The following is a 72,089-nucleotide window of genomic DNA, read 5'->3' on the forward strand; positions in this document are numbered from 1 at the left end:
GGACTTCACCGAAGTCGTCTCGAGCATGGATTCATTTTAGGAGTGTTTTTATTTCATGTTTTAGTGTTTAATTTCCATTAAAATAAGTTTTCTGTAAGTTGTGTTCGAACGCGGATGGAGTGAGTTCGAACGCGGTTTTTGAACGAAGTTGTGAACGTGGGTGAACTGTGAATGCCTGCATCACGTTCGCAAATACCGAGAGGTGCATTCGATCGTGTGTTCGAACGCGGTCGAGCGAGTTCAAACGCGGTCGACGAAAATTGTATTTTTAGGGTTAATTTTGAGTTGTTGGTTAGCCTTTAAAAGGATGTGGATGGCAACCAAAGTCAGAATTGATTATTGAATATTGAGAATTGAGTTTTTCCTTGCCTCCTTCATCTTCTCCGTTCCCGTTCTCTCAATCCCCGGCGACGCCGCTTCTAACCTCCCTCGATCGGCCAATCACCCTAGTCCCTTATGGGTGGCCCTCTCCTCTCCCTTCTTCCAATTTATCCAACACTTGCCCTAACCCTTCCATCAACCATAACCCTTCCACCACCACCTTTTCACCGATGCCACCCCATTAACACCAGTCCTCCACCAATCACCATTACCTAGGATCTCATGCCTCCATCCACGGATCCAAAACAGACCATCCTAATATTTGTCCACTAAACGAACGATATCTTGAGATCCCCAACTCCGATTCGCCTGAAACTTGATTTTTTGGAAAGCTCTTTTCCGGGGCTACAACATATCAAAATTTCACATCGATCCGACATCGGAATATTTCGGGATCTTATTTCAAAATTCCGTGCCAGATCTAGTCCAAATCAAGAAATTGGAAGAGATCGAACCTTAGCCTAAGGGGAGATCGTATCAATTTGGTATCATAGCTCCATAGCCCGAGGCGTGATCGTATCACGTAGCCTATCTATGGTACGAGAACCCATCAGATAGATTTGGACAAGTTGACATATTTTGGAGCAGAACATGATACAATTAATAGATTTAAACTCTTTCTATGTTCTAGAACTTGTGTACGTTCTTTCTTGTAGACTAGTGGTATTATCGATGTCGATAGATATAGTGTGATTACCTCACTGACTTAGATCTAGGAATTTATTCTTATATACAAGTTACTTGTAGTTGTATAATATTAGGAGTTAATGACTAAATTAGTAAATAAAATATGAATTATGAATTTGAAATTGAGATTAGATAACTATTGATTTGAATAGAAGGTGGTGGAACTAGGCATGTTGATTTTCTTATTATATCAGTGTGATTTAAATTTCGGGGTCGAAATTTTTATAAGGGGGAAAGGAAAATGTACAACACAACCTTAAAAAGAAATTCATGGCACGACATGGCCGGCCACACTATGGCCAGCCTCATGCCAAGAAGGCTCAAGTGTTGGCGTGCGCTGAGGGCACCATGTGCCCCAGCCACTGGCCCGGCCAACTTGGTTGGGTTAGCTGGCGCAGCAGGCCCCGCCACAGCCGCAGCCACCACTAGCCCCCTCCCCGCATCGCCTCTCTCTCTCTCTCTTTTATTTTTGATACACTTAGTTAGAGTCTTTTCTTATTGCATTAGTTATTTGTTTTCATTAAAATAAATTTCCTGTAGGTCACGTTCGAACGCCTTTGCGAACGCCTGCATCAGGTTTGCAAAAACAGGGAACGCAAAATGCGTATTCGAACGTGGTCGGGTGCATTCAAATGTCGTGTTCGAACGCTTACATCGCATTCGCATCGACAGAGAACGCCTTTTGTGCATTCGAACATGATTAGGCATGTTCGAACGCGATCGGCGGGAGTCCACTAGGATTATGGTTAATAATTATTATTTTGGCTTGTTGTCTAGCCTTTATAAAGGTGTGGATGACAGCCAAAATCAATAAGCTATTGGATTATTGATTTCTTGCCTCCTATCTTCTCTCTATCTTCTCTACCCTAATCTCCCTCCTCCTTCTTTACTAACCTACCACCTCTATCGTTGGCAAGATCTCTCCTAACTTCTAATCTTCCTTGTCTGTCGAGTCCTCCCTCTTCCTTAGGATTTCGACCATTTCTTCCCCTTCATCTTTATCCCTTAAACAACATCAATCATCCATCTTTATCTTCATTATCGTCCATAACCCTAACATCCACTCTATCCGTCACCACCACCATCATTTGCACTATATCGTGTTTTCGTCCCAGATGTGGTTCGAATTTGGAAAGGGCATAAATATGAAAAACGTAGATTAGGAAGTTATAGATCGATTACACTTGGTTTTGTAGTTTTGTGACAATGGAAGAATATGTGGTGAATATTTTCCCTTGGTTCCACGGACATCCTACACTAAATCTAGATCTTGATACCGTAGACCTATCAATTTCTCTCTCATCTCTCTCACTCTCCTCTCTCTCTCAAACTCTCTTTCTCTCTCTCTCACTATTACTATCGTCGAACTACCATTGCAGCCATTGCCACGGTGGCCAAGGTGAGCTTCTTTTCCTCTCTCCTCTCCTCCTTTCTCTTTCTTTGTCTCTCTCTCTTGAGTTCACCAGAACCGAGCTGCCAGTGAGAGACCGGCCACTAGCTGGCTAGCAGCGACCGAGCCCCCTCCCCGCCGGCCCGATCCCCTTCTCTTTTTCTCTTCTTCTTCTTTCTTCTTCCTTCTTCCTTTCTTCTTCTCCTTGCTTAGCTTCTTCTTCTATTTCTGCAATAGTGCTGGGCTCGGCCCAACACTAGTGGCATTGCCTTTATTTTTTATTTTATTTTATGTTTGTTTATTTATTTAGTTAGGTATTTCTTTCTTAATTAATGCAAATAAATTATTTAGATATTAATTATTTTCATAATAATATATATTCTTCAACATGATGATTATTAATTAGGATTAGTATAATTAATGATTAATTAGGTTAAACTATTACACATAAATATAGGTAATACTTATTATTTATTTATATTAGATTTATGTATTAATATTTATAGTATATGCATTTTAAGTAATTTTAACAATTTATTGTATAATATTGTGTGTAGAATAAGATACTAGTCTTATTAATTTATTTATTTATTATTTTGCATAATTAAGTAAATACTATAAAATTTTTTATTAATCAAGATAGAGTAAGAATTATAAAATTTATTAATAAAATAGATCTTGTCTATACTTATATATTATTTATAATTATTTAGCTTTTAATTTATAATTATATATTTAGAATATTTTAAATTAAAAAAAACAAACCTTTCTCCTTATGTTATAACTAGCATTTTATAATAATAGTATGTTATACTATTTGAATCGTACCTATAATATGGATCTCGTTATGTACAAAATAAAAAAAAATGATTCTAAATAGAATAAATTTTTATATTCTATTTGAACTAATTCTAATTGGATAAACGACTAACCAATGTGACTTAAACATTTTCAAACTCTGAACTCCCTTATTTGAGACCCTATAGACTTTGCTAGCGATGAGTTGTCACTCAGTTGATTGATGGATGTGAGGGATACGTGGTTTGCATCTTCTGATCTAAAGTAAGTAGTTTTACCCCCTAGACGCTTTTCTCAATTTATGTAATATTATATATTATGTGCATGCATGTTTTGGCCTCCAGCATGATTATATGAATTTATCTAGAGATGATTACAGTCGAGCATATTTTTATCATACATGTAATTAGGCTAATCTTGGATATGAGTATGATGATAATAAATAGAGATGATTAGAGATGATTATACTATTATAATTTTATGTCCAGTTAATCGGTAGCATAGCTATGCATGTGTTGACTACATGGTTGGAGATTACATTGCATTATTTTTTTCTTGATTCTTGTTCCACCTAAATTCATGTTATGCATTGACTTGTTATCATACTGAATATATGCATATAATCTATCATTTAGATGGAAATCATGAAATGTGATTGATAGGATAGTTGATAGAAAGCGTAATGATACTCGAGTGGGCACGAGGGTTAGGGTATGCTTAGAGATGATTGATCGCTCGACATAGTCGTTCGACATATTCTAAATATAAAATTTATTAATAAAATAGATCTTCTCTATACTTATATATTATTTATAATTATTTAGCTTTTAATTTATAATTATATATTTAGAATATTTTAAATTAAGAAAAAACAAACCTTTCTCCTTATGTTATAACTAGCATTTTATAATAATAGTATGTTATACTATTTGAATCGTACCTATAATGTGGATCTCGTTATGTACAAAATAAAAAAAATGATTCTAAATAGAATAAACTTTTATATTCTATTTGAACTAATTCTAATTGGATAAACGACTAACCAATGTGACTTAAACATTTTCAGACTCTGAACTCACTTATTTGAGACCCTATAGACTTTGCTAGCGATGAGTTGTCACTCGGTTGATTGATGGATGTGAGGGATACGTGGTTTGCATCTTCTGATTTAAAGTAAGTAGTTTTACCCCCTAGACGCTTTTCTCAATTTATGTAATATTATATATTATGTGCATGCATGTTTTGGCCTCCAGCATGATTATATGAATTTATCTAGAAATGATTACAGTCGAGCATATTTTTATCATACATGTAATTAGGCTAATCTTGGATATGAGTATGATGATAATAAATAGAGATGATTATAGATGATTATACTATTATAATTTTATGTCCAGTTAATCGGTAGCATAGCTATGCATGTGTTGACTACATGGTTGGAGATTACATTGTATTATTTTTTCCTTGATTCTTGTTCCACCTAAATTCATGTTATGCATTAACTTGTTATTGTACTGAATATATGCATATAATCTATCATTTAGATGGAAATCATGAAATGTGATTGATAGGATAGTTGATAGAAAGCGTAATGATACTCAAGTGGGCGCGAGGGTTAGGGTATGCTTAGAGATGATTGATCGCTCGACATAGTCGCGATTCTGTTGGCCTTACATCCAAGGTCGTTAGTCTGTGTGCGTAATAGACATTTGGACACATGTCGTTCACTAAGACATATGTGAAGAGTTATCCTCACGAGGTTTCTATCACCTAGAAGGGTGCCAAGTCTGGATGGATGTTGATACCATAGTGGGTGGCAGGGTATGGTGATCGAGTCTACGGTACCAAAAGATAAGCTCTGATACCAATGATAGATCTACGGAACGATTCCTTTAAGATCTGAATTTATTGTAGGAAGTCCGCGCAACTGAGAGAAAATGTTCACGAAATATTCTCCTAGAGTCTAAAAATTATGAAACCAATGGGAATCGATCTGTAACTTCCTGATCTACATTTTTTTTGTATTTATGCCCTTCATAGATTCAAACTACAACTAGGATTAAAGTATGAATTAGTGCGGATGACGATTATGGTGACGGGTAGAGTGGAAGTTAGGGTTATGGATGATAATGGAGATGAGGGTGGTTTGGATGTTGTTAAGGGTAAAGATGAAGGGGAAGAAGTGGTCGAGCTCCCAAAAAAGAGGGAGGACTCAACAGATGAGGGAGATTAGAAGTTAGGAGAGACCTTGCCAATGGTAGAGATGGTAGGTTGGTGAAGAGGGAGGAGGAAGATTAGAGTAGAAAGAAGATAGGAGGCAAGAAATTAATAATCCAATAGCATAATAAATTTGGCTGCCATCAACACCTTTATAGAGGCTAGCCAACAAGCCCTAATAATAATAATTAACCCTAATCCTAGTGGAATCCCGTCGATCGTGTTCAAACGCGCCCAATCGTATTTGAACGCACAAAAGACGTTCTCTGTATGTGTGAACGTGATGCAGGCATTCGAACGCCGCATTCAAACGTGCCCCACTACATTCGAATGCGTGTTTCGTGTTCTCTGTATTTACAAACCTGATGTAGGCGTTTGCAATAGCGTTCAAACACGACCTATAGGAATTTTGTTCTAATAAAAATTAACAACTAATGCAATAAAAAAAGACTCTAACAAGGAGTATCATATGGTTATATTTGAGATACTCCTTATGGGTGGCAGAGTATGCTCTGAGCTTTTCGGCATAATGTTGAGACCAGGTACCAAGTATTGACTATGCATAGTAATCTAGTATGATGATAGCATATAAAGATAACATTGATGACAGAGATGTTGAGAAATACATATGATTTCATTATCATCTAATTACCTGATTATTAGGTGGTTAATATACATTATATATAGTTACATTTGATATCATAGCATGGTCATGGTCGGCATGCATCATGTGTTATATTTGAGAGAGAGTTATGATGATAATATGACATGAAGATTTGTTTATATATTATATACTTTGATTAGTTATGACATGATATCTACTATACATTTATATATTATTGAGGATACATTCATATACTCATTCATGACATGATGTTCCTATGTGATTCTGATACGATCTCCCCTTAGGCTAAGGTTCGATCTCTTCCAATTCTCTGATCTGGACTAGATCTGGCATAGAACTTTGAAATAAGATCCTGAAAGATGCCGTCGTCATATCGACGTGAAATTTTGATATGTTGTAGCTCTAGAAAAGAGCTTTCCAACAAATCTAGTTTCAGATGAATCAAACGTGGGATCTCGAGATATCGTCCAATTAGTGGACGAAGGTTAGGATGGTCTGTTTAGAATCCGTGGATGGAGGCACGGGACTCTAGGTAATGGTGGTTGGTGGAGGACCGATGTTAATGGGGTGGCACCAGTAAAAAAGTGGTGGAGGAAGGGTTATGGTCAATGGAAGGGTTAGGACAAGTGTTGGATAGATTCGAAGAAGGGGGAGGAGAGGACCGCCCCTAAGGGACTAGGCTGATTGGCCGGTCGAGGGAGGTTAGAAGTAGCGTCACCGGGGATTGAGAGAACGGGAGCGAAGAAGACGAAGGAGGTAAGGCAAAACTCAATTCTCAATAATCAATAATTGACCTCTAGTTGCCATCCACATCCTTTTAAAGGCTAACCAACATCTCAAAATTAACCCTAAACAATACAATTTCGCCGACCACATTCGAACGCGCTCGACCGCGTTTGAACACACAGAATTCGCTCTTCTCTGGATTTGTGAACGCGATGTAGGTGTTCGAACGGGGCATTCGAATGCACAATGCACACTCTTCATCCACGTTCACAACCCCGGTCACAACCGTGTTCGAACTCACTTCACCCGCGTTCGAATGGAACTTACAAAAAACTTATTTTCATGGAAATTAAACACTAAAATAAGAAACAAAGACACACCTAAAGTGACTCCATGATTGAGATGACATCGGTGAAGTCTGAATCGTATCAGATTCATATTATCCAGTACATGATTTACTCTTTTTTCAACATCATTGATTCGGGGTAAGATCTACTCACTAAGACTTTTACTCATGACTCTCTTTATTTATTTTCTAACCCTCTCAGATATATGGTACGTGATAGCGACATAAGATATTTTAGAGCAATGATGAGGTGAGCTATAGATGCAAGACGGTATAGATGATGAGTTGTACTAGTATTTTATATTTGTACTCCTTTGTATTAGACGATAATTTGTATAATACAAGTTGAATCATAGTGTACTCTTGTATTAGTTGTTTAAGTTGTATCTTGATGGTTTGTTGTGGCTTGTTTGGGTCCGGCCAGATTATGTAATGGTCTAGTGTATATTATTATGAACTTGAATATTCATATGTTAACAAGTTTATTTGATTAATAGTATGATTTATTTGGTGATGGATTATGTGAGCTTAGATATGTTAGCAAGTTTATTTGATGATGTCATGATTATATGATGAAAAGCTCTAATACTAATTGATAGGCTCTAATACCAATTTGATAGGCTCTGATACTAAATGATAGGCTCTGATACCAAATTGATGAGCTCTGGTACTAAATTGATGAGTTATTGTATCAAAAGATCGACTACGAAATAATTCCTTAAGATCTGAATTTATTATAGCAAGTAGTCTGCCCAACTATGGAAAAATATTTGTCAAATATTCTCTAGTAGTCAGAAAATTACGAAACCAATTGGGTTGGATCTATAACTTCCTGATCTACAACTTTTTATTATGCCCTTCACAGATTTGAACTGTAGTAGGGACGAAAATATGGAAGAACGTGTGTGATGGTCATGGTGACGGGTGGAGTGGATGTTAGGGTTATGGATGGGTATGGAGATGACAGTGGATTGTGGATGTGATTAAGGGAAGTAGACGAAAGAAATTAAGTGGTTAAGATCCCAAAGAAGAGGGTGACTCGACAGACCAGGGAGATTAGAAGTTAGGAGAAACCTTGCCAAAAGTAGATGTGGAAGGATGGTGAAGAGAGAGGAGGGAGAAGTCTAGAGAGAAGATAGGAGGCAAAACAATTAATAATCCAATTCCATAATGAAGTTGGCTGCCATCCACATATTTATAGAGGCTAGCCAACAAGTCCTAAAATAATATGAAATCCTAACAAACCAACTAAACCAGTACTCCTTATCTTCTCCAATTATCTCTCGGAATAAGCTTTCATTTTTTCAGAGATAGATTCCGAATATGGAGAAGTTATGAATATCAAAGTTGTATATTTGAAGGTTGGAACCTTATCCAAAGGTTTGATATTATTTCGATATGTATAGAATATTATACGAATATTTTACCAAAATTGCGCAGAGTTGAATTTAGCTAATTAAATAAAATCCTATCCTACTAAGACTCTAACTAAACCAAATAATCAAATAAGATAATTAGACTCAATCCATTGAGCCTAATCTCCCTTTGATGTGATTCGATCCGATCTGATTCGTATCAATGAGCATAGGAGTGTATCTATGCGTGATGGGCCCTACTCGACCTGTTGCGTGCGTCGTGCGTGCCGTGTGGCCGCGTGGGCGTGCACATACCTATGCCAGGCGGGAGCGTTACAACTTGTCAAGGCCTCATGAATGATATATTTCGGCTTCTACTGCGACGCTATGTCTTGGTATTCTTTGACGATATTTTGGTGTACAGTAAGACTAAAATGGAGCATTGGCGGCATTTAAAGAATGTGCTGAATTTGTTGAAGTAAAACTAGCTGAAGATTAAGAAGTCCAAGTGCCTATGGGGAGTACCACAAGTGGAGTATTTAGGCAATATCATAATAGCGGAAGGAGTAGCGGTGGATCCTTAAAAGGTGGCGTGCATGACAGCTTGGCCGATCCCTACTTCCACCACAAGATTGCGCTGCTTTTTTGGTGCTGACCGGGTATTATCACCGTTTCATCGTTGGGTATGACAAGATCGCTGCTCCTCTCACTTCTTTGCTGAGTAGAGACTCTTTTAGATGAATGGAGGAAATCACTACAGCCTTTTAAAAATTAAAACCAACAATGACAACGGTGCCCGTTCTAACTTTATCGGACTTCACCAAAGAGTTCGTTGTAGAATGCAATGTGTTAGGAGTTGGCATAGGAGCTATACTAATGTAAAAAGGATGTCCCATAGCCTTTATCATCAAGGCTTTATCACAAAAATCCCAGCAATTATCGACCTACGAGAGGGAGATGTTGGCAATCCTGCATGTGGTGACAAAGTGGAGGCCTTATTTGATCGGTAGGCAATTTATTATTCGAACCGATCAAAGGATGATAGGTTCTATAATACCAAATTGATAGGCTCTGATACCAATGATAGGCTACATAACAATTCCTTGAAGATATGGATTTGTGGTAGGAAGTAGTCCATGCAATCAAGGGAAAAAATATTCACCAAATATTCTCTTGTAGTCAGAAAATTACGAAACTAACGAGAATCAATTTGATACACCTTGTTAGAGTCTTTTCTTATTGCATTAGTTGTTTATTTTTATTAAAATAAAATTCTTGTAGGTCGCGCTTGAACGCAGAAGGGGTCGTGTTTGAACGCCCTTGCAAATGCCTGCATTAGGTTCGCAACTAAAGAATGTGAAATGTACGTTCGAACGCAGTGGGGTGCGTTCAAATGCCTGTATCACGTTCGCATATACAGAGAACGCCTTTTGCGCATTCAAACACGATCGGCGATATTACACTAGGATTAGGGTTAGTTATTGTTATTAGGGTTTGTTAGTTAGCCTTTATAATGGTGTGGATGGCAGCCAAATTCATTATGCTATTGGATTATTAATTTCTTTCCTCCTATCTTCTCTCTATTCTCTCTACCCTAATCTCACTCCTCTCTCTTCACCAACCTATCACCTCTACCGTTGGCAAGGTCTCTCCTAACTTTTAATCTCCCTCGTTTGTCGAGTCCTCCCTCTTCTTTCGGATCCTAACCACTTCTTCCCCTTCGACTATATCGCTTAAACTACACCACCCATCCACCCACATCTTCATTATTATCCATAACCCTACTTCCACTCCACTCGTTACCACCACCATCATCTGCAATATATCATATTTTTGTCCCAATTATAGTTCGAATCTATGAAGGGCGTAAATACAAAAAACGTAGATCAAGGAGTTATAGATCGATTCCACTTGATTTCCTAAATTTCTGACTACAAGAGAATATTTGGTGAATATTTTTTCTCAGTTGCATGGACTGCTTCCTACAATAAATTTAGATCTTAAAAGAATTATCCCGTAACTCTATCAGCCGTATCAAAGGCAAGCGAACCTCAGACCTCCATTAATGGTGGAAACAAGAAAGATGACATCAACAAGGAGACCAATGGAGAGCACACCGATAAGAGAAGACTCAACCCACAATAACCCTAATCGTGAGGCTAATTCCTTTGGAAAGACCACGGCAAGACCGAGTAAACCAACGTCCATGGGTGTGAGTATGGGCTTGGCGGATGAATTTAGGGGCATGTTCCAAATATTGCTGCATAGAGATAATGCAATGCATAATAATTATAATGCTTTAAAGAAATATGTTATGGATCGATCAGCTTCGTCACCTCGTCGATGACGATAGGTGCCTCAAGAAGGGCCAGCGGTGGAACCACACTAAACCAATACCCCACAGGTCCAGGTACGACATGTGAGTGTCAATGATCCTCTTTTACCTATGCTTACACATCATCCCCCACCTCCGATACAAAACTCAAGACCGGCGGTAGTGAAACCCGAGAGGTGTGCGGCACTGGTGCACATCGTCGATGAGGAGGATTGGCACTTTGACGATGAAGTTGATTCCTTCAGAGATGGTGATGGACATGCTTGAGGATGTAGAGAAGGTGATCAATATGCACAAAGGTTCAGACCTGAACCAAGAATCTTTCGTGAACCCGATAGTGCTATTCGAGGAGAACTGCACGTTTGGACTTTCCAAAATTCCAAGGTAGTGATCCCACAGATTAGGTGTTTCAAGTTGAACAATACCTTGATTGTCAAGGGACAGTGAAGGACACAAATATCCAGATCGCAAGCTTTCACCTCCAAGGAACAACATTGCATTAGTACCGATCAATTATTCATGGTGGAGGATTTACCGAATGGGCTAAATTTTGTAGGAGGATTATACGTAGATTTGGAACAGCGGCATATGAAGATTTCGCTGCCACATTAAGCAAGATGGTTCAAAGGACGACTGTATTGGAGTACCAAGTAGAATTTGAAAGAATTAGTAGTCGTTGTGAGCCACCTTGGCCCAAACCGATATTGATGAGCACATTTATTTCAGGGCTGCGAGAGAAGATACTAGCGGATGTTCGTGCTCTATGTCCAACCACTCTTGAGGAGGCCTTTGAGAAGACCGTGAGGATGGAGCAAAAGCATAAGGCCCTCAAGAAGGCAATGAAAATAAGTTGGGGTAATCGAGATGGGCGGTTTGCACCTAGAACTCCAGCTAGAAATTTTGCGGGTTGAAAGACAACGGCTGCTAGTAGTAGACCACGACCACATTTGAGATCTTTTCCAATGTTAAAAGAGGCACAAGACCCCTTGTTCGAAGGGTCTTTGCTTTTGATGCGATAAACTTTTCACCCCCGATCATCAATGTTCCAAATTGATCGGGAATGTGATGCTCATTGACGGTCTCAAGGAGGATGATGAGGTTGTTGATGATGGAGAGTGTTTAGAGGAGGTCCATGAGGAGGCCGTTGAGGAGGGCGCGGAGGAAGATATCTAAGCTGAAATATCGATGCATGCATATTCGAGTACTTTCGCATTGAGGACATTACGTGTAAACGGACTCGTTAGAAAGCATTGTGTGCACATCCTCATCGATTCGGACTTGTGTCTTTTATTCTTATTTTAGTGTTTATTCAGCAAAAAAAAAGTTTTCTGTATGTCGCGTTCGAACGCAAGTGGGGTTCGTTCGAACGCGTTTGTGAACGCTTGCATCAGGTTCGCAAATACAGATAATGCAAAATATGTGTTCGAACGCGATTAGCCAAAATCAACTATTTCTAGGGTTAATAATTGCAATTTTTGAATTGTTTGGTTAGCCTCTAAAGGTGTGGATGGCAACCAAAGAGTCATTATTGAATGAATTGAGTTTTGCCCTAAAAGAAAAGAAAAAAAATGTCGCGTTCGCGTTCAAACGTGGGTGGGGTGCATTCGAACACATTTATAAACGCCTGCATCAGGTTAGCAAATACAGAGAATGCAAAATGTGCGTTCGGACGCGATCGGCGAAAATCCACTATTTCTAAGGTTAATAATTGTAATTTTTGAATTGTTTGGTTAGCCTCTAAAGGTGTGGATGGCAACCAATGAGTCATTATTGAATGAATTGTGTTTTGCCCTAAAACAAATGTCATGTTCGAACTTAGATGGGTTGCGTTCGAACACGTTTGTGAATGCCTCCATCAGGTTCACAAATACAGAGAACACAAAATGCGCATTCGAATGCGATCGGTGAAAATCCACTATTTCTAGGGTTAATAATTGTCATTTTTAATTGTTTGGTTAGCCTCTAAAGGTGTGGATGGCAACTAAGGAGTCATTATTGAATGAATTAAGTTTTGCCCTAAAAAACGGAAAAAAAAATTGTCGTGTTCGAACTTGGGTGGGGTGCGTTCGAACATGTTTGTGAATGCCTACATCAGGTTCGCAAATACAGAGAACACCAAATGTTCGTTTAATCGCGTTCGAATGCGATCGGCGAAAATCCACTGTTTCTAGAGTTAATAATTGTCATTTTTAAATTGTTTGGTTAGCCTCTAAAGGTGTGGATGGCAACTAAGGAGTCATTATTGAATGAACTGAGTTTTTCCCTAGTCTTTGAAACGATCTCCCCTTTTGGCCAAGGCTCAATCTATTCTGATTTTCAGATCTAGATAGGATCAAACACGAAACTTTGAAAATAGATCCCGAAAGATTCTACGGTCGGATAGACATGAGATTTTGAAATGTTGTAGTCCTAGAAAATATATTTCTAACAAATCAAGTTTTAGACGAATCGAATGTTCGGATCTAAATATATCATCCGATTAGTAGATGAACATCGGGAAGTCTGTCTTAGGATCCGTGGATGGAGGTACGAGATCCTAGATGATAGTGTTGGTGGTGAACTGGCATTAATGGGGTGGCACTGGTGAATAAGTGGTGGTGGAAGGGTTATGGGTGATGGAAGGGTTAGGGCAATTATTGGATAGATTGGAAGAAAAGGGACGAGTGGGCCGCCCCTAAGGGACTAAAGTGATTGGCCGGTCAAGAAAGGGTAGAGGTGGTGTCGTTGGGGATCGAGAGAATGGGAGAGAAGAAGATGAAGGAGACAAGGCAAAAACTCAATTCATTCATAATAATTCCATGGTTGCCATCCACACCTTTAAAGGCTAACCAAACAATTCAAAAATGACAATTATTAACCCTAAACAGTAGATTTCCGCCGACTGCATTTGATTGCGTTTGAACACACATATTTCGCACTCTCTGGATTTACAAACGTTATGCAGGCATTCGCAGGCATGTTTGAATGCACAATTTGCACTCTCTGGATTTGTGAACCTTATGCAAGCATTCACAAGCACGTTCGAACGCACTCCACCCTCGTTCGAACGCGACATATAGAAAACTTATTTTTTTTAGAATTAAACACTAAAACAAGGGACAAAGACATCCCTAAAGTGTATCCATGCTCGAGACGACATCGGTGACGTCCGAATCATATCAATCCACTACGCTTCAGCTACCTTGTCCTCAAGGTTTGAAATTGGGGAAACGATCTATGATATCTGACTCTAGCTCCCAAGTAGACTCGTCAGTGTGCTTTTCTAGCCACTCGATCAATACTTCGGTCTTCAATCTAGATCCATGGCATCTTCGCCTGCGGCCTAAGACTCGGATCGGTTCACCGGTGCCACCCCATTAACGCCGGTCCACCACTAACCACCATCATCAAGGATCTCGTGCCTCCATCCACGGATCCTAAGACAGCCTTCTCGATATTCGTCTACTAATCGGATGATATCTCGAGATTCCAATATCCGTTTTGCCTGAAAATTAATTTGTTTGAAAGCTCTTTTCCGGGGCTAGAACATATCAAAATCTCAGGTCGATCTGGTGGCTATATCTTTTGGGATCTATTTTTATATTTTTGTGTCAGATTTTGTCCAGATCTGAAAATCGGGAGAGATCGAACCTTAGCCTAAAGGGGAGATCGTATCATATTACCTTCCCCTAACCCCTTCCATCGTCCATAATCCTTCCATCTCTACTTACTCACCGGTGCCACCCCATTATCGTCGGTCCACCACCATCCATCATCATCTAGGATCTCGTGCCTCCATCCACGGATCCATAGATGGAGTCCATGATGTTCGTCTACTTCTCAGACGATATCTCAAGATCCCACCGTCCAATTTTTCTAAAGCTAGATTTGTTAGAAATATCTTTCCCAGGGATACAACATATCAAAATTTCACGTTGATCCATCGATTGTTTCTTTTGGGATTCTTTTCCAAAGTACCATGTCAAATCCTATCCAGAACTAAAAAATGGGATAGATCTAAACTTAGCCCAAGGGGAGATCGTATCAAGAGTGGTATCAGAGCCACCGTTTCTTGGACACGCGCTTCCTTTGAGGATAACCAAAGCCCTGGCTACACGGCGAAATGAGGAAGATGAGATTTCCCCAATAGAGGAGCAGCAAATGGCTACGGGAACTTTCACCCGTGGAACCGCCCGACCAAATCTGAATACGGAAGAGCCTAGCGTCCAAGCCATGATTGGGTCTCTTTTCGAGTAAATCGCCATCAATACTCAGATGATGCGGGAAATACGGGCGTGGCAATTGCAAGGCAGCATGGGGAGCCCTCTGCAGCATACCCAACATCCTCCACGGCCTACCCATTCCCTCACAAAAATAGGGGAGATGATACACTTAGTTAGGATCTTTTTTTATTACATTAGTCATTTATTTTCATTGAAATAAAATTCCTGTAGGTTGCATTGGAACGCAGGAGGAGTCGCGTTTGAACACCTACATTAGGTTCACAAATACAGAGAACGCATATTGTGCGTTTGAACGCGGTCGGGCGAGTTTGAACACCCGCGTTCGCACATACAGATAACGTCTTTAGGTGCGTTTGAATGCGATCGGGTGCATTCAAACGTGATCAACGGGAATCCTCTAGAATAAGGGTTACATATTATTTTAGGACTTGTTGGCTAGCCTCTATAAATATATATGTAACGCCCTCGCCCGGCACGGGCACGTGCACGCACACGCGCCCACACGGCACGTGCGGCGCACGCGACAGGTCGGGCGGGGCTCGTCACGCACGGATACTCTCCTGTGCACATATAATCATGATATCATCAAATAACACCTGCTAACATATCCATGATCACATAATCCATCACCAAATAAATCATACTCTTAACCAAATAAACCTGTTAGTATATGAATATCAAAGTCCACAATAATATACACTAGACCGCCACATAATCTGGCAGGACCCACACAGGCCACAACAAACCATCAAGATACAACTAAAATAACTAATACAAGGTACACTATGATTCGACCTGTATTATACAAATCATTGTCTAATACAAAAGAGTACAAATATCAAATATTGGTACAACTCAATTTCTATATAAACTATCATCTATACCATCTCGCATCTATAGCTCACCTCATCATCGCTCTAAAATATCTTCTCAAGTCGCTATCACGTATCACAAATCTGAGGGTTTAGAAAAGAAATAAAGAGAGTCATGAGCAAAAGGCTCAGTGAATAGATCTTACCCCGAATCAGTGATGCCAAACAGAGAGTAAATCATGTACTGGATAATATGAATCAGAAAGAGTATCATGTCATGAATGAGTATATGAATGTATCCTCAATAATACATAAATGAAAAGAAGATAACATGTCATAACTGATAAGAATACATAATCCTCGACAATGAATAAATAGGTCACCACATCATATAATCATCATAACTTTCTCTCTCAAATATGACACATGATGCATGCCGACCATGACAATACTATGAAATCAAATGCAATCATATATGATTAATATTGACTACTCGATAATCAGGTAACCGAATGATAATGAAATCATATGCATTTCTCAACATCATAATCATCACCGACATCTCGATATAATATCATCATACTAGACCAATGTGCACAGTCAACACCCGGTACCCGGTCTCAACATCATGCCTGAAGGCTCAGAGCATACTCTGCCATCCGCAAGAAGTATCTCAAATATAACCATACCCTGCCATCCGCTAGGGTATCAACATCCATATAGACCGGGCACCCTTCTAGCTGATAGAAATCTCGTGAGGATAACTCGCCACATATGCCCTGGCGAATGGCATGTGTCCGAATGTCTGCTGCGCACACAGACTAACGACCTCGGACATAAGGCCAACAGGATCACGACCATGTCGAGCGATCAATCATCCACCAAGCGCGTCCTAACCCTCGCGCCCACTCGGGTATCCTCACGCTTTCTATCAACTATCCTATCAATCACATTTCATGCTTTCCTTTTTAAATGATAAATCATATGCATATATCCAGTACAATAACAAGTCAATGCATAACAGGAATTTAGGTGAAATAGGAATCAAGAGCAAAATGATGTAATGCAAACTTCAACCATGTATCTAACACATGCATACTCATGCTAATCTACCACATGCATACTCATGATAGAAATCATCCCGACATAAAATCATAACAGTATAATCATCTCCAATCATCTCTATACATCACCAATGTATTCATATCCCAGATCAGCCTAATCAAATGCATGATAAAATATGCTTGACTGAAATCATCTCTATATAAAGTCATATAATCATGCTGGAAGCCAAATTATGTATGTACATAATATGTAATATATCCTAATTTGAGAAAGGGATCTAGGGGATAAGACTACTCACACTGATCAGAAGATACAAACCACGTATCCCTTACATCCACCTATCAACCGTGTGACACTTCTCGCTAGCAAGGACAACGGGGTCTCAAATAAGGGGTTCGGGATCTGAAAATGTTTAAGTAACATAAAGTTAGTTGTTTATCCCATTATAATCCGTTCGAGTAAAATATGATGATTTATTAGATTTTAGAATTTCTACTTATTTTTATGATTGACTAGATTTTAATTATAAATAAAATATAAATATAGATAAAAACCTAATTATAATTAAATTATATCTTGATTAATTAGGGACTATGTAGTCATTATCTTATTTGTTACAAAATAATAATGTATAATAAATTAATAGAATTACTTAAAATGTAGATCATAAGAATATTAGAATATAAATCTAATAATTATAATTTACAAATCTATCTATTAATCTAATAGATATGTAAATAAATAAATAAATAAAAGTATTACATATATTTATACCTAATTAATCATTAATGATAAAAATTATCATTAATAAAATTATATTGAAGGATATATAATATTATTAACATAGTTCATGTCTAAATAATCTATTTGCATTAATTAAGAAGAAAAATACCTAAATAAATAACCTAAATAAACTAATTAATTAATAAATTAATCACATCTGCCATCAGTGTTGGGCTCGGCCCAGCACTGTCTGCTACAGTGCTGGGCCGAGCCCAACACTATGCAGAAAGAAAGAGAAGGAGCTGAGGAAGAAGGAGAAAAAGAAAGAAAGAAAGAAGGAAAGAAAGAAGAAGAAGAAGAAGAGGAAGAAGAAGAAGAAGAGGAGGAAGAAGAAGAAAAACAGAAGAGAAAGAGAAGAAAGAAAGGAGGTGAGGGAGGCAGTTGCGGACCCGGGCCGGCGGGGAGGGCACCGGCCGCTGCTGGCCAGCCAGCGGTCGGCCTCTCACCGGTGGCTCGGCTCCGACGAGCCCACCCTCGGGCAAGAAAGAGAGAGAGAGAGAGAGAGAGGAGCTCACTGGCGCTCGTGGAGGTGGCGACGGCGACGACCGGCCTCGGCGAGAGAGAGAGAGAGAGAGAGAGAGAGAAAGAGAGAGAGATTTAAAGAGAGAGAGGGAAGGCGGTAGAGGAGTAGTAGTGGCGGCGTCGGGGCCCACCGTGGCCAGCTGGCCGCAACCGGTTGGCTGCGGCAGCGGCCGCAGGCGCGTGGCGCCCCACCAAGCTGCATGAGCAGCTGGCATGGGCACGAGGCCGGCCACAGTGTGGCCGGTCGCGTCATGCCCATATATATATATATATATATATATATATTTTGTGGATTGGGTTGTTACAATATAGATGGTAGCCAACTTCATTATGCTATGAGATTATTGATTACTTGCCTCCTATCTTCTCTCTATACTTTCTCCCTCCTCCCTCTTCACCATCCTTCCACCTCTACCGTTGGCAAGGTTTCTCCTAACTTCTAATCTCTCTCGATTGTCAAGCCACCCCTCTTCTTTGGGATCTCGACCACTTTGTTCCCTTCATCTATATCCCTTAATCATATCCACCATCCACCTTCACATCCATACCCATCCATATCCTTAACATCCACTCTACCCGTCACCACCACCATCACTCATCCCAGTTGTAGTTTGAATCTGTGAAGGGTTTAATACTAAAGTTTTAGATCGGGAAGTTACGAATCTAATACACTTGGTTTCATAATTTTTTGACTATTGAGGAATATTTGACGAATATTTTCCTACGATTGTGCGGACTGATTCCTGTAATTCATCTAGATCTTGAAGGAATCGTTGCATAGCCTATCATTGGTACGACCTATCAATTTGGTATCACAGTTGGCGAACCTTAGACATCCATCAATGGTTGAAACAAGGAAGATGATATCAACAAGGAGACCTATGGAGAGCACACCGACAAGGGAAGACTCAATCCATGATGACCATAACCATGAGGCCGATTCTTTTGGAGCGACTACAGTAGGACTAAGTCAACCAACGTCCATGGGTGTGAATTTGGGCTTGGTGGATGAACTTAGGGCCATGTTCCAAATATTGCTGCATAGAGTTGAAACAATTTAAAAGGATCACAATGATTTCAAGGAATATATAATGAACCGATTAGGTTCATCATCTCCACGACGACGATCGAAGCTTCAAGAAGGACCAACGATGGGACCTCATCGAACCGATACCCCACAAGTCCAAGTACATCATGTGAGTGTCAATGATCCCTTTTTACCTATGCCTACACATCATTCCCCACCTCCGTTATAAAACCCAAGACCAACGGTGGTGAAACCCGAGAGGCATGCGGCATCGGTGCACTTCGTCGATAAGAAGGATTGGCACTTTGAGGATGAGGTTGATCCCTTTGGAGATGGTGACGGACGTGCTCGAGGATTTAGAGAAGGTGATCAACAAGCACAGAGGTTTATACCTGAACCAAAGATCTTTCACGAACCAGCGGTGGGACCTCATTGAACCAATACCCCATAAGTCCATGTGCATCATGTGAGTGTTAATGAAAGTTGTAGATCGGGAAGTTATGAATCTAATCCAGTTAGTTTCATAATTTTCTGACCACCGAAGAATATTTAATGAATATTTTATAACGGTTGCACGGACTAATTCCTATAATACATCAAGATCTTAAAGGAATCGTTGCGTAGCTTATCTTTGGTACGAGAACCCATTAATTTGGTATCAGAGCTAGGTTAACCTCAGACCTCCATTAATAGTTGAAACAAGGAAGATGACATCAACAAGGAGACCTATGGAGAGCACACCGATAGGGGAAGACTCAATCCTTGATGACCCTAACCATGAGGCCGATTCTTTTGGAACGACCACGGCAGGACTGACTAAACCAACATCCATGAGTGTGAATATGGGCTTGGCGGATGAACTTAGAGGCATGTTCCAAACATTGCTGTATAGAGTTGACGCAATTGAAAAAGATCACAATGATTTCAAGAAATATGCCATGAACCGATTGGGTTCTTCATCTCCTTGATGAAGATCGGAGCTTCAAGAAGGACCAGCGGTGGGACCTCATCGAACTGATACCCCACAGGTCCAGGTGTGTGATATGATTCGGACTTCACCGATGTCATCTCGAGCATGGATTCACTTTAGGAGTGTCTTTATTTCTTATTTTAGTGTTTAGTTTCTATGAAAACATGTTTTCTGTAAGTCACGTTCGAACATGGCTAGAGTGAGTTCGAACATGGTTGTGAACGGGGTTGTGAACGTAGGTAAAGAGTGTGCATTGTGCATTCGAACGTCCCGTTCGCACGCACTGTGAACGCCTGCATCGTATTCGCAAATCTAGAGCAGTGAAAAACAAGCACGTTCGATCACGCGTTTGAACTCCTGCATCGCATTCGCAATTCTAGAGAAGAGTGAACTCGATGCGTTCGAACGCGGACGAGCGCATTCGAACACGATCGGCGAAATTGTATCGTTTAGAGTTAATTTTGAGTTGTTGGTTAGCCTCTAAAAGGATGTGGATGGCAACCAGAGGTCATTATTGATTATTGAAGAATTGAGTTTTGCCTTCCCTCCTTCGTCTTCTTCGCTCCCATTCTCTTAATCCCCGGCGACGTCGCTTCTAACCTCCCTCGACCGGCCAATCACCCTAGACCATCAGGGGCGGCCCTTTCCTCCCCCTTCTTCTAATCTATCCAACACTTGCCCTAATCCTTCCATCGACCCATAACCTTTCCTCCACCACTTTTCACCGGTGCCACCCTATTAACGCCGGTCCTCCACCAACCACCATCACCTAGGATCACGTGCCTCCATCCACGGATCCTAAAGAGACCACCCTGATCTTTGTCCACTAATAGGATGATATCTCAAGATCCCTACATCCGATTCACCTGAAATTAGATTTTTTGGAAAGCTCTTTTCTAGGCCTACAACATATCCAAATTTCACATCGATCCAATGGCGGCATCTTTCGGGATCTTATTTTAAAGTTTCGTGCCAGATCTAGTCGAAATCAGAGAATTGGAAGAGATTGAACCTTAGCTTAAGGGGAGATTGTATCAAGCTTGGTATCAGAGCCACCGTTCCTCAGACAAGTGCTTCCTGTGATGACCACCAGGGCCATGGCTACATGGCGAGATGATGAAGAAGAGATTCTCCCAATAGAGGAGGGGGAAACGGTTATAGGGACTTCCAACTGCGGAACCACCAAATCAAATTGGAATACGGAAGAACCTCGTGTTCAAGCCTTGTTGGGGTCTCTTTTCGAACAGATGGCCATCAATAATCAAATGATGATGGAGATGATGCAAGAAATACGGGTGTGGCCGAAACCTTCTTCAACAAGCAGGGCAATCATAAGGCAGCATGGGGAACCCTTCGCAGCTTACCCAGCATCCTCCACGGCCTTCCCGTTCCTCACAAAAGTAGGGGAGAGTTTGGCTATCCAACAAGATCGAGCTTCTACACCTCGATCCATGGTAAACCGCAACGAACTATCGTCGGCTACAATGGGATCCTCAACCATTGTAGCAGCCCTTGGAACCTCCAGATCTTTCTATGCACCGGAGACCTCACCGACAAATCGCAAAAGGCTAGCCATTCCTTTCCTGATCCCTACAGAAATGGCGAAGAGTCCTGCTTCAAGGCAGTAGTTTCCTTCGGCGAGCCCGATGGTTGGAAAGATTCTTTCGACGTCAGAACAGAGTTCTTCGATGAGTCGACAATCGTGCGAACCACTGTTGAATGGAGGAAGACTGATACGATCTCCCCTTTTGGGCTAAGGCTTTGATACCAAGATTGATACGATCTCGCCTCTGACTATGGAGCTCTGATACCAAGATTGATATGATCTCCCTTAGGCTAAGGTTTGATCTCTTCCAATTTCTTGACCTAAACTAGATCTGGCATGGAACATTGAAATAAGATCCCGAAATATACTGCCGTCGAAAAGAGCTTTCCAACAAATCTAGTTTCAGGCGAATCGGATGTGGGGATCTCAAGATATCGTCCGATTAATAGACGAAGGTCAGGGTGGTATGTTTTGGATCCATGGATGGAGGCACGTGATCCTAGGCAATGGTGGTTGAAGGTGGACCGACGTTAATGCGGTGGCACCGGTGAAAAGTGGTGGTGGAAAGGTTATGGTTGATGGAATAGTTAGGGTAAGTGTTGGATAGATTGGAAGAAGGGGGAGGAGAGGGCCGCCTCTAAGGGACTAGGGTGATTGGCCGGTTAAGGGAGGTTAGAAGCAGCGTCGCCGGGGATTGAGAGAATGGGAGCGAAGAAGACGAAGGAGGCAAGCCAAACTCAATTCTTAATAATCAATAATAACTTTGGTTGCCCTCCACATCCTTTTAGAGGCTAACCACAACTCAAAATTAACCCTAACAATATAATTTTCGCCGACTACGTTCGAACTCGCCCGACCGTGTTCGAACACACCGAGTTCGCTCCTCTGGATTTGCTAATGCGATGCAAGCGTTCGAACGCACGATCGAACGCGCCTGTCGGTATTTGCGAACGCAATGCAGGCGTTCATAGTGCGTTCGAACGCACCGCATTCGAACACACAATGCACTCTCTTCACCCACGTTCACAACCCTGTTCACAAACCGCGTTCAAACTCACTCCACCTGCGTTCGAACGCGACTTATAGAAAACTTATTTTAATAGAAATTAAACACTAAAACATGAAACAAAAATATTTTTAAAGTGAATCCAAGCTCAAGATGACATCGGTGAAGTCCGAATTGTATCAATCCACCACACTTCCGCAACCTTGTCCTTAAGATTTGAAGTTTGTGAAGCGATCTTTGAACTCTGACTCAAGTTCCTCCATGGTATGATCTTCTGCATTGGTTCCTCACATATCTGAAAATAGATGAAATGTTGGTGTTGAAGAAGAGGTAAGCTCACTTGTGTCCGGTTGGCGCGAAAGAGCATCGGCCTCTCGATTCTCGATCAACAAGTTCCAAGTCAAGCTCGGTTCTATCCGTCGCCGCAAGTCTATCGTAGGCACGCAAGATAGGAGGAGTGCGACCATAACCGCCTCAAAGGGGTTCATCCTCAATCGAGCTTGGATTCTTGTACTCCTACTAGCCCAAGGTGGAATTCGGGTCCATCTACATTGAGTCCACTTGGTCTCGAGTGGTCGAACCACTTGACTCAATGTCAGTTCAGCAATAGAAATCTGGTGCATCTGATTGCGCCCGGGAGGTCGAGTTAGATGTAGTTGGTCAATCCCGATTAGGTCCTCCCAATGACTCGAGTTAGGTTCAGCGACAGCCATTTGCAATAGTAGAGTTCGGTCCCCTACACAAGGAAAGCCCACAAGTGGTTGCAATGTCGGCCCCTGCCACGGTTGATTTCTATCCAGCAGCACCCTTCGTCTATTCCTCCGAAATGTCAGTGTGAGGTTTGAGAAATCAAAGGTTACGAGCCCCAAGCTTTGAAGCCATTGAGTCCCCAAAATAATGTCGGCACCTCGCAAGGCCAAAGGATAAAGGTCCAATGTGAAAGTTTAGCCTTGCACCTTTAATTCCACCCCTCCACAAATAAAATTTGCTCGCAATGCGGTGCCATCTCCAATCGTCACATCAAAGCCTTCTATGGGTTCCGACTCAAGCCCAATCTTCTTAAGGAGCCTCTTATCAATGAAGTTGTGGCTGGACCTGGTGTCGATCAAGATTCTCACTATAGATGTCTTGATTACACCGTTCACCTTCAAAGTCCTTGGTGCGGCTGTCCTGGAATAGGCGTGGAGGGAGATCTCGGCTCTCATGTCCTCCATGGTTTGCTCCTCAGCTTCTTCTCCTTGATGTCCAGCCACACCTTCATTTTCAGCTACAAACTCATCCTCAGCTTCCTTTAATCCATCGATTAGCATCACCGATCCCATCGGTTTAGCGCAACGATGCCCGAGTACAAACTTTTCATCACAACGGAAGCATAGGCCCTTGGCCCTTTGTTCATCCACTTGGGCAGGTGAGAGTGCTCGTCTCGGACCTCTAGGTGTGTACTTCACATCTTGGGATGGCTTCAAGGGTGCTCAAGGAGGAACCACTGCAGTAGCAACTCTTGGTGCTTTGGTGATGTTTCCTGCCATTATGGTTGGTTGAGATTGATTGCGGCTTCCTTGGCTCGTCCAACTCTGTTTCAGGTGTAACTTTATGGCCATATGTTTATCTATCATAAGCACCACATCTTCGAAGGCCTCCTTTAAGGTTCTAGGCCTTAAAGCCCTCACATCGGCTTGTATATCACCACGCAGCATGGAGATGAAGGTGCTGCGAAGTTGCCGATCCGTCCATGGTGGATGACATCGGCTACTAATCCTCTCAAATTCTTCTTGGTATGACCCAACCGTGGTCTTTTGCACCGTCTTTGAGAGGAGAGCATCAAAGTCTTCATACCCCGATGCTCCAAATCACCGTGTGATATCGGCGCAAAATTCAGCCCAAGTTTTGATAGCCTCAATGGTATTGGTTGCTCAAAACCAATGAAGTGCTGCATCCTCAAGGTGGAAGCTCGCAATATCCACCTTATATTCTTCCGCCGTACCTTGGTATGCAAAGAATTGCTCCGCCCTATAAACCAATCGATCGGATCGCCACCTTTGAACTTGGGAAATTCGAGACGCACAACTTGTCCACGGATGTCATTGTCTCATTCCGGATCATGTCCAAGTCCTTGTCTAATAGGGGGAGGATGCACCATGAAGGGTTAATGATCCCTCCTTCAGTTTTGATTAACTCGCCGTGGTCCCGGTTCGTATTGACCCGCCCACGGATCTTGATCTCCAAGGTGGTCTCCAAAGTAGTTCACTCGTCGGATGGGTTCACCTGCAACGGGACCTGGTGTAACCATCCTTGCTTACCTCTGCCCATAGGGTGGTGGTAGCAGCGGCCCTTGTGGTTGCAAAGGCTGAACCGGTGGCAGTGGGTTCAAGGGCGTGGACTTGCGTCGTGGGGTCGATGGTGCGTTCCCGTTCGCCATTGCTTCCCTTGTTGCCCGTAGTTCCCGCATCATCTCCATCATCATTTGATTATTAATGGCCATTTGCTCGGAATGAGACCCCAACACGGCTTGAACGCTAGGTTCTTTCGTATTCCGATTAGATCGGGCGATTCCACGGGTCGAAGTCCCTGCAATTGTTTCCCCCTGCTCTATTACGAGAATCTCTTCTTTATCATCTCGCCGTGCAGCCATGGCTCTGGTGGTCGTCATAGGAATCGCTTGTCCGAGGAACGGTGGCTCTGATACCAGATTGATACGATCTAGAAACGGTGGCTCTGATACCAAGATTGATACGATCTCGCCTCTGGCTATGGAGCTCTAATACCAAGTTTGATACGATCACGCCTCGGGCTATGGAGCTCTGATACCAAGTTGATACGATCTCCCCTTTAGGGCTAAGGTTCGATCTCTTCCGATTTTCTAATCTGTACTAGATCTAGCACGGAACTTTGAAATAAGATCTTAAAATATGCCATCGTCGGATTGACGTGAAATTTTGATATGTTGTAGCCCCAGAAAAGCTCTTTCCAACAAATCTAGTTTCAAGTGAATCGGATATGGGGATCTCAAGATATCTTCCGATTAATGGATGATGGTCAAGGTGGTATGTTTTGGATCCGTGGATGGAGGCACGTGATCCTAGGTAATGGTGGTTGAAGGTGGACCGGCGTTAATGGGGTGGCACCGGTGAAAAGTGGTGGTGGAAGGGTTATGGTTGATGGAAGGATTAGGCAAGTGTTAGATAAATTAGAAAAAGGGGGAGGAGAGGGCCGCCCCTAAGGGACTAGGGTGATTGGCCGGTCGAGGGAGGTTAGAAGCGGTGTCGCCGGGGATTGAGAGAATGGGAGCGAAGAAGACGAAGGAGGCAAGGCAAACTCAATTCTCAATAATCAATAATGACTTTGGTTGCCATCCACATCCTTTTAGAGGCTAACCAACAACTCAAATTAACCCTAACAATACAATTTTTGCCAATCGCGTTCGAACTCGCCCAATCAGTGAAGTCCGTATCGTATCATGTTGATAATGGAGAGTGTCCAGAAGAGGTCCATGAGGAGGCCGTTGAGGAGGGTGCGGAGGAAGATATCCAAGCTGAAATATCGATGCATGCATATTCAGGTACTTTCGTGCTGAGGACATTACGGGTAGACAGACTCGTTTGAAAGCATTATGTGCACATCTTCATTGATTCCGGGAGTACACACAACTTTCTAGATGAGAGGTTAGTGAGGAGATTGGGTTTGGATGCAGAACCGACCAGGGAATTTGACGTTGCTATTGGAGATAGCATGAAGCTTAAGGCAGAGAGCTTGTGTCCCCAGATCGATATACGGGTGCAAGGACATGACATCATTGTGGAATTGTATTCTTTGGTGCTACGAGGAGAGGACATTGTCCTTGGCACTCAGTGGTTATAGAGTTTGGGACCCATCACATCTAATTTCTGGAGCATGTGAATGAAATTTAAACAAGGAAACAAAGATGTGTAGCTTGATGGCGTTCGGTCTTCACCAATTCCTACAATACAGCCTATGGTGGGGCTGCCTTGTACGTTTGATTTGGCCTATTTTTTTCAGTTAGGACCAGTAGGAGATGAGCCTCAAATGAGTTCAAGCACTATCCTTGAATTGTCTAATTTATTAGATAACTTTTTTGGACTGTTTGAGAAACCACAGGAGTTGCCAGTGAGGCGAAAGGCGGACCATCGCATAGAGATTGTACCTGGGGTTACTTCGGCAAATGTGAGGCCATATTGGTATCCACATGTGCAAAAAGAAGTTATTTTCAAGATGGTAACCGAGATGTTGGAGCAAGGCCGCATACAACCAAGTCATAGCTCATACTCATCCCCCGTGCTGTTAGTGCGAAAACTGTCAAGGACCGGTATCCTATTCCTATTATAGAGGAGCTGCTCGACGAGCTTGTAGGGTCGATGATACAATTCGGACTTCACCGACGTCGTCTCGAGCATGGATTCACTTTAGGAGTGTTTTGATTTCATATTTTAGTGTTTAATTTCCATTCAAATAAGTTTTCTGTAAGTGCGTTCGAATGCAATCGGCGAAAATTGTGTTTTAAGGTTAATTGGAGTTGTTGGTTAGCCTATAAAAGGATGTGTAGGGCAACCAAAATTATTATTGATTATTGAGAATTGAGTTTTGCCTTGCCTCCTTCCTCTTCTTCGCTCCCGTTCCCTCAATCCACAGCGACGCCGCTTCTAATCTCCCTCGACCGGCCAATCACCCTAGTCCCTTAGGAGTGGCCCTCTTCTCCCCCTTCTTCCAATCTATCCAACACTTGCCCTAACCTTTCCATCAACCATAACCCTTCCATCACCACTTTTTCACCGGTGCCACCCCATTAACGCCGGTCCACCTTCAACCACTATTACCTAGGATCACGTGCCTCCATCCACGGATCCAAAATAGATCATCCTGACGTTTGTCCACTAAACGGACGATATCTAGAGATCCCCAAATCCGATTCGCCTGAAACTTGATTTGTTGGAAAGCTCTTTTCAAGGGCGATAACATATCAAAATTTCACATCGATCCAACGGCGAAATATTTCAAGATCTTATTTCAAAGTTCCGTACAAGATCAGTCCAGATCTGAGAATCGGAAGAGATCGATCCTTAGCCCAAAAGGTGAGATCGTATCAAGCTGGTATCAGAGCTCCATTGCCAGAGGCGTGATCATATCAAGCTGGTATCAGAGCCACCGTTCCTCGGACAAGCGCTTCCAATGACGACCACCAGATCCATGGCTGCACGGCGAGATGATGATGAAGAGATTCTCCCAATAGAGGAGGGAGAAACGATTGCGGGGACTTCCACCCGCGGAACCGCCCGATCTAATCGAAATACGAAAGAACCTAGCATTCAAGCCGTGTTGGGGTCTCTTTCCGAGCAGATGACCATCAACAACCAGATGATGGTGGAGATGATGCGGGAACTACGGGCGACAAGGGAAGCAATGGTGAACGGGAAAGCACCATCGACCCCACGACGCGAGTCCACCCCCTTGAACCCACCGCCACCGGTTCAGCCTTTGCAACCACAAGAGCTGCTGCTACCACCACCCTATGGGCAGATGCAAGCAAGGATGGTTACACCAAGTCCAGTTGCAGGTGAACCCATCCGACGAGCAAACCACCATGGAGACCACCTTGGAGATCAAGATCCGTGGGCGGGCCAATACAATCCAGAACCACGGCGAGCTAATCAAAACCGAAGGAGGGATCATCAACCCTTCATGGTGCATCCTCCTCTGGTTAGACAAGTACTTGGACATGATCCGAAATGAGACAATGGCATCCGTGGACAAGTCGTGCGTCTCGAATTTCCCAAGTTCAAAGGCGGCGACCCAATCGATTGGTTATATAGGTGATACGATTCGGACTTCACCGACATCGTCTCAAGTTTGGATTTACTTTAGGATAAGATTGAGTTTTAGGATAAGATTGTGTTTTAGGATAAGATTGAGTTTTAGGATAAGATTGTGTTTTAGGATAAGATTGAGTTGTTGGTTAGCCTATAAAAGTATGTGTAGGGCAACCAAAATTATTATTGAATATTGAGAATTGAGTTTGCCTTGCCTCCTTCATCTTCTTCGCTCCCGTTCCCTCAATCTCCCCGGCGACGCCGCTTCTAATCTCCCTCGACAGGCCAATCACCCTAGTCCCTTAGGAGTGGCCCTCTTCTCCCCCTTCTTCCAATTTATCCATCGCTATCCCTAACCTTTCCATCATCCATAACCCTTCCACCATCACTTTTACACCGGTGCCACCCCATCAACACCGGCCCTCCACAATCCACCATTACCCAGGATTTCGTGCCTTCATCCACGGAATCCAAAAACAGAGTATCCTGACGTTCGTCCACTAAACGAACGATATTTCGAGATCCCCATCTCCGATTCGCCTGAAACTAGATCCGTTGGAAAGCTCTTTTCCGGGCCTACAACATATCAAAATTTCACAGCGATCCAACGGCGGGATATTTCGGGATCTGATCTCAAAGTTCCGTGCAAGATCGTATTAATCTTGAATCAGAGCCTATAGCCGAGGAAGGATCGTAACAATTTGGTATCAGAGCCATAGCACCAAAAGAGGGTTCGTAACAAGCTGGTATCAGAGCCACCGTTCCTCGGACAAGCGCTTCCAATGACGATCACTCGATCTAATAGGAATACGGAAGAACCTAGCGTTCTATCCATGTTGGGGTCTATTTCCAAACAGATTGCCATCAACAAGCAAATAATGATGGAGATGATGCAGGAAATACGGGCATGGACGAAACCTTTTTCAACAAGCAAGGCAATCACAAGACAGCATTGGGAACCCTCCACAACATACCCAACATCCTCCACGGCCTCCCCGTTCATCACAAAAATAGGGGAAAGTTCGGCTATCCAGCAAGAGCGAGATTCTACACCTCGACCTATGGTCAGCCGCAACGAACTGCCACCAACTACAATGAGATCTGCAACCATTGTAGCAGCCCTCGGAACCTCCACATCTTCCTATGCACCGGAGACCTTGTCGACAAATCGCGAAGTGCTGGCTACGCCACACCTGGTCGCTGGATATCCCTCATCAGGAATCCTCATCGGTGGTGAAGGAGATGATCCGAAACCGCGAATTTCGACACTTGGGCTGCCTTTCACCAGCTCCCTTTGCAACCACCGTGAGTCGGCAACTAAGAAGAAATCGCATATGGCCTCCAGCGATTTTCTACCATTCTCCTCGGTCAATCGACAGTCGACCACGACAGCTTCGTCACCGGTGATGACGTTGCAGCTCCCTGCCAAGCTACAACTCAAAGGAGAAGGCCACGATCTTCCACCCATGGCAGCTGAAAGTGCAGATGTGGCTGGACATCGAGGAGAAGAAGTTGAGGAGCAACAACACGTGGAGGACACGAAGGCCGAAATCTCCCTCGACGCCTATTCGGGGACAGCCGCGCCAAAGACCTTGCGGGTGAACGGTGTAATCAAGAAAACCACAGTGAGAATCTTGATTGACACCGGGTCCACCCACAACTTCATTGACATGAGGCTCCTTAGGAAGATTGGGCTCGAGTCGGAACCCACGGAAGGGTTCGATGTGACGATTGGAGATGGCACCACCTTGCGAGCAGATTCTATTTGTGGAGGTGCAGAATTGAAGGTGCAAGGCCAAACTTTCACATTGGATCTTTATCCATTGGCCTTGCAAGGTGCCGATATTGTTTTAGGGACCCAATGGCTTCGGAGCTTGGGGCCCGTGACCTTTGATTTTACAAGCCTCACATTGACTTTTTGGAGAGATGATCAGAGAGTGTTGTTGGATGGAAGTAAACCGCTGCTTGAACTTCCAAAAGAAAGGGGGCTCGCTTCTTTCTCGGCACCCACTTTTCCTTTCTTTTCAGATCTACGAAGAGCCAGTGCAGAGGATAGTGATCTGGTCCGACTCATGGAGGAGTTGAGAGCGAACCCCTCAAGCAACCCCGAGCACGAGGAGCGCAATGGGTTAGTACTAGAGCACGGGCGAATCAAGGTACCCCGAAACGAAGAGCTACGGAGGCTATTGATGGCACACTTCCATGATACTCCTATAGCAGGTCATGAAGGGGTATTACGTACTTACAAGCGGCTGGCCCAAAACTGTACTTGGACTGGGATGAAGACGGACGTGAAGAAGTATGTGCGTGAATGTCAAATCTGCCAACGAGCCAAATCGGAGGCACTCAAGCCTAGCGGGCTACTGCAACCACTACCGATACCAGAGCGTATTTGGGAGGATATCTCCATGGACTTCATCGAGGGGCTGCCGGAAGTTCGAGGACAATCGGTGGTGTTTGTTGTGGTGGATAGACTGAGCAAGTACGCACATTTCATAACATTGTCTCACCCGTTTTCAGCAAAAAGGGTTGCTGAAATTTTTGTTCGGGAAGTGGCACGCTTGCATGGGATGCCTAGGACGATCGTGTCAGACCGGGATCGCATCTTCATAAGTGAGTTTTGGTCCGAGTTCTTCAGATTGCAAGGGACTCAAATCAATCTTAGCTCAGCTTATCACCCCGAGACGGATGGCCAAACCGAGGTGGTGAATCGTGGACTAGAGCAATACTTGCGATGCTTTGTGGCGGATCGACCAAAGGATTGGGTCAAATTTCTTCCCTGGGCTGAGTGGTCATACAATACCGCTCATCACTCAAGCATTGGCATGACCCCATTTGAGGCGGTTTATGGGCGCACTCCCCCTGTCTTGCGTGCCTACGATAGACTCGCAGCGACGGATAGGACTGAGCTTGACTTGGAGCTTGCTGATCGAGATGAAACATTGAGACGGCTCAAGACTCACCTAGCCACAGCACAAAACCGCATGAAGCAAACGCATGACAAAGGCAGACGTGAGCGAGAATTTGAGGTGGATCAATTGGTGTTCGTTCGAGCTCAACCGTATCGACAATCCACATTGAGGCCAATTTTGAACCAAAAGTTGGGATACAAGTACTATGGTCCGTACCGAGTGCTACAACGAATCGGTCCAGTAGCTTACCGATTGGACCTACCTGAAGGAACCAGGATACATCCCGTCTTCCATGTCTCGGCATTGAAGGCCCAGATCGGGCCTAACCATGTAGTGGGTTCGACCTTACCCGAACCAATGGAGGAAGATGGCTCCAATGAGCCGGTTCGAGTCCTAAGTCGTAGGAGAAGACGCCAAGGATCCAGATTAGAGACTGAAGTGCTGATTGAGTGGCTGGGCAAACCTACTGACGAGTCTACATGGGAGCTAGAGGCAGACATCATGGATCGCTTCCCAAATTTCAAACCTTGAGGACAAGGTTGCGGAAGCGTGGTGGATTGATACGATTCGGACTTCACCGACATCGTCTCAAGTTTGGATTTACTTTAGGATAAGATTGAGTTTTAGGATAAGATTGTGTTTTAGGATAAGATTGAGTTTTAGGATAAGATTGTGTTTTAGGATAAGATTGAGTTGTTGGTTAGCCTATAAAAGTATGTGTAGGGCAACCAAAATTATTATTGAATATTGAGAATTGAGTTTGCCTTGCCTCCTTCATCTTCTTCGCTCCCGTTCCCTCAATCTCCCCGGCGACGCCGCTTCTAATCTCCCTCGACAGGCCAATCACCCTAGTCCCTTAGGAGTGGCCCTCTTCTCCCCCTTCTTCCAATTTATCCATCGCTATCCCTAACCTTTCCATCATCCATAACCCTTCCACCATCACTTTTACACCGGTGCCACCCCATCAACACCGGCCCTCCACAATCCACCATTACCCAGGATTTCGTGCCTTCATCCACGGAATCCAAAAACAGAGTATCCTGACGTTCGTCCACTAAACGAACGATATTTCGAGATCCCCATCTCCGATTCGCCTGAAACTAGATCCGTTGGAAAGCTCTTTTCCGGGCCTACAACATATCAAAATTTCACAGCGATCCAACGGCGGGATATTTCGGGATCTGATCTCAAAGTTCCGTGCAAGATCGTATTAATCTTGAATCAGAGCCTATAGCCGAGGAAGGATCGTAACAATTTGGTATCAGAGCCATAGCACCAAAAGAGGGTTCGTAACAATAGGGCAGAGAAATTCTTTGCATACCAAGGTACGGCGGAAGAATACAAGGTGACACTTGCGAGCTTCCACCTTGAGGATGCGGCGCTTCATTGGTTTCGAGCAGCCAATGCCATTGAGGCTATCGAAACTTGGGCTGAATTTTGCGCCGATATCACACAACGATTTGGAGCATCGGGATATGAAGACTTTGATGCTCTCCTCTCAAAGACGGTACAAAAGACTACTGTTGGGGCATACCAAGAAGAATTTGAGAGGATTAGTAGCCGATGTCGTCCACCATGGACGGATCAGCAACTTCGCAGCACCTTCATCTCCGGGCTGCGGGGGGACATACAAGCCGATATGAGGGCTTTAAGGCCTAGAACCTTAAAGGAGGCCTTCGAAGATGCGGTGCTTATGGAAGACAAGCATAGGGCCATGAAGATACACTTGAAACAGAGTTGGATGAGCCAAGGAAGCCGTAATCAAGCTCAACAAAACATAGCGACGGAAAATACTATCGGAGCACCAAGAGTTGCTGCTGCAGTGGTACCTCCTCGAGCACCCTTGAAGCTATCCCAAGATGTGAAGTATGCACCTAGAGGTCCGGGATGAGCACTCACACCTACCCAAGTAGAAGAGAGAAGAGCCAAGGGCCTATGCTTCCGTTGTGATGAGAAGTTTGTACCAGGGCATCGTTGCGCTAAACCGATGGGATCAGTGATGCTCATCGATGGATTGGAGGAAGCGGAGGATGAGCTTGCAGCTGAAAGTGCAGATGTGGCTATACATCGAGGAGAAGAAGTTGAGGAGCAACCCGTGGAGGACATGATAGCCGAAATCTCCCTCCACGCCTATTCGGGGACGGCTGCGCCAAAGACCTTGCGGGTGAACGGTGTAATCAAGAAAACCACAGTGAAAATCTCGATTGACACCGGGTCCACCCACAACTTCATTGACAAGAGGCAACTTAGGAAGATTGGGCTCGAGTCGAAACCCACGGAAAGGTTCGATGTGACGGTTGGAGATGGCACCACATTGCGAGCGGATTCTATTTGTGGAGGTGCAGAATTGAAGGTGCAAGGCCAAACTTTCACATTGGATCTTTATCCGTTGGCCTTGCAAGGTGCCGATATTGTTTTGGGGACTCAATGGCTTCGAAGCTTGGCGCCCATGACATTTGATTTTACAAGCCTCACATTGACGTTTTGGAGAAATGACAAGAGAGTGCTGCTAGATGGAAGCCAACCGCTGCTTGAACTTCCAAATGAAGGGGTCGCAAGGGAGCTCGCTTCTTTCTCGGCACCCACCTTTCCTTTCTTCTCAGATCTGTGGAGAGCAAGTGCAGAGGATAGTGAGCTGGTCCAACTCATGGAGGAGTTGAGAGAGAACCCCTCAAGCCACCCCGAGCACGAGGAGCGCGATGGGTTAGTACTAGAGTGCGGGCGAATCAAGGTACCCCCGAACGAAGAGCTACGGAGACTATTGATGGCACACTTCCATGATACTCCTATAGCAGGTCATGAAGGGGTATTACGTACCTACAAGCGGCTGGCGCAAAACTGTACATGAACAGCAATGAAGACGGACGTAAAGAAGTATGTGGGTGAATGTCAAATCTGCCAACGAGTCAAAACTGAGGCACTCAAGCCTAGCGGGCTGCTGCAACCACTACCTATACCAGAGCGTATTTGGGAGGATATCTCCATGGACTTCATCGAGGGGCTGCCGGAGGTTTGAGGACAATCGGTGGTGTTTGTTGTGGTAGATAGACTGAGCAAGTATGCTCATTTCATAGCATTGTCTCACCCGTTTTCAGCGAAAAAGGTTGCTGAAATTTTTGTTCGGGAAGTAGCACGATTGCATGGGATGCCTAGGACGATAGTGTCAAATCAGGATCGCATCTTCATCAGCGAGTTTTGGTCCGAGTTCTTCAGATTGCAAGGGACTCAAATCAATCTTAGTTCAACTTATCACCCCGAGACAGATGGCCAAACCGAGGTGGTGAATCGCGGACTAGAGCAATACTTGCGATGCTTTGTGGCGGATCGACCAAAGGATTGGGTCAAATTCCTTCCATGGGCTGAGTGGTCATACAATACCGCTCATCACTCTAGCATCGACATGACCCCATTTGAGGTGGTTTACGGGCGCACTCCCCTTGTCTTGCGTGCCTACGATAGACTCGTAGCGGCGAATAGGACTGAGCTTGACTTGGAGTTTGCTGATCAAGATGAAACATTGAGACGGCTCAAGACTCACCTAGCCACAGCCCAAAACCGCATGAAGCAAACGCATGACAAAGGCCGACGTGAGCGAGAATATGAGGTGAATCAATGGGTGTTCGTTCGAGCTCAACCGTATCGGCAATCAACATTGAGGCCGATTTTGAATCAAAAGTTGGGATACAAGTACTATGGTCCGTACAGAGTGCTATAACGAATCGGTCCAGTAGCTTACCGATTGGACCTACCTGAAGCAACCAGGATACATCCCATCTTCCATGTCTCGGCATTGAAGGCCCAAATCGGGCCTAACCATGTGGTGGGTTCGGCCTTACCCGAACCAATGGAGGAAGATGGTTCTATTGAACCGGTCCGAATCTTAGGCCAAAGGAGCAGATGCCATGGGCCCAGATTAGAGACTGAAGTGTTGATTGAGTGGCTGGGCAAACCTACTGACGAGTCAACATGGGAGCTAGAGACAGATATCATGGATCACTTCCCAAATTTCAAACCTTGAGGATAAGGTTGCGGAAGCGTGGTGGATTGATACGATTCGGACTTCACCGACGTCGTCTCGAGCATGGATTCACTTTAGGAGTGTTTTGGTTTCATGTTTTAGTGTTTAATTTTCATTAAAATAAGTTTTCTGTAAGTGCGTTCAAATGCGATCGGGCGAGTTCGAACGCGGTCGGCGAAAATTATGTTTTAGGGTTAATTGGAGTTGTTGGTTAGCCTATAAAAGGATGTGTAGGGCAACCAAAATCATTATTGATTATTGAGAATTGAGTTTTGCCTTGCCTCCTTTGTCTTCTTCACTCCCATTCCCTCAATCCACGGCGACGCCGCTTCTAATCTCCCTCGACTGGCCAATCACCCTAGTCCCTTAGGAGTGGCCCTCTTCTCCCCTTTCTTCCAATCTATCCAACACTTGCCCTAACCTTTCCATCAACCATAACCCTTCCATCACCACTTTTTCACCGGTGCCACCCCATTAATGCCGGTCCACCTTCAACCACCATTACCTAGGATCACGTGCCTCCATCCACGGATCCAAAACAGATTATCCTGATGTTTGTCCACTAAACAGACGATATCTCGAGATCCCCAACTCCGATTCACCTGAAACTTGATTTGTTGGAAAGCTCTTTTCAAGGGCGACAACATATAAAAATTTCACATTGATCCAACGGCAGAATATTTTGGGATCTTATTTCAAAGTTCCGTACAAGATCAGTCCAGATCTGAGAATCGGAAGAGATTGATCCTTAGCCCAAAAGGTGAGATCATATCAAGCTGGTATCAGAGCTCCATAGCCCGAGGCATGATCGTATCAGGCGACAATATTTAGTAAGCTTGACTTGAGGGTCGGGTATCATTAAATTAGAATTCACCCAGCGGATATGCACAAAACTGAATTTTGGACTCTAGACGGATATTACGAGTTCTGGGTGATGCCTTTTGGTCTCACCAATGCTCCAGTTACCTTTCAAGGCCTCATGAATGATATATTTTGGCCTTTCTTGCGAAGGTATGTCTTGGTATTGTTTGACGACATTTTGGTGTATAGCGGGACTGAATTGGAGCATTGGCGGCATTTGGAGGATGTGCTGAATTTGATGAAGCAAAACCAATTGAAGATCAAGAAGTCCAAGTGCCTATGGGGAGTATCACAAGTGGATTATTTAGGCCACATCATGTCAATGGAAGTGATTAAAGGAAGTAGATGAAGGGAACGAAGTGGTAGAAATCCCAAAGAAGAGGGGTGACTCGACAGACGAGGAAGATTAGAAGCGAGGAGAAACCTTGCCAACGGTAGAGATGGAAGGATGGTGAAGAGGGAGGAGGGAGAAGTCTAGAGAGAAGATAGGAGGAAAGAAATCAAGAATCCAATAGCATAATGAAGTTGGCAAGGTAGAAGCTCGCAAGTGTCACCTTATATTCTTCTACTGTACCCTAGTACGCGAAGAATTGTTTCGCCCTATACAATAAATCGATCGGGTCACCATCTTTGAACTTGGAAAATTTGAGAAGTAGATGAACATTAGGGAGTCCGTCTATGGATCTGTGGATGGAGGCACAAGATCCTAGGTGTTGATGGATGGTGGTGGACCGACGATAATGGGGTGGCACTGGTGAGTAAATGGAGATGGAAGGATTATAGATAATGGAAGGAAATTGGGGCAAGGTGATAGATAGATTGGAAGAAAGGGAAGAGTGGGCCGCCCCTAAGTGACTAGGGTGAGTAGCCGTTCGAGAGAGGTTAGAAGCAGCAATGTTAGGGAACGAGAGAACGAAAGAGAAGAAGATGAAGGAGACTAGGGCAAAACTCAATTCATTTAATAATGACTCCTTAGTTGCCATCCACACCTTTAAAGGCTAACCAAACAATTCAAAAATGGCAATTATTAACCCTAGAAACAGTGGATTTTCATTGACCGCGTTCGAACGTACATTTTGCGTTCTCTATATTTGTGAACCTAATGCAAGCGTTTGCAAATGCGTTCGAATGCACATTTTGCATTCTCTTTAATTAAAAACCTAATACAGGTGTTCGCAAGCACATTCCAATGCACTCCACCCACATTCGTACGCGATATATAGCAAACTTATTTTTGTATGAAATAATACTAAAACAAAGAATAAAAGATACCCTTAAAGTATATCCATGCTCGAGACGACATCAGTGAAGTCTGAATCATATTAGTTCTATGGATCCATGGATTAAGGCACGAGATCCTAGGTGGATTATGGAGGTGGTAGGCCGACGATAATGGGGTGGCGTCGATGAGTAAGATGCTGTTGAAAGGATTGTAGATGATGAAAAGGGTTAGGGCAAGGTGATGGGTTCTTCTACCAACTAATAGACTCTGATACCAAATTAATGGGTTATGATTATGAAATTGAATATAAGAAGGAAATAAAAAATAAAGCGACGGATGCACTATCGCGCCAACTCGATATCGCCGAGCTTGTAGCTTATTCATCTCCTACCTTTTCCTTCCTTGACGAGCTTAGGTATGAATGTACATCTGACCCAGATATTTTGAGATTGTTGTAGGAGGTGATGGATGATCCAAAGCACCATCCAGAGTTGGAGAATCAAGGTGGTTTGCTTCTAGATCACGGATGCATTCGAGTGCCCTCAAATGATGGATTGCGGCAGAAATTGATGGAGCACTTCCACTAAATTCCAGAGGCTGGTCATGAGGGTGTCTTGAGGACTTATAGGAAGACATCTCAGAGTTGCACGTGGCCAGGATTGAGACGGGATGTGAGGAAATTTGTCCGTGATTGCGAAATTTGTCAAAGGGCTAAAGTAACCACATTGAAATCGGTCAGATTACTACAGCCTTTACCTATACCGGACCGTGTTTGGAAAGACATTTCTATGGACTTCATAGAGGGTCTTCCGCTGGTACGTGGTTATTTTGTTATCTTTGTGGTGGTTGATAAATTGAGCAAGTATGCATACTTTTTGGCATTGTTACTTCCATTTTCGTCCAAGTTGGTGGTTAAAATTTTTGTTAGAAATGTTGCACGGTTACATGGCATGCTGCGCACGATTGTCTCGGATCGTGATCGTGTATTTATGAGCAACTTTTGGATGGAGTTTTTCAGATTGCAGGGGACTCGATTGAACTTCAGTTTGTTTTACCATCCATAGATGGACGACCAAACCGAGGTGGTCAATCAAGGCATTAAGCAGTATTTGATGTTCTTTGTTGGAGAGATGCCGAGACGATGGTTGGAGTTCTAACCATGGGCAGAGTGGTCTTATAATACCGCCTATTATAGCAGCATTAGCATGACTCCATTTGAGGTAATGTATGGACGTACGACTCTAATGTTACGCATTTATGATCTAGTGGCATCTACAAACTGGACGGGGCTGGACTTAGCATTGATGGATAAAGACGCCACATTAAGGAGGTTGTGTGCCCATCTTAAACTTGCTCAAAACTATATGAAGCAAGTTTATGATCGCAGTCACAGGGAGCAGGAGTTCAACATCGGCAGTTGGGTGTTTATGAGGGTACAACTGTATCGACAGGTGACCTTGTGTCCGATGCGTAACCAAAAGTTAGCTCATCGCTACTTTGGTCCGTTTCGGGTGTTGGAGCATATTGGTTCACTTGCATATTGTTTGGAGCTGCCGGAGGGGTTGAGAGTGCATCATGTCTTCTATGTTTCATTGCTGAGGGAGCGGATTGGAGATAATGAGGCTGTTAGACCAGTTCTACCGAAGCCATTGGAGGGGACAAAGATTGTAGAGCCAGTTTGTATATAAGCTAGACGCCAACGACGATATAGTACCAGATTAGAGATGGAGATTCTAGTTGAGTGGCTTGGCAAGCCATTCGATGAGGTGACTTAGGAGTTGGAGACTAACATTTTGGAGCATTTCCCCGACTTTACACCATGAGAGCAAGGTGGGGGAAGCGTGGTGGGCTGATACACTTAGTTAGGATCTTTTCTTATTGTATTAGTTATTTATTTTTATTAAAATAAAATTCCTATAGGTCGCGTTCAAGCGCAGGTGGGGTTGCGTTCGAATGCCCTTGCGAACGCCTACATCAGGTTCGCAAATATAGAGAATGCATAATGTGCATTCGAACGTGGTCGGGGGAGTTTGAATTTCGTATTTGCACATACAGAGAACGTCTTTTGTGCATTTGAACGTGATCGGGCACGTTCGAACGCGATCGGTGGGAATCTTCTAGAATTAGAGTTGCTTATTATTTTAGGACTTGTTGGATAGCCTTTATAAATATGTAGATGTCAGTCAAATTCATAATGGAATTGGATTATTGATTTCTTGCCTTCTATCTTCTCTCTAGACTCTCTCCCTCCTCTCTCTTCACCATCCTTCCACCTCTATCGGTTGTAAGGTTTCTCCTAACTTCTAATCTCGCTCGACTGTTGAGTCACCCATCTTCTTTGGGATCTCAACCACTTCATTCTCTTTGTGTACAACCCTTAACCACATCCACCATCCACCTACACCTTCATACCCATCCATAACCCTAACATCCATTCCACCCATCACCACCACCATCACCCGTATTATTTTTGAAGCACTTCTACCAAACACCAGAGGTTGGTCATGAGGGTGTCTTGAGGACTTATAAAAGGATATCTCAGAGTTGCACGTGGCCAAGATTGAGGCACGATGTGAGGAATTTTGTCCGTGTTGCAAAGTCTGTCAAAGGGCTAAGGTAACTATATTGAAACCAACCGGATTACTTCAGTCTTTACCTATATTGGACCGTGTTTGGGAAGACATTTTTATGGATTTCATACAGGGCCTTCCGCTGTTATGTGGTTATTCTGTTATCTTGGTGGTGGTTGATAGATTGAGCAAGTATGCACACCTTTCGATATTGTCACATCCATTATCAGCCAAGTCAGTGGGTGAAATATTTGTTAGAGATGTTGCTCGGTTACATAGCATGCCACACGCAATTATCTTGGATCATGATCGTGTATTTATGGGAGACTTTTGGATAGAGTTTGTCAGATTGCAAGGGATTCGATTGAACTTTAGTTCGGTCTACCATCCACAGACGGACGGCCAAATGATAGGCTCTAATACCAATTGATAGGATCTGGAACCAAAAGATCGGCTACGAAACAATTCCTTAAGATCTTAATTTATTGTAGGAAGCAGTCCGCGCAATTGTGGGAAAATTACTTCTATTCTCCGAGAGTCAGAAAATTACTAAACTAATTGGTTTGGATCCATAACTTCCTAATATACAACTTCTATATTTATGTCCTTCGCAGATTATAACTGTAACAGGGATGAAAGTACGGAATAACATAGGTGATGGTGGTGGTGACGGGTGGAGTGGATGTTAGGGTTATGGATGGGTATAGAGATGAGGGTAGATTATGAAAGTGATTAAGGGAAGTAGACGAAGGGAACAAAGTGGTTGAGATCCCAAAGAAGAGGGGTGGCTCGACAGTCGAGGACCTTGTTGGAACGCGACCTATAGGAATTTTATTTTAATGAAAATAAACACCTAATGCAATAAGAAAAGATCCTAACTAAGTGTATCACCAAACCAAGGTGGTCAATCGAGGCATTGAGCAATACTTGAGGTGCTTTATTAGAGAGATGCCGAGACGATGGTTGGAGTTCTTACTGTGGACGAAGTGGTCTTACAACACCGCTTTCCACAGTAGCATTAATATGACTCCATTGGAATTTCATAATCATACCCTAGCAATTTTGTGACCCATCGCTGCTGTGCCGGAGTGTGTATGCGCTGTCCCATAAAGTATGGAAGGCTTTTTTGATCGGTTCGGATAATGAATCATCTACTGATGAAATAAGGCCTCCACTTTGTCACCGCATGCAGAATTGCCAACATCTCTCTCTCATAAGTCGATAATTGCTGAGATTTTTGCAATAAAGCCTTGCTAAGATAGACAATGGGACGTCCTTCTTGTATTAGTACAGCTCCTATGCCAACACCTGACGCATCACATTCAACAATGAATTCTTTGGTGAAGTCCGGTAGCACTAGAACGGGTGCCGTCGTCATTGCTGTTTTTAATTTTTCAAAGGCTAAAGTGACTTCATCCATCCATCTAAAAGAATCCTTCTTCAACAAAGAAGTGAGATGAGTAGCGATCTTGCCATATCCGGTATTGAAACGACAATAATAACCTGTCAGCCCCAAAAGTCCTCTCAATCTGGTGGTAGTAGTAGGAATAGGTTAAGCGGTCATACATGCAATATTTTGAGGATCCGCCGCTACACCATCCACTGAAATGATGTGGCCTAAATACTCCACCTTTGGTACTCACCATAGGCATTTGGACTTCTTGATCTTCAATTCGTTTTGCTCCAACAAATTCAGCACGTCCTCCAAATGTCACCAATGCTCCAATTCAATCCTGCTATACACCAAAATATCGTCAAAAAATGCCAAGACATACCTTTGCAATAGAGGTTGAAATATATCATTCGTGAGGCCTTGAAAGGTAGTTGGAGCATTGGTGAGACAAAAAGGCATCACTTAGAACTCGTAATGCCTGTCCGGGGTCCGAAATACAATTTTATGCACATCCGCCGGGTGAACTCTAATTTGATGATACCTGGCCCTCAAGTCAATCTTACTAAATATAGTCGCCCTTGCTAGCTTGTCCAGCAACTCCTCGATAATCGAAATGGGATACCGGTCTTTGACGGTAGTAGCATTTAGTGCTTGATAGTCGATACAAAAACGCCATGTTCCGTCCTTTTTCGCACCAATAGCACGGGGGATGAGTATGAGCTATGACTTGGTTGTATGAGGCCTTACTCCAACATCTCGACTACCATCTTTGAGATAACTTCTTTTTGCACATGTGGATACCGACATGGCCTCACGTTCGCCGGTGTAGCCTTGGGTACAATCTCTATACAATGGTCCGCCACTCTCCTTGGTGGCAACTTCTACGGCTCCTCAAACAGTCCAGAAAAGTTATCTAATAAATTAGACAATTTAATGGTAGTACCTGAACTCGTTTGTGGCTCATCTCCTGCTGGTCCTAATTGAAGAAGATATGCAAAATCATATGCACTAAGCTATTTTTGCAAACCTAATGCAGGCGTTCGCAAGGGTATTCGAACACGACCCTTTCCACGTCCAAACGCGACCTATAGAAATTTTATTTTAATAAAAATAAATAACTAATGTAATAAGAAAAAACCCTAACTAAATGTATCACACCGCCTTCCATAGCAGCATTGGCATGACTTAATTCGAGGTAGTGTTGCCTAAGAGGTTAGAGTGTATCGGTACAGTTGCGTATCATTTGGAGTTGCCTAAAAGGTCAAGAGTGCATCATGTCTTCCAAGTTTTATTGCTGAGGGAACGGAATAGAGATCATCAAGTTGTTGGATCAGTTCTACTAGAGCCATTGGAGGAGACAGTGATTAAAGAGCCAATTCGTGTACTTGCTAGGCGCCGATGATGTCATGGTACCAGATTAGAGATGGAGGTTCTAGTTGAGTAGCTAGGTAAGCCATCTGATGAGGAGACAAGGGAGTTGGAGATGGACATTTTGGAGCGTTTCCCCGACTTTACACCTTGAGGGCAAGGTGGGGGAAGCGTGGTAGGGCTGATATAGTTAGAGTCTTTTCTTATTGCATTAGTTATTTGTTAACGCGGTTGGGGGCGCATTCGAATGCCTTTGTGAACGCCTGCATCAGGTTCGCAAAAATAAAGAATGCGAAATGCGCTTTTGAATGCGATCAGGCGTGTTCAAATGTCTGCATCAGGTTCGCATCGACAGAAAACGCCTTTTGTGCATTCGAATGCAATCGGGTGCGTTCGAACATGATCGGCGAGAGTCCACTAGAATTAGGGTTAATAATTATTATTTTGGCTTATTGGCTAGCCTCTATAAAGGTGTGGATGGTAGCTAAAATCATTATGCTTATGGAGTATTGGTTTCTTGTCTCTCTATCCTCTCTCTAGTCTCTCTACCCTAATCTCCTTCATCCCTCTTCACTAACCAGCCAGCTCTACCATTGGCAAGGTCTCTCCTAACTTCTAATCTCCTTCTGTCGTCGATCCCCCTAGTCCCATAGGGCAGGCCTACTTCTCCCCCTTCGTCTCTTTATCTTAACCGTCTCTACCTCCCGTACGGTTTTTATCATAGTTATAGGTAATCATAGCCTTCAACTATCTATCACATTTGCATCAGCAAGCCACCACCACCATCGTCTATTGCCGAGCCACCTCTATCAACTACTCGGCCTCCACTCCATCATCACCTCCATCCTAAACCTAAGAATCCATTCCTCCACCCACGAATCTCAAATCCCATGTAGAACCGCTACAAATCGGATCAAGTTGGTTCGTAACATAGTGTGAAAAGCAGTGCTATAAGACCACTCCACCCAAGGCAAGTAATTGAGCAATCCTCGAGGGCACTCTCCTACAAAGACCCAGTCTCTATCTGATACTATGGAGTGTGGCACGCTAATGGGTTCTTGTACCAAAAGGTCGGCTATGGAACGATTCTTTCAAGATCTAGATTTATTGCAAAAATCAGTTCATGCAATCGTAAGAAAATATTTGTCAGATATTCTCCTTTAGTCATAAAATTATGAAACTAAGTGGATTAGATTTGTAACTCCCTGATCTATAATATTTGTATTTACACCCTTTGCAAATTTGAACTGAAACTAGGATGAAAACATGAAATAACCTGGGTGATGGTGGTGGTGACGGGTGGAGTGGATGTTGGGGTTATGGATGATTGTGGAGATGGAGGTGAAGGGTGGATGTGGTCAAGGGATATAGACGAAGGGGAAGAAGTGGTCGAGATCCCAAAGAAGAGGGAGATTAGAAGTTATGAGAGACCTTGCTAATGATAGAGGTGGAAGGATGGTGAAGAGGGAGAAGGGAGATTAGGGTAGAAAGATGATAGAGAGGCAAGAAATCAATATTCCAATAGCAAAATAAATTTGGCTCCCATCCACATACTTATAGATGCTAGCCAACAAGTCCTAATAACAATAAGTAATCCTAATTCTAGAAGATTCTCGTCGATCACGTTTGAACGCGTCCGATCGTGTTCAAACTCACAAAAAACATTCTCTGTATGTGCGAATGCGATGCAAGCATTCGAACTCGCCCGACCACATTAGAATGCACTTTTCACGTTCTTTGTATTTGCGAGCTTGATGCAAGCGTTCGTAAGGGCGTTCAAACGCGATCCCTCCTGCATTTGAACGCGACATACATAAATTTTATTTTAATGAAAATAAATAACTAATGTAGAAAGAAAAGATCCTAACTAAATGTATCACACACCATGGAGCTTCCCAATGTCACATACAAACACCTCTGCTACAGTCTTTGTCGAGAACGAGTGCACTAAGGCTGAGAAATGCACATACTAGCTCAGCCCATCTACTACCACAAATTCGATGAAATCCATGGAGATGTGCTCCTAAACTCGCTCTGGAATCGGTAAGGGCTGTAATAATCCTACTAGTCGAAGGGAGTTAGTCTTTGCTCGCTGGCACCTCGCATGCTTTCGAGACGCACGACTTGTCCATGGATGTCGTTGTCTCCTTCCGGATCATATCCAAGTCCTTGTCTAACCGGGGGAGGATGCACCATGAAGGGTTGATGATCCCTCCTTCAGTTTTGATTAACTTACCGTGGTTCCAAATCGTATTGACCCGCCCACAAATCTTGATCTCCAAGGTGATCTCTATAGTGGTTCACTCGTCGGATGGGTTCACCTACAACTGGGCCTGGTGGAACCATCCTTGCCTGCCTCGGCCCATAGGGTGGTGGCAGCAGCGGCTCTTGTGGTTGAAAATTCTAAACAGGCGGCGGTGGGTTCGTGGAAGTGGACTCGCGTCGTGGAGTCGATGGCGTTCCTGTTCGCCATGGCTTCCTTCGTCGCCCGTAATTCCCACATCATCTCCATCATCATCTTGTTGTTGATGGACATTTGTTCGGAAAGAGACCCTAATACGACTTGAACACTATGTTCTTCCGTATTCCGATTAGATCGGGCGGTTCCGCAGGTGGAAGTCCCTGCAACCGTTTCCCCCTCCTCTATTGGGAGAATCTCTTCTTCTTCATCTCGCCGTGCAGCCATGGCTCTGGTTGTTGTCATAGAAAGTGCGTGTTCGAGGAACGGTGGCTCTAATACCAAGCTTGATACGATCTCCCCTTAGGCTAAGGTTCGATCTCTTCCAATTCTCTGATCTGGATTGGATTTGGTACGAAATTTTGAAATAATTTCCCAAAAGATACCTCTGACAGATTGATGTAAAATTTTGATATATTGTAGCCCCAGAAAGGAGCTTTCCAACAAATTAAGTTTCAGGCGAATCGGATGTGGGGATCTCGAGATATTGTCTAATTAGTGGATGAACATTAGGGTGGTCTGATCAGGATCCGTGGATGGAGGCACGAGATCCTAGGTGATGGTGGTTGGAGGCGGACCGGCGTTTGTGGGGTGGCATTGGTGAAAAGTGGTGATGGAATGGTTATGGTTGATGGAAGTGTTAAGGCAAGTGTTGGATAGATTGGAAGAAGGGGGAGGAAGGGCTGCCCCTAAGGGTCTAAAGTGATTGGTCGGTTGAGGGAGGTTAGAAGTGGTGTCACCGGGGATTGAGAGAACGAGAGCGAAGAAGATGAAGGAGGCAAGGCAACTCAATTCTTCAATAATAATCTCTGGTTGCCATCCACATCCCTTTTAGAGGCTAACCAAACAACTCAAAATTAACCCTAAACAATATAATTTCGCCGACCGCGTTCGAACGCACCGAGTTCGTTCTTCTCTGGATTTGCGAACGTGATGCAGGCATTCATAGTGCATTCGAACGCAGCGTTTGAACGCACAATACACACTCTCACAATCATGTTCAAAACTGCGTTCACAACCATGTTCGAATGCATTCCACCCGCGTTCGAACACAATTTACAGAAAACTTATTTTCTTGAAAATTAAACATTAAAGTAAGAAACAAAGACACTCCTAAAGTGTATCCATGCTCGAGATGACATCGGTGAAGTCCGAATCGTATCAGAATAGAGAGAAGATAGGAGGCAAGAAATCAGTAATCTAATAGCATAATGAATTTGGATGCCATCCACTCATTTATAGAGGCTAGCTAACAAGCCAAGATATAATTATTAACTCTAATCCTAGAAGATTCCTACCGATCACGTTCGAACGCACTCGATCGCATATGGACGCATCTGATCACATTTGAACACACAAAAGGCGTTCTCTGTATGTGCGAACGCAAGGTAGGCGTTCGAACGCACATTTTGCGTTCTTTGGTTTTGTGAACCTGATGCAAGAATTCGGAAAGGCTTTTGAATGCGACCCTTGCCGTATTCGAACGTGACCTACAGGAATTTTATTTTAATAAAAATAAATAACTAATGCAATAATAAAAGATCCTAACTAAATGTATCATCATGCCATGTAATAATTTAATTTTTTTTTATAAGATAGGTTGTTACAAGTCTTCAATTCCTTAAAGGCCCAAGTCGCCTCATCAGTCCACTCAAAGGTGTCCTTCCTACAAGGATGTGAGTGGGACCGCTATCTTGCTGTAATCAGCCACAAATCGATTGTAGTAGCTCGTCAGGCCTAAAAAGCTACAAAGGTTTTGGACAGTCCTCGATCGTGGCCAACTAACCATGCAAGAAACCTTGCCTAGATCAGTTGCCACCCTCTCAGCTGAATGATGTGACCAAGGTACTCCACTGAGCTCTCACCCCCCCATAGGCACTTGCTCTGCTTCACCTTCATGGAATGTCATCAAAGAATACTAGCACGTACCCCGTGAGGAGTGGCCAGAATATGTTGTTCATCAAGCCCTAGAATGTCCCCAGTGCGTTCGTCAACCCGAATGGCATGACTTTGAACTCGTAGGGCTCGTCGTGAGTCCGGAATGCTGTCTTATGCACATCTTCAGGTTGGACTTAGATCTAATGCTACCCTAGGCAGAGGTCGAGCTTGTTGAAGTAGAGTGCCCCGTTAGCTCGTCCAGCAGCTCCTCAATAACTGGCACGGGATACCGATCCTTAATAGTGATGACATTTAGTGCATAGTAGTCCATGCAAAAATGCCAACTCTAGTCCTTTTTCCTCACCAATATGACTGGTGAAGAATAAGCGCTTCGGCTCAGTTGGATGATACCCTGCTCTAGCATCTCGGTGACTAGCCTCGTGATTTCCTCCTTCTGCACATGCGGGTATCGGTAGGGCCGAACGTTGGCTGGTTTGGCCCTTGGCACAATCTCAATCCTGTGTTCGGCATGCTTTGCAGGCGGTAGCCCCATTGGTTCTTCAAACAACCCAACAAAGTCAACAAGTAACTGGACTAGATCAGTAGGTTTATCTAAGCTTGGAGCAGGCTCAAGTATAGTTGAGATCAGCTATAGGAAATAAGAGAGCTCTCCGGCACCTGGTACACCAATCAGCAGCTACAACTTAGGATGTGGCTACGTTCGGACCCCATCTAATCTCACCACTCATCTATCCCTTTAAAACGTGAGCCACATGTGTAAGAACTCAAATGTAACCGGGCCTAGGCTTTGGAGCCATTGTGTTATGGTCTGAATGTCTACTTCCTGATCTGGATCGATTGTGATACACTTAGTTAGGATCTTTTCTTATTGCATTAGGTGTTTACTTTTATTAAAATAAAATTCCTATAGGTCGCATTCAAACTCAGGTGGGGTCGCGTTTGAACGCCTTTGTGAATGCCTACATCAGGTTCACAAATATAGAGAATACATATTGTGCGTTTAAACGCGGTCGGGCGAGTTCGAACGCCCGCGTTCGAATGCTTATATCGTGTTCGCACATCCACAAATGGGGCTTTTTGATTGCGTTCGAATGCGATCGATGGGAATCCTCTAGAATTAGGGTTTCATATTATTTTAGTACTTGTTGGCTAGCCTCTATAAATATGTGGAAGGTGATATGATTCGGATCTCATCGGCGTCGTCTCGAGCATGGATTCACTTTAGGAGTGTTTTTGTTTCATGTTTTAGTGTTTAATTTCCATTAAAATAAGTTTTCTGTAAGTCGCGTTCGAACGCGGGTGGAGTGAGTTCGAACGCGGTTTGTAAACGGGGTTGTGAACGTGGGTGAAGAGAGTGCACTATATGTTCGAACGCGGACTGTGAACGCCTGCATCGCGTTCGCAAATACCGAGAGGTGCGTTCGATCGTGCGTTTGAACGCGGTCGGGCAAGTTCGAATGCGGTCGGGCGAGTTCGAACGCGGTCGGCGAAAATTGTATTTTTAGGGTTAATTTGAGTTGTTGGTTAGCCTATAAAAGGATGTGTAGGGCAACCAAAATTATTATTGAATATTGAGATTGAGTTCTGCCTTGCCTCCTTTGTCTTCTTCGCTCCCATTCTCTCAATCCCCGGTGATGCCGCTTCTAATATTTCACATCGATCCGGGGCTACAACATATCAAAATTTCACATCGATCCGATATCGGAATATTTCGGGATCTTATTTCAAAGTTCTGTGTAAGATCAGTCTAGATCTGAGAATACGGAAGAGATCGATCCTTAGCCCCAAACGAGAGATCGTATCAAGCGGGTATCAGAGCTCCATAGCCCGAGGCGTGATCGTATCAAGCTTGGTATCAGAGCCACCGTTCCTCGGACAAGCGCTTCCTATGACGACCACCAGATCCATGGTTGCACGGCAAGATGATGAAGAAGAGATTCTCCCAATAGAGGAGAGAGAAATGGTTGCAGGGACTTCCACCCATGGAACGGCCCGATCTAATCGGAATACGGAAGAACCTAGCGTTCAAACCGTGTTAGGGTCTCTTTCCGAGCAAATGGCCATCAATAATCAAATGATGATGGAGATGATGCGGGAACTACGGGTGACAAGGGAAGCAATGGCGAACGGGAAAGCACCATCGATCCCACGACGCGAGTCCACCCCCTTGAACCCACCGCCACCGGTTCAGCCTTTGCAACCACAGGAGCCACTGCTACCACCACCCTATGGGCAGAGGCAAGCAAGGATGGTTACACCAGGTCCAGTTGCGGGTGAACCCATTCGACGAGCGAACCACCATAGAGACCACCTTGGAGATCAATATCCGTGGGCGGGCCAATACGATCCAGAACCACGGCGAGTTAATCAAAACCGAGGGAGGGATCATCAACTCTTCATGGTGCATCCTCCTCTGGTTAGACAAGGACTTGGACATGATCCGGAACGAGACAACGATATACGTGGACAAGTCGTGCATCTCGAATTCCCCAAGTTCAAAGGTGGCAATCCGATCGATTGGTTGTATAGGGCGGAGCAATTCTTTGCATACCAAGGTACGGCGGAAGAATACAAGGTGACGCTTGCGAGCTTCCACCTTGAGGATGCGGCGCTTCATTGGTTTCAAGCAGCCAATGCCATAGAGGCCATCGAAACTTGGGCTGAATTTTGCGCCGATATCACACGGCGATTTGGAGCATCGGGGTATGAAGACATTGATGCTCTCCTCTCAAAAACAGTGCAAAAGACTACGGTTGGGGCATACCAAGAAGAATTTGAGAGGATTAGTAGCCGATGTCATCCACCATGGACGGATCAGCAACTTCGCAGCACCTTCATCTCCGGGCTGCGAGGTGACATACAAGCCGATGTCAGGGCTTTAAGGCCTAGAACCTTAAAGGAGGCCTTCGAGGATGCAGTGAGCTTGCCTCATTTTCAGCACCAGCATTTCCTATATCTTCAGATATGTGGGGAGCCAATGCAGAAGATCATACCATGGAGGAACTTGAGTCAGAGTTCAAAGATCGCTTCACAATTTCAACTTGTGATAGTGGATGATTTGACAGTGGATGATTTCAACTTGGTCCATTCACGTCTCCGATCACTTGTGACAGTGGATGATTTAATTTCACTCTAGCAGATGGTTCCGGTACGTTGCAGTCATTTTTGTTCATTTCAACTTTGTCCTCGTCCTGATTCTCCATTTCCAGATCAAGCTCCTTTCCTATTTCTTCGTAATATGTATCTGCAGAAACAGAAATAGAAGTAGCTTTAGTTAAGTCAATCGAGGATTCATCTATCATAACATTAGCAGATTCCATAACAGTAGAAGTTTCAAGGTTAAATACTCTGTAGGCTCTACTATTATTCGAGTACCCCAAGAAGATGCCTTCGCTACTTCTAGTGTCAAATTTAGTCAAATATTCTCGATCACGCAAGATATAACATTTACTACCAAAAACTTGAAAATATTTAACACTAGGTTTCTTACCTTTCCAGATTTCATAAGCAGTCATATTTGTACCTGGTCTTAGATAAACACGATTTATTGCATGTACCGCTGTATTGACCGCCTCTGCCCAAAACCTTTGAGTAACCTTTTTAGCATGGAGCATAACCCTAGCCATTTCCTACACAACTCGATTTTTTCTTTCAACAATCCCATTCTGTTGTGGAGTTATAGGAGCTGAAAACTCATGTTGAATACCAAGAGAATCGCAAAATATAGAAAAATTTTTATTTTCAAATTCTCTACCATGATCAGAACGAATCCTAACTAGGGTTGTAGATTTTTCATTCTGCAATTTTAAGCATAGTGATTTAAAAACTTCAAAGGTTTCAGACTTCTCACGTAGAAAGGCAACCCAGGTATATCTGGAGTAATCATCGACCATTAAGAATATATAGCGTTTACCTCCAAGACTTTCAGTTTTTATTGGACCCATCAAGTCCATGTGAACTAATTGTAGCACACGGTCAGTGATAGCTGTATTTACCTTCTTGTGTGAGATACGAATTTGTTTTCCAATTTGACACGAACCGCACACTCTTTTTGACATTTCTTTTATCTTAGGTATTCCTCTTACCACTTCATGTTTGGACAGAGTAAATAATTCCTTGTGATTCACATGTCCAAGACGTTGATGCCAAAGATCTGCAATGTTGAAAGACGCACTGTTACATTTCAGTTTATGTGAAGTTCCAACGACATAGCAATTATCAGATGTTCTAGATCCATAACATATAACATTACCATCATGATCTAGAATAGTACAATCATTGTTGGAGAATTTTACCTCATAATCTTCATCACAAAATTGACTGATGCTTAGTGGATTTGCTTTCAAGCCCTTAACATAAAGAACATTTTCGAGACTAGGAATCCCTAGAGTACTTACCTTTCCTTTACCTATTACCTTTGATGAATTACCATCTCCGAATGTCACAACTCCCCCTTCATGTTTTTCAAGATTAGAAAATAACGACTTGTCACCCGACATATGTCTTGAACAGCCACTGTCTAAATACCATAAATCAGAATTTAAAGCTTTCAAGGCTGTATGCACAACATAACATTTCAAATCACTTTTCTTGACCCATATGGTTTTTGTTTTCATCCCATAAATGAAAGTAGTTCTAGGTTTTTGCAAAAATTTACAATGAGATCGAATATGCCCTAGAATGCCGCAATGATAGCATGTCGGAACAAACCCTTTTCTACTCACCTTTTGTCGAGGAGTGTGACTAAAGTTTACCTTTGGTGCCGTCAAAGATTCACCAGTTTGTAGATTCAACTTCAATTTTGAAGGATTCATCCAGGATTGCTTTGAAAATACGATTGATGGCTTCAGGTATTCTTCCTTTTGTTTACCTACAGAAACAAAAATAGTTTTATTATTATTTGAATTACCAGTATATCCAACACCATACCTGTCTTTTCCAGAGATCTGAGCTTTTAGAATCTCGTCCAGTTTGTTCTTCCCTTTTAGAAAAGTAACTTCCTTATGCAATCTCTCTAGTTCAATTTCATCAGCCTTCATTTTATTTTTCGCATTGTCAAGTTGTTCAGAAAGGTCTTTGACACGTTCAAGCTCCAATTTGTACTTCTCCTCAAATTGAATTCTTTCTGGTTCAATTTCCTTGAGTCGTTGAAGTAGTCTAAGATTGCTTTTCTTGAGTTTAAACGACTCCAGGTACAAGTCATTATATGCCAGTTGAATTTCAGATTCATCATCCTCAGCCGGTAGCATATCAAGATCATCTGTACTATCAGTATCATCAACAGAGTTAGTATTAAGCAGAGAAGAGACAAAGGCTACAAAGTTTTCTTCGTCTTTATCAGAATCATCATTAGATTCATCTGAATCATCCCAAGTAACTTTCATAGCTTTGCCCTTTCTCTTAAGACGATTAGGACATTCTTGTGCGATGTGTCCAAAACCAGAACATTCAAAACATTGAACTTTATTTTCAGAATTCTTATTTTTCTGTTTGACATTGTTGTTGCTACCACCTGTATTCGAAATCACAGTATTCTTCTTTTTCACAAAAGTTTTATTTTTTTCAAACTTTTCAGTATTCAACTTGTTTGGCTTCCGAAAGAATTTATTGAACTTTTTGACAAACATAGCCAACATCTCAACATCTAAATCACCTTCATCTTCAGACTCCTCTAAATTTTGTTCAACAGTGGATAGAGCTATCTCTTTGGACTTCCTCGGTTTTGAAAGACTGGACTCAAATGTTTGTAGATTTCCTACCAATTGTTCAACTTTCATAGAGTCAATGTCCTTACTTTCCTCAATAGCTGTAACTTTCGCCTGAAACCTTTCTAGAAGAGACCTAAGGATCTTACGGACAATTCTATTTTCAGGAATTTTCTCTCCTAGGTTGAAACTGGAGTTGACTATATCACTTAACTTTGCATAGAACTCATCAAATGTTTCATTCTCCTCCATACGTAGGGTTTCAAAATTAGTAGTCAACCTTTGAAGTTTCGAAAGTTTTACAGCCATAGTACCTTCATGAGTTGTTTCTAAGATCATCCAGGCTTGTTTTGCTATTTCACAAGTAGATATTCTTCTAAATTCTTTCGAGGAAACACAACTAAAAATTGCATTTATTGCTTTGCTATTCCAGCCAACTTTTTCATAATCTGTTTTATCCCATGACTCAATCGGTTTCTCAACTAACTCATCATTCACCATGTACATTGGTGGACTCCAACCGTTCATAATGGCCATCCAAACTCTCTCATCTATAGACTTCAAATAAGCTCTCATCCTAGCTTTTCAATATCAATAATTTGATCCATCTAGAATAGGAGGTCTAATAGATGAGGGTCCATCTCTATGAAAATCCATGCCTATTTGATCTCTCTCAAAGAGTGAGAGAACCCGCTCTGATACCAATTGAAAATCCCTAGACACACGTATGTATCTAACCTTTAGGCAATGATATTTATCGTTCGCTTAAGTAAAAGTCGGAAGAAATATTAAAAATGAAAGTAGAGATGAATGCCAAGATTTTAACGTGGAAAACCCAAACGGGAAAAAAAAACCACGGATCCAAACTCGGATCAAAACCAATCACTATGATAGTAGCAATTACAAGACTGACTCACAAAACAACCCGTCGATCCAAACGACTTTGTTCCTCTCAGTCTTGATCGTTAGAACCTACGATTCACTGCTTCTTGTGATTGAAGTCCAATCTCAGTAGCCCTCGAGATTGATCTTTCGTCTAGATAGCCCTTAAGACGAAAGATTAAGATTTGTAGATGCGAAGGGCCTTATTTGTTGAAGAACCGATGTAGCCTCCAAAAAGTCTCCTTGAATAATCTTCTTCAACTACCCTAGGTTAGGGCAACACTATCCTTATATATGATCTCCAAGATAGAGCCAAATCCAAGTCATATTCGTACTCACGAAAATCCAATAAATTGCAAACTTCATAGGTGCGTTCGAACGCGGCCCGAGTGCGTTCGAACGCGGCCCGAGTGCGTTCGAACGGCCTAACTTAATCTCAGGTGCGTTCGAACGGGCCCAAGTGCGTTCGAACGCGCACCTTGAATTCTTCAGGTTGCATTCGAACGCGTTTGTGAACGCTGCTCTCGGTCTGTGTGAACGCAGTGCCCGCGTTAGAACGCGCTTGTGAACGCAGCTCTCTGTCTGTGTGAACGCAGTGCCCGCGTTCGAACGCGCTTGTGAACGCGACTCTTTGTCTGTGTGAACGCAGTGCCCGCGTTCGAACGCGCTTGTGAACGCGGCTCTCTGTCTGTGTGAACGCAGATTTCACGTTCGAACGCGTTTGTGAACGCGGTGAGAACGCGACGGCTTTTCTCCAATGATCTTGAAATTCTTCACACCAGTGATATTCTAGACTTGTGTAAAGCTCAAATACGTGAAAGAATACACTTAGAATATTTTGTACAAAATTGCCAACAAATAAAAAACCTAACAATCTTATTTCAAAGTTCCGTGCAAGATCAGTCCAGATCTAAGAATACGAAAGAGATCGATCCTTAGCCCCAAACGAGAGATCGTATCAAGCGGGTATCAGAGCTCCATAGCCCGAGGCATGATCGTATCAGAAGGCAGCCAACTTCAATATGCTATTGGATTATTGATTTCTTATCTCCTATCTTCTCTCTAGACTTCTCCCTCCTCCCTCGTCATCATCTTTTCACATCTACCGTTGGCAAGGTTTCTCCTCGCTTCTAATCTCCCTCGACTATCGAGCCACCCCTCTTCTTTGGGATCTCGACCACTTTATTCACCTCGTCTACTTCCCTTAATTACTTCCACAATCCACCCTCATCTCAATACCCATTCATAACCTTAACATCTTCACCCGTCACTACCACCATCACCCACGTTATTCCATATTTTTGTCCATTCTATAGTTTGAATATATGAAGGACATAAATATGAAAGTTATAGATCCAGAAGTTATAGATCCAACCCAATTAGTTTCATAATTTTCTGACTACGGAAGAATATCTGACAAATATTTTCTCATAGTTGTGTGGACTGCTTTTTACAATAAATTCAGATCTTAAGGAATTGCCCGTAGCCGATCTTTTGGTTCCAGATCACATTAATTAGTATCAGAGCTCATCAATTGGTATCAGAGCCTATCAATTTGATATCAGAGCTTATCATTTGGTATCAGAGCAAGCGAACCTTAAACCTCTAATAATGGTTGAAATAAGGAAGATGACATCAACAAGGAGACCTATAGAGACCACACCGATAAGGGAGGACTCAATGCACGATGATCCTAACTATGAGGCCGATTCTTTTGGAGCGACCACAGTAGGACTGAGTCAACCAACGTCTATGGGTTCGAATATGGATGAACTTAGGGGCATGTTCTAAACATTGTTGCATAGAATTGACAACATGTAAAAGGATCACAATAAATTTAAGGAATATGTCGTGAATCGATTGGGTTCATCATCTCCTTGACGATGAACGAAGTTTCAAGAAGGACCAGCAATGGGACCCCATCGAACCGATACCCCACAGGTCCAGGTGCATCATATGAGTGTCAATGATCCTCTCCTACCTATGCCTTCACATCATCCCCCACCTCTCTTACAAAACCGAAGACCGACAGTGGTGAAACCCGAGAGGTGTGCAGCACCGGTGCGCTTCGTCGATGAGGAGGATTGGCACTATGAGGATGAGGTTGATCCCTGTGGAGTTGGTGATGGACGTGCTCGAGGATTTAGAGAAGGTGATCAACATGCGCAAAGGTTTAGACCTGAAACGAGGATCTTTCATGAACCCGACAATGCTATTATGGGGAGAACCACATGTTTGGACTTTCCAAAATTCTAAGGCGGTGATCCAACGGATTGAGTGTTTCAAGTTGAATAATATTTTAATTGTCAAGGTATAGTGGAAGATTCAAAAGTCTAGATGGCAAGCTTTCACCTCCAAGGAACGGTATTGCATTGGTATAGATCAGTTATTCATGGTGGTGGATTTTCCGAATGAGCTGATTTTTGTAAGAGGATTACACGCAGATTTGGGACAGCGGCATATGAAGATTTTGCTACCATATTAAGCAAGATGGTTCAGAGGACTACTGTATTAGAGTACCAAGCTGAGTTTGAAAGAATTAGTAGTCGTTGTGAGCCACCGTAGCCCAAACGTACATTGATGAGTACATTTATTTCAGGGCTGCGAGAGGAGATACAAGCGAATGTTCGTGCTCTATATCCTACTACTCTTAAGGAGGCCTTTGAGAAGGCCATGAGGATGGAAAAAAGGCATAGGGCTTTAAGAATGGTAGAGAAAAACAATTGGGGCAACCGAGATGGGTAGTTTGCGCACCTAGAACGCCGTCTGGAAATTTTATGGTTTCAAAAACAATGACTGCGAGTACTAGACTACGACCACCTTTGAGACCTTCTTCAGATGTTAGAGGAGGCATAAGACCCCCCGTTCGAACTCTCATACTTGCCTAGGTGGAGGAGTGAAGAGAGAAGGACCTTTGTTTTTGATGTGATGAGCGTTTCACCCCCGGTCATCAGTGTTTTAAACCGATCGGGAGTGTAATGCTTATCGATGGTCTTGAGGAGGATGATGAGGTTGTTGATAATGGAGAGTGTCCAAAGAAGACCCATGAGGAGAACGTTGAGGAGGGCATGGAGGAAGATATCCAAGATAAAATATCGTTGCATGCATATTTGGGTACTTTTATCCTGAGGATGTTACGAATAGACGGGCTCATTAGAAAGCATTGTGTGCACATCCTGATCTATTCGGGGAGTACACACAACTTTCTAGATGAGAGGTTAGTGAGAAGATTGGGTTTGGACGCCGAACTGACTACGGGGTTTGATGTTGCTATTGGAGACGGCACGAAGCTTAGGGCAGAGAGCTTGTGTCGTCGAGTCGGTATATGGGTGCAAGGACACGACATCATTGTGGACTTCTATCCATTGGCACTGCGAGGAGGGGACATTGTCCTTGATGTTCAGTGGTTATAGAGTTTGGGACCCGTCACATTTGATTTCCGAAGCATGTGGATGAAATATAAACAAGGAAACAAAGATGTGCGGCTTGATGGTGTTCAGACTTTGCCGATTCCTATGGTGTGGTTGCTCGGTATGATTTGGCCTATCTTCTTTAGGTAGGACCAGTAGGAGATGAGCCTAAAATGAGTTCAAGTACTACCATTGAATTGTCTAATTTATTAGATAACTTTTTTGGACTGTTTGAGGAGCTGCAGGAGTTGCCACCGAGGAGAGAGGTGGACCATTATATAGAGATTGTACCTAGGGCTGCACTAGCGAACGTGAGGCCATATCAGTATCCACATGTGCAAAAAGAAGTTATATCAAAGATGGTAGCCAAGATGTTGGAGCAAGGCCACATACAACCAAATCATAGTTCATACTCATCCCCCATGCTATTGGTGTGAAAAAAAGATGAAACATGGCATTTTTGTGTTGACTATCGAGCACTAAACACTATTACCATCAAGGACCAGTATCCCATTCCGATTATCGAGGAGTTGCTAGATGAGCTTGTAGGGGTGACTATATTTAGTAAGTTTGACTTGAGGGCCGGGTATTATCAAATTTGAGTTCACCCGGCAGATGTACATAAAACTGTATTTCGGACTTCGAATGGGCATTACGAGTTTCTAGTGATGCCTCTTGGTCTCACCAATGCTCCAGCTACCTTTCAAGGCCTTATGAATGATATATTTCGGCCTCTATTGTAAAGGTATGTCTTGGTATTTTTTGACGATATTTTGGTGTATAGTAGGACTGAATTGGAGCATTTGCGGCATTTGGAGGACGTGTAGAATTTGTTAGAGCAAAACCAATTGAAGATCAAGAAGTCCAAATGCCTATGGGTACCAAAGGTGGAGTATTTAGGCCACATCATTTCAGTAGATGGTGTAGCGGCGGATCCACAAAAGGTTGCATGCATGTCCACTTGGCCTATCCCTACTACTACCACCGGATTGAAAGGATTTTTGGGACTGACTGAATATTATCGCCGATTCATCGTTGGATATGGCAAGATCGCTGCTCCTCTCACTTCTTTGTTGAAAAAGAACTCTTTTAGATGGACGGATGAAGCCACTTTAGCCTTTGAAAAATTGAAAACAGCAATGACGACGGCACCCATTTTAGTGCTGCCGGACTTCACGAAAGAATTCATTGTGAAATGTGATGCGTCGGATGTTGGCATAGGAGCTGTACTAATGCAAGAAGGACGTCTCATAGCCTTTCTTTGTAAGGCTTTATCACAAAGATATTAGCAATTATCAACTTATGAGAGAGAGATGTTGACAATTCTGCATGCGCTAATAAAGTGGACGCCTTATTTGATTGGTAGACGATTCATTATCCAAACCGATCAAAGGAGCCTTCCATACTTTATGGGATAACGCATACACACTCCGGCACAGCAGCGATGGGTCACAAAATTATTGCGGTATGATTATGAAATCCAATACAAGAAGGGAACAGAAAATAGGGCGGCGGATGTACTATCACGACAATCCAATACCGCCGAGCTTGCAGCCTATTCATCTCCTACCTTTCCCTTCCTTGACGAGCTGAGGTATGCATGTACATCTGACCTAGATATTTTAAGATTGTTGCAGGAGGTGATGGATGATTCGGAGCGCCATCCCGAGTTGGAGAATCGAGGTGATTTACAATTGGACCGCGGATGCATTCGAGTGCCCGCAAATGATAGATTGCGGCAGAAATTGTTGGAGCACTTCCACCACACTCCAGAGGCTGGTCATGAGGGTGTCTTAAGGACTTATAGGAGAATATCTCAGAGTTGCACGTGATTAGGATTAAGGCAGGATGTGAGGAGCTTTGTTCGTGCTTGATAAGTCTGTCAAAGGGCTAAGCAACCACATTGAAACCGGCCAGATTACTACAACCTTTACCTATACCGAACTGTGTTTGGGAAGACATTTCTATAGACTTCATAGAGGGTCTTTCGCTGGTACGTGGTTATTCTGTTATCTATGTAGTGGTTGACAGATTGAGTAAGTATGTACACTTTTCGGCATTGTCACATCCGTTTTTAGCTAAATCGGTGGCTGAAATTTTTGTTATAGATATTGATCGATTACATGGCATGCCACACATGATTGTTTGGGATCGTGATCGTGTATTTATGGGCGACTTTTGGACTGCGTTTTCCAGATTGCAAGGGACTCAATTAAACTTCAGTTCGGCCTACCATCCACAGACGGATGGCCAAACCGAGATAATTATTCGAGGTATTGAGCAGTATTTGAGATGCTTTGTTGAAGAGATGTCGAGACGATAGTTGGAGTTCTTATCGTGGGTAGAGTGGTCTCATAACACCGCCTATCATAGCAGCATTGGCATGACTCCATTTGAGGTGGTATATGGACGCACGGCTCCGACATTACGCATTTATGATCCAGTGGCATCGGTAGATTAGACGGAGGTGGACTTAGCATTGCTGGATAAAGACGCTACATTGAGGAAGTTGCGTGCTCATCTTAAACTTGCTCAAAACCGTATGAAGCAAGTTTATGATCATAACCATAGGGAGCAGGAGTTCAACATCGGCAGTTGGGTGTTTGTGAGGGTGCAAACGTATCGACGTGTGACCTAGCGTTCGATGCGTAACCAAAAGTTAGCACATCGCTACTTTTATCCATTTCGAGTGTTGGAGCATATTGGTGCGATTGCATATCATTTGGAGCTGCTAGAGAGGTCGAGAGTGCACCTTGTCTTTCATATTTCATTATTAAGAGAGCGCATTGGAGATCATAAGATTCTCAAATCGGTTCTACCAAAGCCATTGGAGGAGATAGAGATCGTAGAGCCAGTTCAAGTACTTGCTAGACGCCGATGATGATATGGTATCAGATTGGAGATGGAGATTCTAGTTGAGTGGCTTAACAAGCCATCTGATAAGATGATATGGGAGTTGGAGACTAATATCTTAGAGTGTTTCCCTGACTTTTCACCTTGAGGGCAAGGTGGGGAAGCGTGGTGGACTGATACACTTAGTTAGGATCTTTTTTTATTGCATTAGATGTTTACTTTTATTAAAATAAAATTCCTATAGGTTGCGTTTGAACGCAGGTGGGGTCACGTTCGAACGGCCTTGTGAACGCCTACATTAGGTTCGCAAATACAGAGGACGCATATTATGCATTTGAACGCGGTCGGGCGAGTTCTAACACTCGCATTCGAACGCCTGTATCGCGTTCGCACATCCAGAGATAGGACTTTTTGACTGCGTTCGAACACGATCGGGCACGTTCAAACGCGATTGATGGGAATCCTCTAGAATTAGGGTTTCATATTGTTTTAGGACTTGTTGGCTAGCCTCTATAAATATGTAGAAGACAGCTAACTTTAATATGCTATTGGATTATTAATTTCTTGCCTCCAATCTTCTCTCTAGACTTCTCCCTCCTCCCTCTTCACCATCCTTCCACATCTACCGTTGACAAAGCTTCTCCTCGCTTCTAATCTCCCTCGACTATCAAACCACCCCTCTTATTTGGGATCTCAACCACTTTATTCCCCTCGTCTACTTCCCTTAATCACTTCCACAATCCACCCTTATCTCCATACCCATCCATAACCCTAACATCCACTTCACCCGTCACCACCACCATCACCCACGTTATTCTGTATTTTTGTCCCTTCTATAGTTTGAATCTTTGAAGGGCGTAAATACAAAAGTTGTAGATCGAAAAGTTAAGGATATATCCAAATTGGTTTCGTAATTTTTTGACTACCGAAAAATATTTGACGAATATTTTCCCATGGTTGTGCGGACTGCTTCCTACAATAAATTCAGATCTTAAGGAATTGCTCCGTAGCTGATCGTTTGGTTCCAGATCACATCAATTGGTATTAGAGCTCATCAATTGGTATCAGAGCCTATCAATTTGGTATCAAAGCCTATCAGATTGTAGGAAAGTAGCTTGTGCAGTCGAGAGAAAATATTCACTAGATATTCTACCTTAGTCAGAATATTACAAAACTAAGAGTGGTCAATCCGTAACTTTCTTATCTATGTTTTTGATATTTACGCCCTTCATAGATTCTAAATACAACTAGAACAAAAATATATTAAGGTAGGGTGAGGGTGAAAGTGACAAGTGGTGGTGATGATGAGGTTAGAGATGGTAATGGCGATGGGGGTGGATGGCTTGAGGTATTTTGGGGATAAGGTTGAAGAAGGAGAAGGGGCTGAGATTCCAAGTAGGAGGGAGGACTAACAAACGACGGAGATTAGAAGATCATCGACGTTGAGATGGCACACGGCTAGGGCTTGAAGGAAGGGGAAGCAAGATTAGGGTAGAGAGACAAGAAAGGGGATAGAACTCAATATTCATTCATTATAATCTTTTGGTTCCCATCCACACCTTAACCAAACAAGCGAAAAATGATAATTATTAACCCTAGAAATAGTGAATTCTTGTCGACAAATTCGAACAAGGTGGAGCGCATTTGAATGCGTATTTCATATTCTCTACTAATGCGAATGTATGTAGGCGTTTGCATGCAGGCGTTCGAATGGGGTCGGCGCGTTCGAACGCAGAAATTGCATTCTCTCTCGATGTGAACACTTGCAAGTACTCGCATGGATGTTCGAATGCATCCCCTTCCGTGTTCGAATGCGACATACAAAATTCTTATTTTTCTGAAATAAATAACTAAACACAATAAGAAAAGATCCCATAGGGTGTATCCATGCTCGAGACGACTTTGTAAAGTCCGAATCACATCACATTGGGTGCCCAAGACGATGTCTATCCCACAGAGTGCCAGGGGGTATAAGTCCACTATGAAGTTGTGTCCCAGCACCCTCAATAGGCCCCCGACAAACATTTTTTGCTCGGAGCTTCGTGCCGTCTTCGATGGTCACCTCAAAACCAATGGTGGGCTTGGCCTCCAAGCCAATCCTCTGCACAAGCCTCTCGTCCAAGAAGTTATGCGTACTCCTGGTATTAATAAGTATGTGTACACTATGCTTCTTGACCACCCCGTCCACCCGTAGGATTTTCGGGGCGCTCGTCCCCAATTAAGCATGCATGGAGATCTCGGCGAATATATCTTCCACTAGGCCCTTGCCCTTAGCCTCTATCAGATCCTCGGCAGCCACGTCATCCTCCATCAACTCCTCGCTTGTCTCCTCATGACCGTCAAACAACATCACACTCCTAGTGGCTCTAGCGCAATGGTGGCCCGAAGTGAGCCACGTATCGCATCAAAAGTACAACACCTTAGCCCGTCGCTCCTCCACCTATGTAGGCGTGAGAGTACGGACTATAGGTCATGCCCCTCCTCCTTCGGGTCTCACAACCAGTCTTTGTGTTGTCCTCGCACCAAAGAGGGCATGAGTAGCCCTCGGAGCAGCTGTCGGCCCTCCACCCCCATCTAGTACACATGGGGGAATTCGATTGTCCTGACTAGTCCATGAGGTCCTCAGAGCCGCGTGCTTCTATGGCATCCTCAAAGGCCTCGCTCAAGGTCTAAGGTCATAAGGAGAGGACATTGACCTCGACCTCCTCTTGCAAGCCTGTGGCCAAAGGGGTTAGCACTGACTACTCACGCACTTGAACTCCTCTTGGTACGTAGCTACAGATGTTCGATAAACCATTTTGGAGAGTGTGGCATGATAGTCCTCGAAGCTAGAGGTCCCAAATCGTCTTAAGAGCCCCTCTATGAACTCAGTCCATGACTCGAACATCTGATGGCCGCTTATCGACTGGTACTAGTGTAAGGTAGCCTCTTCCAAATGGAAGTTCACCAACAACACCTTCGCATCTTCCCTTGTGCCCTAATACTCAAAAAACTACTCAGCTCAAAAAATCCAATCTAATGGTTTACCTTTTTGGAATCATAGAAAGTCGAGCCAAGTAGCACGCCTGCGAATGTCATTGCCGCGGTTGGGTTCATAGGTCACCTCGAGTCTGATCATGGGTGGGGTGTATGATGTGCACTTCTGGTGCACGCCGCCTCTGATCATCCCTACCGTGATGCAGCCTAGAGTCCTCCCGATTCACTTAAGGGTCCTTTAGTGTGGCGTTGTCTCCTTCTAAATCCCATCCACATCTGTGATCCCATCCTCCTCCCTCTTGTCCATAGTGGGCTTGAGGGTGAGTCCTAGGATCTAGTGGGGTTGGTGGTGCCCCCCAGCCTAGCGGCAACCGCCCAGGGATAACCCGTCCTTGGAGGTAGGCCGAGGTGCGGCCACTCACGAGGGGGCCCTTGGATCAGTTTGACATCTTCCCTGGTCAAAAAAAAATGGATGAAGGGAAGCTATGGGTCGAGAGGTTGTGGCAGCAAAGGCTCGCCGTAACTAGTAGCTGCCCAAGTTGGCACCGGCTTCGGCGAGAAGCCCTCTAGGCTGTACTGTTATGGGTCGTGGGCTGGAGAAGGGGATTGCAAGCCGTGGCCTATCTACTGCAAATCAGTACGGCTCGCGGCGAGGGTTGTTGTAGGCCTTGTGGTCGGCTGGTTCCCCTGCTAGTTTCGCCCTCCTCCCATCCATGGCTGATCGAAGTGAAGGGGGCTTTCGAGGTAGGTGGATATGGAAGAAGAGAGGTCGGCGGATGAAGGTAGTACCCAGGCCGACGTAGGTCATTGCGGTGGCTCTAGTGGACGGAAAGACTTGTGCGGCTGTCCGCAGGTCGTCCCTCACACCCTACATCTCCTCTTGCGATTACTCTTGGAGGTCAAGCAGTCGCTGGAGGAGAAGGGTCGCTATAAGCTCTAGTTGCGCCCCTCCTTCCATCGAAGGTGTGCTCGGCGTGCTTGAGTAGGCCTCGACCTTGACCGCGGCGGGGACATTGGTGGTGGTCATAGGGTTGCCATCCATTATTGGCAATAGCTCACTAGTTTGTCATTGTTCGCATGGTGGTCATGGCCGGGGATCAATTGCTCCGATACCACTATCGCAGTCGACAATGAGATAGGTGATAAGGTCGACAATGAGCTAGGTGATGGAGCTGTTGGTTGAGCTCAGATCGGTGACTGTGAGTTGTTGGGTTGTGAGGGTGAGGAGATGGAAGGAGCTTGGGTGGGGAAGGTAGGTAGGTGGTTGGCGAGCGTAAAGGAGATGGGGGTTATGTGAGTTGAGGAAGATGGCGACGAGATTACCAAGGTGAAGGAGATGGAGGTGATAGTGATGTGAGAGAGGAAGATGGCAATGCAGTTACCGAGGTGAGGCGAGCTAAAGTGTTGGGTTAACTTGGGTTGGGATTGGCAGGTTCAATTGGTGGCCTTGTTAGGAGAGTGCTGCTAGCTTTGAGAGAGAGAGAGGGAGAGAGAGTGAAAGGAAAGGAATAAATTAGGGTAATTCTTATTGCCTTCTTGAGGTGCTCACCACATCATTTTTATAGTGGCTATCCCATGCTAGGTTATTTAGTCTTCAAGCAATCCTAGACTAGACTCAACTCAGCTAAATTAAACCAACCAACCAGACTCGACTAAACCAACCAGCCCTGGCTAGTTCACAATAAGGAGGAGATAAAGGCGACTAGATAGAGGAATGCAACCGAGATTCAAGGCGATGTCAAAAATACATTGAGAAACTAGCAACGAAGGCTACATTTCAATTGTTCAGAAATTGGCAGCGAGACTACATGGTGTAAACTCTCTAAAAGCCTAGAGTGCCCGAAAAATAGTTCCATGCCACAAGGGCAACAAGGTAAAACTACTCAGACCAGTGCAGCAACACATGAGGTTGTTGACCAGTGAATTTCTCTAACAATGAATGATGATCTGCACGGTAGAATTTAAAGTAATCGAAGGAGAAGATAAATGATTCTTTTGTGGATCGATCAGCAAGGTGTCGTTGTTTCGATGATATCTCGACAACATGCACTCAAAAATTGAACACTTTTGGTGAGGAAGAAGAATAAGCAAGAGAAAAAAAAAATACAAGAGATTTAGGGTTTGGCTAACAAGCCAGCCCTCTCAAAATGGCTAACAAAGAGGGAGGAAAGAAGACAATGGTGCACGCACCGAAGCATGGCCGGCCATACTAGCTGAAACTTTCCCAAACAAAAGCATACCTAGCAGTTATATTTTGGTACCAAAGGGAGAAAAACAACCTCATTAACTTACGGTAAAAAGGTATGCATGGTTTGATATAGAACTCAGATATGCATGGTTTGATATAGAACTCAGATATGCATGGTTTGATATAGAAAGCAACCTCATTAACTTACGGTAAAAAGGTGAAGACAAATATTTCTGGAAAAAGAAGCTACAGCCAAACTGTTAACATATTATATAAGTTATATGCTATAAAGGTTGCTCTTGACAATCTGCAAAACCCAAGTTCATCTCAACAAACAAAAATCAACCTACACTACGCCTCAACCCTTGATCTTCTTTTTCTTCTTTTTCAGCTTCTCTGAATGAGACGGCTCAGTTTCTGATGGGGTAATTGTGATCTGTGTATCCATATCAGAGGCGTGAGTAAATTGTTCAGAAGACCTCCCAGACATCTCAGAATGTCGTGTGCTGACCTCGCGTTTCTTTTGCCTGTTAGAAGATCCTTGACTTCTTTGTCCAACACTATCATGAGATATTCCATCTGTTTCCAGCAAGCCTCTGTGCTTCAATGGAGTTACTGAATGACGAGACATGCTCTTTCTAGAAGAACCTAGAACATGATTTAAAAAAAAATAGTTAAATTACTGCCAGCGTGCAAAACTGACATATGCAAGCACGCATGCCAGTGCGCATATATATGTGTATATATATGGAGTTTGGACTGAATTTTGTCAGTAAAGTGTCAAAACTTTTGACAAAAATTTAACACTTCTCATCATTTGTTGTGCATCGACATGTAGAAGACTTATTCCAAGGTGAGATAAATGCTCCCACTTGGGATGACTTCTTTAAATCATGATGCATATTTAATAGCTGCAAAAGTACTAAATAGGGGAATAACTATGTTTGTACACTTGTCAACAAAAATGCACTAATGCAATGGTGCACTCTAAATGATGATTGATGATCCAACACTTTCTAAGAATTGATTTGATATATATTTACAACATGAGCAGGAATTTTAAAAGAAAAGAATTACCTTCAGATCTCTGAGTGCTCAAATTAATATTAGCAAAACCAGCTTTCTCCAATTCTTTAGGCTCTGGATAGCGGACTAAACAGACTCGACGTGAGACCTTCCCTACAGGAATATCTAAACAAAAACAAGGCTTATTAAAAATCAAAATTGAGTTGCATCAGCATACTGAGCAGATTAACAGTGTAAACATACAAAACATATCTATGAGGACATCAACAACACTCAGCATTATAGAGCAAGAAAGCAAGCATGATCAATGAAAGTTGAAATGACAACATGATATATCACCCCTTTCTTTCTTGTCAATGAGGTACTCTAGTTATATATCAATATCAAATGGTATTATAATATTCAAAATAAAGAATATTCTCAGAAGCCAAAAGTCCCACAACTAACTTGTAATATGAAGAATAGATAACTGCAAAGGAGAATTAATCAAGAAAGGAACTAAAGAATAAAGAATCTGTACACAAGGCTGCTCTATAAGCTGTTAGTTTGGTTACAGTGAAATCTTTTAACCATGAATTTCATTAAATAACAGTACAATTTGGTGGCCTGTGACAATCCAAATATGATGCGATACCAAAGGAGTATAACACAAATCAAAAGAAGAAGAGAAAATGGAAAATGGTCATTCTAAACTCTAAAGTGATGGGGAAATTATTTGCTTTGTTTTAAATGCATGTCTACAAGTTTTAACATTGCCAAAATGCAATAAAGATTCTTCTATTATTTCCAAGAAGAAACAATTAACCACAGTACAGTGCCAGATGTGGCTGAACTTGAAGATGCTAACCCAAGTACAATTTAAGATGATAATTAACATGCTGCAAAGCTCCAGGAGATCAAATAAAAGACGGAAAAAATAAAACCCTTAGAACACACTGTAAATCAGAACTGGTTACATAACAGGATGTCACAGAAAAATACTCATGTCAAGTTGGTTTACTAATGATAGTGGAAATATTTCTAAATTCTGAGGTATAAGGATCCTTACCTTTTGTAATTATCAGAAATCTCTGCTTCTCTGTAATAAAGAATCACATGCTAATATTTTATGAACAAAGTCATGCAGATCCAAGAAAATTTCTACATATCAGGCCAGTCACGACATTATAGGTGAACAAAATAATGGAACAAGATGCCTGAAATGGCTAGCACATAATCGCTAAGCTTGCTCCAACACATCGGAGTACTAATGTCTAAGGTAAAATCAGGTAAAAGCTACTGATAATGGTTCTAATATGAGTCTCAAAAGAATCCTTTTAAGATGTTCAAATTGCAGACTCCTTCAGAATACTCCATATACCTATGCACAAAAATAAATGCATATAATATACAATAAAGCATGCTATTCATATATGCATACACATGAAATGGATAAGCAGAAAAGTAAAATTAATAAAGATACACTCATGCACACAAACATACATATAATATGTATAAAATCAAATACATACTGAAAGTATAAAATCCATTAGCTCATACCAACTTTTGATTCTGACCCTGATGCTAGGAAGACCATCGCGTCAGGTTCTTGAGCTGCAAAGCTGACAACTTCATATGACTTCCCTGTTATCATCGGAGGGATTAATAACAGTAGAACCATATCTTATTTACTACTCAACAGTAGTAATGACAGATGGCGTTTCATATCAGCACATGAATCAATTCAAGTAATAATACTTCAATAAACTATTCAACTCTATTGGATGAAGGAGAGATTATAATAGAGAAAAGAAAAAAAGTGTACGTGTGTGTGTGTGTGTGTGTATTCAAAATTCAACCTCACTCCAGAATTCAAACTACAGAGCATGCCTTACATCTCACCAGATGAAAACTCAAAGCTGCCCAACTGCCCATCACCATGTAGCTTGAGAGAAAGTTCCTTTCCATGGAAATCAGCAGGCTGTAACTGCAGTACAATAAATAGTATCATGTCCCATCTCAAATGCAGATGCCATTGGAAGATAAACACATCTAGAACAGAAATAGTACTTGGTTGAACGGCCACTGGATGAGCCAAAGCTCTTTCGATTCTGTCAAGGAGATATCGAGGAGTGGTCCCTTCGTCTCCTCTTCAAAATCTGGTCCAGGCCTGTAACTGCAAATCCAGAAACGACAAATCCCATGAGCATGATCCTTTTAGTAGTAAGAGCCAAATCTTTAGCATAAAAGGATTTAAATTTTGTTCTCAAAGAATTAAACCCCGCTCTTATAAAAAGCAAGCTTCTTGATATCAAAATCTATAATGTTTCCTTTCTTAAATTTTTCTTATACAAAGCTAAACCTTTTTATTGATATTTTTTTTTCTCGCATAAGCGTTTTACGACATCAAGTGTATCAAATTCTGTTTCAAAATTTTAACCTTCTCAGTCATGGTATCAAAATTTGACTTTTTCTAAGTAAAGAGTTAGAAACGGCTTGGAAATCCATACCGCTCTTCAGAAGCATCCATCGAAGCAGCTGAGAAAGTCATCCCAACAATGCAATGATACCGAATAAGATTATACAACAGGAATTGCGAATCAAAGTGACAGAGGGCCTATGAAAGACGGCTCGGCCATGAACGACAGCGGATGGATATCGAACAAGCGCAGTAGCAGCTCTCGTCGAAGAAGGTGCGAGCGGAGGCAATGGGGAGGACGGAAATGACGATGGAGGCTCGCGGAGAAGCGACAAGGAGGTCGAATCGAGGAGACGATGAGACAGATCGACCTCAAACCGGTTTGGAGGTGAGCGAAGAGGTCGTGGACGACGAGGAGAGGTCGTGGAGGAAGGGTGAGAAGGAACAGGGAGGAGGAGGATGGTATCCAAGGACGGTTAGAGAGGAGTGAGAGGAAGGAGAGGGTGAAAGAAGGGCTGTAGGTGGCTGTGGGAATTAGGGCTTTGGGGACAGCAACTCTCGGTGAAAACTGATGCGATAAGAATCAGGTAAATCATGAGCAAATTACCGGCGATTTGCGAAGCCCATCGATTATCCATATGGCAAAGTTATACCCCTAGTTATCCGATTGAAATTTCTAAGTGTTTTCTACCAATTTACTCCTAACAAATTTAAAAAAAAAAAACTATGGTGTCCTAAAACAATTGTACTAATATCTGACAAATTATCTTATTATCTCATTTACAAATTTAGACTTAACAAACTAAGAAAAAAAATGCCATATCCTCTTCCTTAGCATGATTTTCTAGATACCTACTCCTCATCATTTTCTTCCTTCCATCTCTTCCTCCGATTCTTCGGTCATTTTCTTCCTCTCATTCTTCTTATCTCATTTTTCTTCCATTTTCTATTTTAATCACTAACAATTCAAATATTCTTTCTCTTTTAAAATATCATTCGGCAATTTTAGAAGATAGTTTCTTCATTAAACATCTCTTTCATCTTATTCACTGTTCATCTTGGTCTTCGATGATTGAAGTATTCTGAAAAATAATCTAAAGATTAGATGCAATATAAACACATAGATTCTAAATGTCTTTGATGTATAGATTATAAAGGTAGGCGATGCACATGTATAATGCATACTATGTTGCATCTACGTGAGACTATTAATTTACAGAAAAATACACTTATTTTTAATAATGGAAAGTTTAGAGTCTTAAAACTAAATGCATTAATTTTATATACTAGATGAATATCTATTTGTTATAAAATACATATAAATTACATAAGAGAGAGTAGGACCCATTGTTGATATTTAGAAAATTAGAGAGTTATTATGTAAATGACTTTTCTATGTCCTACAATGACATATGCATATCTTTTTACAATTAAACATGAATTTATAAAACTTTGTCTATCCCTTAAGTAACTAGTGTGCATTTTGTCATAAAAAAAGTATTTATCTAGTATAAAAAAATGCATTAAAAGTTTACTCTTAATTTTTAGAAAATTAGAGAGTTGTTATATGTGATTCGAACCACACTGATATTTAGAAAATTAGAGAGTTATTATGTAAATGACTTTTCTATTTCCTACAATGACATATGCATATCTTTTTACAATTAAACATGAATTTATAAAACTTTGTCTATCCCTTAAGTAATTAGTGTGCATTTTGTCATAAAAAAAGTGTTTATCTAGTATAAAAAAATACATTAAAAGTTTACTCTTAATTTTTAGAAAATTAGAGAGTTGTTATATGTGATTCGGACCACACTGAGTCATTTCGAGTATTGATACAACCTATGGGGATCTATTCTTATTTTGTTATAGTTGTTTCTTTCAGAAAAATAAGGATTATTGAAAAAACCCCTAGACACACGTATATATTTAACCTCTAGGCAATGATATTGCTCTTTCGTTTAAGTAAAAATTAGAAGAAATATTAAAAACGAAAGTAGAGATGAACGGCAAGATTTTAACGTGGAAAACCCAAACGGAAAAAAACCACGGATCCAAACTCGGATCAAAACCAATCACTATGATAGTAGCAGTTACAAGACTGACTCACAAAACAACCCATCGATTCAAACGACTTTGTTCCTTTCAGTCTTGCTCGTTAGAACCCACGATTCACTGCTTCTTGTGATTGAAGTCCAACCTCAGTAGCCCTCGAGATTGATTTTTCGTCTAGATAGCTCTTAAGACGAAAGATAAAGATTTGTAGATGCGAAGGACCATGTTTTGTTGAAGAAACGATGTAGCCTCCAAAAAGTCTTCTTGAATAATCTTCTTCCCCTCCCCTAGGTTAGGGCAACACTATCCTTATATATGATCTCCAAGATAGAGCCAAATCCAAGTCATATTCGTACTCACGAAAATCCAATAAATTGCAAACTTCATAGGTGTGTTCGAACGCGGCCCGAGTGCGTTCGAACGGCCCGACTTAATCTTAGGTGCGTTCGAACGGGCCCAAGTGCGTTCGAACGCGACAGCTTGAATTCTTCAGGTTGCGTTCGAACGCATTTGTGAACGCTGCTCTCGGTCTGTGTGAACGCAGTACCCGCGTTCTAACGCGTTTGTGAACGCGGCTCTCTGTATGTGTGAACGCAGTACCCGCGTTCGAACGCATTTGTGAACGCAGCTCTCTGTCTATGTGAACGCAGATTCTGCGTTCGAACGCGTTTGTGAACGCGGTGTGAACTCAACAGCTTTTCTCTACTAATCTTGCAATTCTTCAAACCAAAGATATTATAGACTTGTGTAAAGCTCATATACATGAAAAAATACACTTAGAATATTTTGTACACAATTGCCAACAAATAAAAACCTAACAATCTCCCCTTTTGGCAATTTGTGACAAAACACCTAGGTTACAAGATATTACAAGGACTTCAAATTGAGCAATCAACAAGTCTAGAATATTTTGCACATCAAGCCCTGCAAATAAAGATATATCAATCCAAGATCAAGTGAAAATAACTTGAAATGAATAAACAATTCAAACACAAGTTATCAATGGAGCATAAATTCAAAAGTACTTAAGCAGACAAAGTTCACAGTTACTTCAAGCAAAGTTCAAAAGTACTTAAGACTCTCATAAACTCCCCATATGCTCATACTCCCCCTACACACCTAGACACTAACCTAAACATTAAGACACTCTCCCATTTTTTGACACAAATTCCAAAGACTAGAAACTCGGAGGGAACTAACGATAAAGAATTGTCAACACGAAGTCGAGGTAGGTGACGAAGGTGGCCTTGGTTTCT

General features: G+C 42.8%; 2 protein-coding genes across 2 annotated transcripts; one reads left to right on the forward strand and one right to left on the reverse strand.

Moving 5' to 3' along the window:
• The first annotated feature begins 28,723 nt into the window (after positions 1-28,723).
• On the forward strand, positions 28,724-32,799 carry LOC140770764 (uncharacterized). The gene has a single exon (XM_073112028.1). It carries the CDS (start codon positions 29,419-29,421, stop codon positions 32,077-32,079), a length of 2,661 nt encoding a protein of 886 aa, XP_072968129.1. The 5' UTR covers positions 28,724-29,418; the 3' UTR covers positions 32,080-32,799.
• A 32,734-nt stretch (positions 32,800-65,533) lies between these two features.
• On the reverse strand, positions 65,534-69,370 carry LOC140771486 (uncharacterized). Its single transcript, XM_073113065.1, has 6 exons — positions 68,867-69,370; positions 68,427-68,532; positions 68,259-68,343; positions 67,917-68,000; positions 66,429-66,542; positions 65,534-65,999 (listed from the first exon to the last, which is right to left on the reverse strand). Exons 1-6 carry the CDS (start codon positions 68,905-68,907, stop codon positions 65,710-65,712), a joined length of 720 nt encoding a protein of 239 aa, XP_072969166.1. The 5' UTR covers positions 68,908-69,370; the 3' UTR covers positions 65,534-65,709.
• Between the last annotated feature and the right edge of the window lie 2,719 nt (positions 69,371-72,089).

This window comes from Typha angustifolia, chromosome 11 (genome assembly GCF_048772165.1).
Source record: "Typha angustifolia cultivar Huaian chromosome 11, ASM4877216v1, whole genome shotgun sequence".
NCBI lineage: Eukaryota > Viridiplantae > Streptophyta > Magnoliopsida > Poales > Typhaceae > Typha > Typha angustifolia.

Bases quoted from the DNA above. Each gene is read 5' to 3' on its own strand.
- LOC140770764 (XM_073112028.1), top strand. From the start codon at position 29,419: ATGACGATCACTCGATCTAATAGGAATACGGAAGAACCTAGCGTTCTA.
- LOC140771486 (XM_073113065.1), bottom strand. From the start codon at position 68,907: ATGACTTTCTCAGCTGCTTCGATGGATGCTTCTGAAGAGCG. The intron at 68,533-68,866 runs GTATGGATTTCC...CTGGATTTGCAG, and splicing joins ATGGATGCTTCTGAAGAGCG to TTACAGGCCTGGACCAGATT. The intron at 68,001-68,258 runs GTGAGATGTAAG...CGATGATAACAG, and splicing joins CAGCTTTGAGTTTTCATCTG to GGAAGTCATATGAAGTTGTC.